General features: G+C 34.6%; 4 protein-coding genes and 1 long non-coding RNA gene across 5 annotated transcripts in view; 2 read left to right on the forward strand and 3 right to left on the reverse strand.

Annotated features, from left to right (window-relative positions):
* LOC128998348 (uncharacterized) overlaps nucleotides 1-6,647 on the reverse strand; it is a 10,844-nt gene extending 4,197 nt beyond the window's left edge. The window contains exons 1-2 of the long non-coding RNA XR_008491195.1: nucleotides 6,117-6,647; nucleotides 847-1,053 (exon numbers count right to left, since the gene is read on the reverse strand). This is a non-coding gene — a long non-coding RNA (uncharacterized LOC128998348). The remainder of the gene's footprint in view (nucleotides 1-846; nucleotides 1,054-6,116) is intronic.
* Nucleotides 6,648-14,761: 8,114 nt separating this feature from the next.
* On the forward strand, nucleotides 14,762-22,175 carry LOC128998785 (protein VASP homolog). The gene is made up of 4 exons (XM_054425138.1): nucleotides 14,762-14,863; nucleotides 15,969-16,107; nucleotides 17,917-18,074; nucleotides 21,977-22,175. The coding sequence occupies exons 1-4, from the start codon at nucleotides 14,843-14,845 to the stop codon at nucleotides 22,121-22,123; spliced, it is 465 nt and encodes a 154-aa protein (XP_054281113.1). The 5' UTR covers nucleotides 14,762-14,842; the 3' UTR covers nucleotides 22,124-22,175.
* Nucleotides 22,176-23,955: 1,780 nt separating this feature from the next.
* On the forward strand, nucleotides 23,956-40,266 carry LOC128998257 (uncharacterized). Its single transcript, XM_054424311.1, has 4 exons — nucleotides 23,956-24,012; nucleotides 27,055-27,142; nucleotides 28,671-30,311; nucleotides 39,880-40,266. Exons 1-3 carry the CDS (start codon nucleotides 23,989-23,991, stop codon nucleotides 30,020-30,022), a joined length of 1,464 nt encoding a protein of 487 aa, XP_054280286.1. The 5' UTR covers nucleotides 23,956-23,988; the 3' UTR covers nucleotides 30,023-30,311; nucleotides 39,880-40,266.
* Nucleotides 40,267-45,159: 4,893 nt separating this feature from the next.
* On the reverse strand, nucleotides 45,160-54,456 carry LOC128998725 (uncharacterized). Its single transcript, XM_054425045.1, has 4 exons — nucleotides 54,322-54,456; nucleotides 48,984-49,184; nucleotides 46,452-46,724; nucleotides 45,160-45,457 (listed from the first exon to the last, which is right to left on the reverse strand). Exons 1-4 carry the CDS (start codon nucleotides 54,439-54,441, stop codon nucleotides 45,404-45,406), a joined length of 648 nt encoding a protein of 215 aa, XP_054281020.1. The 5' UTR covers nucleotides 54,442-54,456; the 3' UTR covers nucleotides 45,160-45,403.
* A 13,900-nt stretch (nucleotides 54,457-68,356) lies between these two features.
* On the reverse strand, nucleotides 68,357-70,152 carry LOC128998777 (keratin-associated protein 21-2-like). Its single transcript, XM_054425130.1, has 2 exons — nucleotides 70,022-70,152; nucleotides 68,357-68,668 (listed from the first exon to the last, which is right to left on the reverse strand). The coding sequence occupies exons 1-2, from the start codon at nucleotides 70,085-70,087 to the stop codon at nucleotides 68,411-68,413; spliced, it is 324 nt and encodes a 107-aa protein (XP_054281105.1). The 5' UTR covers nucleotides 70,088-70,152; the 3' UTR covers nucleotides 68,357-68,410.
* Between the last annotated feature and the right edge of the window lie 1,937 nt (nucleotides 70,153-72,089).

A 72,089-nucleotide genomic window follows, 5' to 3' on the forward strand; every position in this document is an offset into this window, starting at 1 on the left:
ATGAGAACCTCCCATAAGTCATGTACTGTATGAAATTAAAAATAAACATAAAATCAGGGATGGACGAGATTGGATTTTTAGTTCGAGACAAGACGAGACGAGATTTTTTATTTCTCATAAAATTTCGAGACGAGATCGAGACGGGATTTCCCTTCTCATACACAACGGGAAATGCACGTTCAAAATTTTTACCTGATTTTTTAACATTGTTAGATGACTGTTTAAATACAAAAATAATGATAATAGGCAAGAATATTTACAATCTTTTATTAAAAAACATCAGCATAACATTTTTTTATAAATCACGCCTAACTTACTAAAAATGCCTACGATTAGGAAACATAGTGATATCAGTTAGGATAGAGTTCAACTTATCCTAAAATAAAATAAATCATAAAATAAAAGCAATACCTATTAATTTTTATAAAATAGTTACTTGTTTTGACTTTTTATGGTAATAAAACATTCCTCACACTGCTTACACTTTACAAAACTTCTCAAATGTTATTAAAGTAATATTATTAAAATAATGAAAGTAATATTTACATTTAAAGAATTAATTAAATAAGAACGCCTTCACAAAGGAAACGCAACTACAACACGCTCCTGTATTGCGGGTATTGCATTGACTTTCTGCAGGCGTTTTAATTTTTTTTTTTTTTTTTTTTTTTTTTTTTAATTCCCGTCTTGGTAAAAATCTCGGCCAAAAAGAAATCTCGTCTCGTGTAACGAGATTTAAAATTTCTCGAAAATTTCCCGAAATTTCGAGACTTGACCATCCCTACATAAAATGTAGTGTAGGCCTATACCTCTAAACGCATTGTATGCAGCTCTAATACTGCTTACCCTTGTCTAGATAAAACAATTGGTCCAGCCATTGTTTTCGTTGATTCCGAGAAATGGGGCTGACAATCACAGTCAGAGTATACACTTGGGTTGGAGGATGAGGTGAATATCTTTTTTACAAGCTTTGATCCGTTGGAACCCATGTCCTGGCAGATAACAGACACTGTTCTTCAGGTACTTTTCTAACTGATCTTCAACTTATATTATCTGAAATATAACACCAACATATTCTAAGTAGGTATAATAAGTAAAGAGGTAACATAAGTTAAAACTACATAGCCTAAAAATTATCAAATTATCTCTGATTGAAAAAAAGATGTCTAGATTATCATTTAATGTAGGCATATATAAAACCAAAATAAAGTGTTAATTCTAGATTTTGTAGGATTTATACTTTGGTTTCATTTTCAGAAGTCAAATAGGCCTATAATTTTGTAATCGTCAATATGGAATTAGCAAAAATATGTTATCATTATTGTTATTTTTGGATTTTAGGTAGTTTATTTTTTTTATTGACTGAAACATAGATGATATACTTGCCTTTATTTTTTATGCTAGCTTTATGAAATATTCATCTTCCTAATGGCTTACTCTACTTAGAATAGGCCTATCAGTTCTGTCAAATCTATGGAAACCAAAAACGAATGATGTTGTTTAGATTGTTGTAAGCTAATTGTAGGATTTATTTCTCCATTGCGAATGCCAGTTTACAATCATATTCATACATATAAATACAGTAAAAAGTAAAACCTCACTGAACCCATAGGTTGTAGAGTTTAGGGGTTGTCGACACACAACATCCACAACATTGAAATCTTTAATGGGTTTTTATAAATGAATTCATAACAGGCCTTTTTTTTACATATAAATTCCTTACTTACATGAATAACTCCTTGTTCAGCATCGTACGTGTTATTAATTGACCTGAAAGCACAAAAGATAAGGCCCCGGGTACAATACGAGCAGCGCCGCTCTGACATCGGGTCTCAATTAGTTGCGTGTAAATTTGTTGAGGGTGGTCTGAGCGGCGGTAAGCGGGACCGCTCAGCGCTGCTCATGGTTCCAAGTCAAAACGGATTTTCGCGAAAACGCCGCTCACCGCTCAGGTGAGTCATGCTTTAGTTTGGCGGGTCCAACATGCGATACGGGTCGATAAGCGAGGTGCAGTCCAAGGAATGTTTGTGGAATGACCACCACGGAAGTTTTAAAATACTTCAGTCACCAGAAAAGTATGGGACCAAGTTAGGGTTAAGGTTTTCTTAAAAACCAAGTTTTGGTTTTCTTTAAAGGCAAACAATTGTCAGATAGCAACAATAGTTGCACGTCTTACAGATAATCATAGTTTACCATTTTCAACTAAACTGACTCATAAAACTAAGGAAATTTGATGAGCGTTATAAATGTGCCGCTTGCATCGTAGCCACCACCGACACTTACGTTACCGCTCACCACTCGTATCGTACTAAGTCAAATAACACTTAGTCTATAATAATATATTTACACATACTGTTTACTCACAAGACGGTAAATACATAAACAATATACCATCTGGTAAGTGGTGATCGATTTCGATTCGACACTCCAATCATCATCAGACACATTCTACTACTTACCATCTTGTATATATGTATTTACCGTTATGTGAGTAAACAGCAAAAGTGTAAATATATTATTATAAGTGTTATTTGACATAGGCCCATATTTTGTGTTTTCAGGTTACTTACATGATATATTGAGTATTTTGATATATTGAGTACACAATATTCAAATAAATGTTGAATATTAAATGTTAAACTAAAGTCTAAACTAGAACTGTTCTAGAAAAATTGCTTTTTTGTGTACTCCCTGTTAGATTTTGACTGTCGAGTTATTGGGTGTTGAGTTAGTGAGATACTTCTGTACATAAATACAAAGCATACAGTAAAAGATAGAACTAGGTACTAGGCCTACCGGTACTACTAATAGATGGCTAATAAATGAATGACATATTGAAACAAATATGACAGTTTAGCAATTAAATTGTGTAGGCCTAGACATAACCAAAACTGTGATAACTTATTAGGCCTACCGTACTCTGAATCACAACATAAAAAGTTAACGTACAACAATAATAAATAGAATTATGCCTGAAAGTTGAAACTCAAAAAAAAAAAAAAAAAACCAGCATAACTCAATGTACCGTAATGGCCAAAAACTATTTGTGGAGAGTTTACATGACTTAAAAGCTGAGCTTATGGAAGGGGTTCAAGTAAACAAAATGCTGGAATAAGTTATTTGGGCAGAAATTTACAGGACATATAATAGAGGTAGTCCCATATTTTCCAGGTGGGGTGGTTAATTAGACATGCCACACAAAACTTCTCTATCCCAAGCATTCGTTGTTATTTTAAGTGCTTGTATTACTTTTGATTGAAAAGGAGATGTAAGATAAAAACATTAGCAAATATTACTTACTGTAAGTTATGTAGCCTATTATTCAACAGCTCTGCTAAAAGTCATTATTTATCATGTGTTTTATTTATATACAAATTATTAATCTGCCTAGTCTAATAAGGTAAAACTGTGTTTTGTTCACTTAAATTAACAAAGTTAGTTAACTTATAAGTTCCAGGTCCAGTTTATTTGAGTAATTTATGACCTCACTACAATGATAATACAGCCCAAATAAACTGCAATTCTGAACTGGGGTAGGCCTATAGATATGAACATGTTTAGTGATATTTTATTTTATTTTATGTAATTTGACAATGCCTATTCCTATGTACAACTTGGTCAATGGCAATAAACTTTCTTATTCTTATTCTTATTCCTATTTAGATAAGCAGTCTAACAAACTTTTTTTCTTATAACTTAAGAAATAAATAGGCTTATTGAAGAAGAGTAAAAATCAGTAAATCTACTATGGACGACTACGGAAATAATGAATACCAAACCATCCTATTTTATGTACATAAGTTAGGCTATACCTTGTTTATATTTCTAACCTAAAATTATTTGTTGTTGAATTTGGGTGAAAGAAATGTTAAAAAGCAATATAATACAACGTAGGCCTACTTGGCACTACCTTAAAAGAGGAAATAATGTTAGATGGCAAGATACAGATAAATTATAATCATTTAAAAGTAATTTATTGGTTCTAGATAGGCTAGCCGGGACCGCGTCTCGTTGTCCCGCCGTCTAGTTGTACCTCGAGGCCTAGGGACATCTAGTCGTAGGTACAACTAGACGTAGGTACAAGTAGACGGTGGCACACCTGACTAGTTGTACCTGCAGATTTTTAGGAGGTACAACTAGACGTAGGTACAAGTAGACGTAGGTACAACTAGACGTGTAACCCACCGACAAGTAGTATCGCCTAGCTTGTACGGATGCGACCAGTTGTCCCTACGACTAGTGGTCCCTACGACTAGTGGTCCCTACGTCTAGTTGTACCTACGTCTAGTTGTACCTACGACTAGTTGTACCTACGCGTATTTTGCGTCCTTATAGTCTAGTTGTATCTATCCTTCAATTCTTTACCCTGTTTAATTGATTACTGCTTGAGTACTTTTTAATAATAACCTTAATTAAATCAGAAACTGCAGTGTTCCGAGTCAATTGAGTATGATTGGCAAATATTTTTCACCACACTACGATGTTTTAGTAGTTTTACAGACGTTAATTGGAGGAAAAGCTACGCATTGCTGTCCAGGGTCGAAATGGCAGCTATAGTTGTAATAAAATTTTTCCAGCCCTAGTACCGAAAATCGCTTATTTAATTAAAACATTTATATATATTATTAAATATACAAGCAGTATATCCTTAATGAATTGCAATAGACCGCTGCCTAGCAATTATGTATTACTATTTTTGCTGATTCCTTTAAATATTTTTTCACATAACCTTAAAGTATTTGCATTGATTAGTGTGCATTTCTTATACTGTAGTTTACAATGGATTTCCCAGTGAACAATGAACAATGAAGTTGAGGTCCAGTGGTTGAAAACTCGACCAACAATATGCAATGTACAGACTTCTCTATTTAACACACACTCTAAATAATACATGTGATTGGAATGTTTTCCATTTCAAACAAACTAGAGAAGCTAGTTAAACTATATAAACTAAATTTGATACTGAGCTAGGTATGTGTACACTGGCTATGTAGTCTGCAACTAAGCCAAGATTAGTTTTACTAAGAACTAATAAGCGCGCGCAAAAAAGTCATACCTGGGTTATTTTTTCAATGGTATTTCAATAGTGAGCTTTCATTACGTTTGCGTAGAAGGTAATTAAGATGTGTTTTTGAGAAAAGTTAGTAGTTAAGTGTGAAATAAACTTATTTGTCAAAGTATATGCATCAACAACCAAACTACGCCAGTTTACGTAATATCCATAAGAATAACATATACATTTTCAATTTGAACTTGTTGTAATATTCTCCGTGACTAATACCATACAAAAACACTTCATTATACTCAATTACTTGTTTTTGTAAACTCTGAATTTATTTATTTAAGATAATTGTATTAAGTTGTTGTTAAAGCTAGTTAATGTTAGTTTTCTATAGAATGGTAGAGTTTAGTTAAGTGGAAAAAACAATGATAGCAGATCTTGACAAGAAATAAGGAAAACCAAAGTGTAATATGGATAAGGACTGACCAAGGGACACAGTACATTGTTATCAAGAACAGGGTTTTCTCAATGAGCTGCAAACAAGCAAAATTTTCCTGGCTTTTGTAGCAAGTAGTTTATAAAAAATTTTTGTAAGATTGTTAGATTTTTAAAGAAATGAAATAAATCCCTTAAACTGGTGACAAGTTGAAGGGGAGATACACTAACCGTAGGTACTACTAGACGTAGGTACTACTAGACGTAGGTACTACTAGACGTAGGTACAAGTAGGCGTAGGTACAATTAGTCGTAGGTACAAGTAGTCGTAGGTACAAGTAGTCGTAGGTACAACTAGTCGTCGGTGCAAATAGACGCAGACGTATGAGTTACAAGTAGACGGTGGTGTACTCAACTAGTTGTAAGTACCTGCAGATTTTTAAGAGGTACAACTAGACGTAGAGACAACTAGACGTAGGTACAACTAGACGTCCGCACCATCGTCAAGTTGTACCTACAGCTTTGGACGAGGTACAACTAGACGCCTGTCACCAAAATGCAGCAGGTACAAATAGACGCCTTTACAAGTAGACCCGGCTAGCCTATTTTAACTAATGAAAGATTTGTGATCCATGAAAATGTAGGGACATAGCCAATATTTCTGCATTGACAAACTTACCTCCAGATAGAGAATATATTGTAGACCAAGAGGGCCTTAGCACCTTAACAAAATCTTTAAAAAATTACATCTGAACAAAATCAAAACTACTATGACCTTGAAGTAGTTCAGAGTTAACATGTAAATTGGGTTATATACTGTTCATTTATCAATGTCTTATGCACTCGTTTATTCATAAGCAATACACAATCAAAATAGTTTGAATAATTTTGCTAGCCAATAGTCAAAATGTTGAGGCATAAATATTTATCAGAGCATAACCTATAAACTATTTCATCTGTCCCCTTTCTCATTAGAAGCAAGTTGATCACACAGACACTTATTATTTGTACTTATCAGTCGGTTGTGTGTTGTGTGTTATTCCAAAACACAGCTATTCATTCACGAACAACAGTTTCACATCCACAGACCAACAGTATTTAGAGAGGATAAATAAATAGGACATAGAATATTCTACATTTTGATCTTCTTGTTTTAGTTAAATTAAAAATTATTATTAAAATTCGTCTGCTTCGCCTCTACTCCTCTGTGTGTAGTTAAGCTCACTGATGATCAGTGACAGTCAGCTGTTTAGAGCTGTTAAATCACGTGTTTTTGTATATTCACTAAACTATACAAAAACCTAGCTAGAATGGTAACCATGTAAACTCGAAGACCATTTATTTCATTATGTATTTAATCAACCTTTATTTAGACTAGAAAATAAGATGACGAAACACACTAAGGTATTGACAAGATTTATTCTCTTATAGCACAAAATGTCTAATAAAGATTCAAATATAGTTTAAAACATTTATTGGTGCGTTTAGGCTAAGCTAGGTGTTTGATACAATTGCAACGATCTCTTAATAATCTATACAAGTTGACAAATTAAAAGTTTATAGATTTTTGTTGGTTTAATAAGATTATAGGTAATATTTTTATTGCTGAAATGCTTGAATTGTAGCAGTGTGTCAATAGATTGACGGCAAGGTGCCACCCATCGATCTCTATAAATTCGGTGCCACCAGGCATGTTGTTGATCACGGCCGACTTTAACTCCCACCTAAGTTAAAGGTGGCCGTGTGTCGAAAAGGTTCCACCCCGAAAACCCTGAGGTGGTGTGGTGGGTCGTGTATGTCCCGGGTACGCCCCCGTCAACCCGCCCCTTATGCTTTGGCCACCAACCCCGTTGTATTGCTATTTTGCATAGTTAAATCTATTTTACTTTGATTTTGACAGTTATTAGAGTGAAAGTTTATTGAATCATCAACATTTCTTTTGCTTTTCGTTTTTCTATTACGTTTTATGGGGATTATGGGGATTACTTAGGTCTTTTGCATTCTGCAAAGTTTAATATACCCATATAACACCAATGTTAAACCTTCCCACCTTATATAAATTCAAGTTAGGACAGTATTTTACTTAATTTGTAACTAATATTTTTCTTAACCATAGTAGGGCTGTACCACAAAGTAAATATAATATGCTGAATATTAATATGAAGTAAATATAGTGAATGGATCGCTATCCATTTCGAAGCACTTCAATAAAATTGCTGTAAATCGAAAATTACTCATCTGATTTCAATACAGTAGTCTTTATGTAGTGATGATGTAGAAAAATTTCTTTATATTCATAAGGCTTTGGCAAATCCAATAGCTATAATATTAAGCTATAATACGGACGATTCGTTTTCATATTGTTGCTAGACAGCTGTCGTCTACACACTTGACTTGCCGTCTGCAAACTTTGTTTAGGCTTATGTTTTGTTTTGTATAACTCTTTGGCGTTCGCAAATGATAATTTATATTGAGGTAAGTTATTATATGTGCAAGCAAGTCATTAATATAAAGTGCAATTCTTCTACCATACTTTTTTGCATAAATTCTGAGTCTTTTATTCAAAAGTTATTATTGTTACCTTTTGAATATTTATATATTCAATCATGAGAGGTCCGTGAAGTTGGCGTACCCATATTAGCGTATCCACTTTTGATCATACCAATCGTTAGTTCTCGATAGTTCCCAATTTTTTTTCGTTAGTTCTAAAAAAATAATCAAGTTAAAGCCGATAATAAGTGGGTACGGTTCTAGCGCGCGCCGTTTTCTGGTGAGAAATGTTTACATCTATATATCAATCGTTAGTTCTTCGTTAGTTCTCGATAGTTCTCCAATATTTACGTTAGTTCTCAAAAAATAAAAAGTTACGAGGCATACAAAGTGGGTACGCTAACTTCACAATTACCTGTACAATTTCCAGCGGGCACCGTTTTCTGACTATAAATGCTTCTATACACCAATCTTTAGTTCTTTGTTATTTTTCGATAGTTCTCAAAAACGTACACTCAACTATTATTTCAAACATTCACAGCATCTTTCTTAAACAGTTTAGAAATACGTTCAAAATTAAATGTGTTAGATTATTAATATATACCGAGAATAAATATTTTTATCTTATGATAAATTAGTTTTAATAAAATAATTAATTAAAATTTAGTGTAATGATTTGCAAAAAGGGGGTTTTATTCAAGTTTCATGCCTATAGCCGGCTCCAGACTGTACCCACGCCAAGTACAGAACAGCAACTATCGCCGAATCGCGAGTAGTATTACAGCAAATGCTCGTGCTCGTGTTTTCCGTTCATTGCCGGTATTTTTGCACACATCAAAGTGAAAGAATATGTTTGCCATTCCCGTAACGAACAGTTGCTGGGAAAACGTACACTCAACTATTATTTCAAACATTCACAGCATCTTTCTTAAACAGTTTAGAAATACGTTCAAAATTAAATGTGTTAGATTATATGTGTTAGATTAAATAACAAGACAACTAGATCGCCAAACGGCAAATATGTCGTGCTTTGGGTGTGTCTGGAGACAGCTTATTTTGTTGACGGAAGAACTTCAAATGGCGTTTGACACGGCTTAGGAAAAGTTGAAAATCACTCTAATCTAGTAATATATAGGAGTTTCACTAAATTCATGACAAACTTTCCGTATAATATTAATATAACCACTTTATCAACCATAACTTTGTTTTATTCATTAGAACTAACAAAAATCCTGGAGAACTATCGAGAAGTAACCATTAGTATTTATTTTATTTTATTTTATTTACATTCCAACGGATAGCTCCATTTTAATATTTAGTTCAATTATATATGAAATAACATAGAATACTTGCTTACTACTAGCCTAGTTATGCAATAGTTTACTGAAAACAATGTAAATGAATTAGTTAATAAGCAAAACAAAAAAGAAAAACGGCAACAAGATGGCAAAAATGAGGGCAAACAACAAAACGAGCGGAAAACAACAATAACAGCATAGCAAATAAAAAAAATAATAAAAAGAATATTTCGTCAGATGCAGTTGCACGCTAGAATTTCTGTTGGTGTGAAATTAGCGTCCTCATTCGGCTTCAACTCATCAGCTGCAACTTTTTAATTTTTTTAGAACCAACAATATAAATCGGTGAGCCATCAAGAACTTACGATTAATATTAAGATATAGGCACTTTTAGTCAGACAAGGGTGCACGCTAGAAATGCTTTGGGTGTGAAGTTGGCATAACCACGTTTAAGACCTTATTGCCTTTTTAGTTTTTAAGAACTAGCAATAATATTGGGGAACAAACAAGAAATAACGAAGAACTAACGATTGGTATATAGATATAAGCGTTTTTAGTCAGAAAACGGTGCCCGCTGGAAATTTTATAATTGTGAGGTCAGCGTAATCACTTTGTATGCCTCGTAACTTTTTTATTTTTTGAGAACTAACATAAGTATTGGAGAACTATCGAGAACTAACGAAGAACTAACGATTGGTATATATAGATATAGGCATTTATTGTGAGAAAACGGTGCCCGCTGGAAATTGTATGATTGTGAAGTTAGCGTAGGGGAAGGTCGGCTAAAATGGGGACTCTAGTGGTTTCCACATTATATTTCGCTTACAAATATTGCTAAACTTTTGAAATTTAGACAGAACAAGACTACACTAATGTGTTGACAGAAACTGGTAGCTTTTGATCAATTATTCCCTAGGTATAACAATAAAATTATATATTTTTTAAATGCATACATTGTCCCCGTTTAAGACGACCTTTCCGGTAAAATGGGGACGCCATAAGAGCACATGCAAAATTGAGTTTTTTTAATGAAAAAGCATTTTTATTGAATACAAAACACATCAAACTCATCATATTACCTCTTAAAGTGACTAAACATGTTAGAAAGATTGTTATAGAAAATAAAAACTACGAATTTCTCAACTTAATAGATATTTTAACATATTTATGGAGTTGAAGTTTGTTTAATTAAACTTTACCATATTTATATCCTTAAGCATATCAGTTAGAAATTTATAAAACGTATAAACTAGTAAAACACTGGTTCATGCCAAAAGTGTTTAATGTGTATACGTTATTATCCTACAATCTGTCCAAAATGGGGACATTCTTATAAAACGGGGACGTCCCCATTTTCTCCTACCATGTACGTCCCCGTTTGACCCGCCACTGTATTAATAAAACAAACATGGCGTACCTAGCCTCCACTTTGAGATTTTTGGATAGAAGAAACGACAAATTGTAGTCTAATAACTGAAGATAGTGATCAAACACTTACTTTTTTTAACTCTCAATGTTGGGTACGTAAAAACACAGTTGAGACACGAACAAAAATCCAAAGAATAAATCGTCAAATATTTAAAAGTGTGCAACATGAAACTTATAGTCAGTATATCAACGGTAACTAGCACAAATTAGAGTGAAATGGTTAGTTCGCAATAGTTCGTCAAAGATCAGCTGATAGCAGCACTAGTTTAGCAGTACCGGAATGTCCCCATATTACCTAGCGTCCCCATTTTAGACAACTCTCCCCTACCCACTTTGTATGCCTCGTAACTTTTTTATTTTTTGAGAACTAACAAAAAAATTTGGGAACTATCGAGAATCAACGAAGAACTAAAGATTGATATATAGATGTAAACATTTCTCATCAGAAAACGGTGCACACTAGAACCCGGAAGTGTGAAGTTAGCGTACCCACTTATCGGCTTTAACTTGTTTATTTTTTTAGAACTAACGAAAAAATTTGGGAACTATCGAGAACTAACGATGAACTAACGATTGGTATGATCAAAAGTGGATACACTAATATGGTTACGCCAACTTCACGGACCTGCTCCATGAGGACTCTATAACTTTTTCCTACAGTTACCTGACAAAGCAGGCTATCTTGCACTGATTAACTTATAGCATGCAAAGTAGTTAATTGCTGCATTTACTTACTTTTGCACACTCATTTTACTTCGCCATCGCCTCACTCCAGTATGCTAACCAAACAACACAAAAAGTGTGCTTTTATAAGGCAAGTAGTACGCTTAAGCTTGAAAATAAGACTTAAGATACTATGACGACTATGTTCAGCTGGTGCAGCGTTTCACAGCTTTTGAGTTGAAACTGAGTTTGGAATCTAAAACATGTTTTAGCGAATTTCCCATATAGGGAATAAGCTATTACCGTAGTACTCATGGTAAGACCTGGACCCGGGACCGATTTTTTTTTTCGTTTTGAGGTCCCTAGAGGCCAAAAACACCATCCGTTCAAATTCATATATATATATATATATATATATATATATATATATATATTTATATATATATATATATATTTATATATATATATATATATATTTATATATATATATATATTTATATATGTGTCCGTTAGCGCGATAACTCGAGCAAAAACGATCCGATTTTGATGAAATTTGGTACAAACGTGTAAACCTACGTTTATTCGAACGAGTTCGCGAACCAGCATGATCGGACCATGGGAACGGGGGTTTATGGGGGGTTTTATGGGGTAAAAATGGGTTTTTCCCACTTTTGACTCAAAAAACATAAAATTTTGCAATTTCTTTCCAAACTATTTTGTAGAGCTTAAAAAACAAATAATTTAGTATATTGAAGTGTTATAATGCACCTAATGGTTACGGAGAAAATTCCAAAAAATTGTAAATTTAAAATTCCCATGTTATTCTTATGGAGAATAAGTAAACTGTTGTAGTTTGCTTGTTTATTAACATTTTTTGCCCAAATTTGGAAAATGTTTTTATTTCTTACTAACATTTTACATAAAAAACACTTTTACCCTCCCTGTTGCAGCAAACCTAAGTATGTGTTAAACTGATTCTATTTAAATAGGGAATAAATGTTGATATTTTTAAGGAGACATTTTAGTGTAAACCCAATCAGGCAAATGGAAATTCGCTTAGTCTGCAGGTTTGCTGCGGCGGGGGTATTTTATACTTTGAAAGACTAATTATTTATATGCTTTATAGTAACTGTAGGAAAAATATAATGTGTAACATGAACGCAAAGTTCCTTTGCTGCACATAAGAGAAATGTTTAGGCACGAGCCAGGTGAGCTTGGAAAGTTTCTCGAGTGCCACTTTGTGTACTAGTTCTGCTGTTGAATAACTAATTGTAATCTTGGCTGAAAACTTAACTATTGTATTTTTCTTCAATAATGCAGGGGTGCCCACAGGGGGGTTTGATGTCACAATTTGCGACATCAGATTTTTTTGTTGGGATTTTATGATTTTTGGGGGATTCAAGCCATTGGTTGGTTGGAAGCACATAAAAGATTTATCAAACTTATAAACACACCCATTCTATTTGTGTAACAATCAGCTGTTCACGGAAATCACGGAAACGGATGTACCAACCATTAAGTTTTGCACCATTCCTTTTTAATAACTCTGTATGTAGCTATCTTCAGACTAATGACGTAGCCCTTAATGCTGACGCAAATTTGAGCTAGGTCAACCGAAAATGGACCAGGTCATGCTGGTTGTAAATTTTTGGATAACAGATCATGGTCTGTTGCTTGCTTTGAGCAAAACAGAGATTGTCATCTAAGTACCTTTGTGTCATGGTGGACAACAAATTGAGCTGTACGGACCAGTTTTTTTGTATCAGGTGACATTCAAGGCTGCTTTCGCATACCACACATGTCCAAACTGGCTGTTCTGAATCAAAAATGATTAAATAAAAAATTGCTTTTTTGAGAGGCAAAGTTAGGTGTTGCAGGTTTTCTCAACCACTTTTAAGCCAGACACTACCAAGACAAGAAGATAGTAATTTTGTCTGACTTAGGTGGCTTTTAGAGCTCTTTATTCAATTGAAGTCATTTCAAAGCTATAGTTTGGGAGTGTTTCAACGCCCATTGCAAACTTGTAACACTCATCTCTTTAAATCTTGGTTGGGTTCCAGGTCATGTAGGCATAGATGGCAAAGAAGTGCAGATAAGCTCGGTAAAAAGTGCAAGTATGCAATTCCCTGGACCGGAACCAATCCGTGGCATTCTGCAAAGTCAATCATGCAATTAACAGATGGTCCAGGGAATAACACCTTGCCTAACGATGAGGCGAAATGTACATCAGTGAACAACAAAATCAAGAACAAATAGCAACTACCAAATAAAAAGGTAACTTTATTATAATACTATCTGGAAACTCAGGTAACAGTATAACATATTACATATGAATATGTTGGCTTAAAGGGGGATTTGGTTTTACTCAAGCAATAAGGTTGTTCACTCGTGGTTGGTCAGTTCTTAACTGTGTAAAAGTTGCACTCAATTATACAGTTGACAATAACCACTTATACCTTTTTGGTGTATTATTTTATTAATATTTCTTGAGAACCTGTAGTTTATTTAACATTCTTTAGTCTGGTGTTACTATAGTCTTATTAAGTGCATGTGCTTTGATAGGAGAAGTAAATATTTTATATACACATTTTTGTTATATTTGAGTAACTTTTTTATTTAGGTAAGTCTTAAAAGTCACAAAAGAATTAATCGTTTTGGGGGGGTTCCAGAATCATTTCAAGAGCAATGTGTGTGTGGTTTTAGCTCAAACTGATCTTGGATCTAAAGAACCAACTAAACAAGTGTAACTGACTGTGTAAGTGTTGACTTAGGTTAAACAATTAAATTAGTTTGAATGAGTTTTCTGTATACTAAAAAAAATATCAACACTATTTAAAACTACGAATGAATAATGTTATCTGAGAAATTAATCTGATAATTTATTCGAGAAATATTCTCTAAAGTTTGTTACATGGAGTTGAAGAAATACTTGTATTGGTGTGTGTTGGTTTGTTACACTTCAAACCATTGCTGTGTGTTGTCTCTTAGAATTTCACATACTACCGGTACACATTTCTCTCCTCATAAATTAAAATGATTGTTTACAAATTTTTGGAGTTTAAATTGGTACAGTCAATGTTAACATATCCCGAAAAAATAATTTATATCCTGAAAAATAAGCTTTTATTTTTAAAACCGCCGTTTCTGAAACTATTACTGGTAACTCAATACTAACACATCATTATTACAATGATTTACTTTCAGAATAAAGTTAAGGTGATATGCCTCAATGGAATTTACTTTTGTTAGAGTATCACATTTGTAATTAACAACTTTATTAAATCTATTTTAGGTCAGTAAAATTATAAGTTAAAGGTTCAATAAACACTTGTATTTCTCAGTATGAGTAGCCTATGTTGCTTTTCATTCCAAACAGCCTAGGCAATTCACTGAAAAGCAAGAATTGTTTAAGCATTCCACTGGAATTTATAAATAATCAAAGTGACAAAAGTCAGCAAAAACCTCGCGGGTTTTGTTTAGCCACTCAGCAATCTAGGTGACCTGAATAGTGTTATTCCAGTCCAAAATGTTCATCCAGACTGTCTTGGTAAGCTGGCTTTATATTTTTGTTTGTTTTCATTCAATTTGAAAGAGATTTGGTAAACAAGAGTTGCTTTGTTTACAGTGTAAAGAATAAAGAATAACACCCATTCTAACTGTCTATTACAATAAGTTTCAATCATTATCATATTTAAAATCTTTAAACGAATACTGTATTTTAATATTCAGAAAATTAACATCACAGAATAGTACTGTTTGATTTTTGGACAATGAGACTATTTTACAATTGATTGGTTTGGTTTATTTGATTTATTATACTGACTTGAAGCTAGTGTAATGTAACCATCAAATAGTATATTTATAACAACTAGTTTCTTTGGGAAAAGTAATATGAAAGGCAAATTGTATGCTTTTATAACATAGACTGTATAATTGTCTAAAGAAACTTGAATTGTACTTATACCTCTGAATAACTCCAATTATTTGGATGAATGGGACTGTACCCCATCTGGATGGTCTGAAATTTGGATGGTTACATTTTTTAAGTTAAAGAGCACATGGTATAAAATAAATTGAATGTAGTTTTACGCCAAATTCAATAATATATGTTGTGTTTGACTTAACAGTACAAACAGAAACACATCATTAAACAATAGCATGAAACACATCATGTACCGTACTTCCCTACATTCTAAATTACTTGTATTTCTCATAAGGTATTACCGGAAACTGCATAATCTGCAATGAACCTCTTTTGGCTGATTTAATTATTAGCTTATTCTTTTTAAGATAGTAGATTTCTACCGTTGGTTGCTGTACTGCCATATTTTTGTATCTTTATTTAGTAAAAAGTAAAATATTTAGTGAGATATCTTGTTTTTAAAAATCATTGAAATGATTTAATGAAAGTTATTATGTAGTGTTGAAAATTGAATAAGTAAAGAAAAAGGGGAGTAAATAAATTAGTAAATCCTATGTGAATGTTACAAAAATGGGTACAGGTCTTACCATAAAACGGCAATAGCTTATTCCCTATATAGGAAATTCACTAAAAGGAATGCATTAATGGGATATTGTAAGGAGAACTCAGGTAGAAATGATAATTGAGTAAAAGCAATATAGGCCTAAATGTTTTATTTCCTTTGTTTTAGATTTGCACATCAGTACATGTGGTGATTGGTTCGCCTTTGATTGGACAGATTGTAAATGACTTCTTAAACCCTCAACCACGTCGGCCATACAACCCTCCGCCTCAACCAAGTCGACCATACAACCCTCCGCCTCAACCAGGTTTGATACTACAGATCTAAGTTTTTAGGGATGTTGAAACACATAGCCATAGCATCTTCTAACACAAGACCGTGTCTAACAACGTGACAATGTCGCTATCTTCTCTACTTTCCACAGTCTCTTTACGACTGCAAATGTAATTAGCCACACATTTTGCTCCATTATTGTTTGGCTATGGCTATGCTACGCTCATTGATGTAAAAACTTTTCAATAATGTAAGGTATACACATTGAAAATCACACCTCTAAAATGTCTTATGTATTTTAAATGCTTTTACAAATTTTTAATTTAAATTTGAACACACTCTCAATAAAAGAAGAAGGGTTAAAGGTAAAGACACCCAAAGCAAAGTTTAAAACTTTACCATTGTAAAACACTATTCTAGACACACCTTTTTCAGGCTCTTAAGTTAATAAAACCTTTATAGATGTGCCACTAAAATTCAACACATTGATTATTCTTAAAGCTACATGTTTTAAATTCAGGGAGGCTAGACCTCCACCTATAGCTAAGCTAGTTAGTTCATCAAATACAGGGATTCCAAACTGCCAGTATCAGTTGCTACTAAGGTAACTTATGTCAAAGTATTCCCCCTAACCACAAATAACCATATCAAGGTAGTGGTAAAATTTTATTTGGTGTAAACGGTTTTTGTTTTTTTGTACAGAGTTTCAAATTCAACTAAGTGAAATTTAATTTTTTTAACACGTTCGCTGCGGGCGGTAGCTCCGCGCTCCGCCACGCTGCGGCGCGCCGCCTGGGCGGTAATGTGCACCCGCCAAACTTATTCCGTTTGAGTGCAGCCGCACTCCGGTGTAGGTCGGAGTATTTTTGTCCGTGCTTCATGTATGACAGTGGCAGTTTTGTGGTGCAATCCATTTGTAATAACCGTTACTCGTTCCGAAACTATACCTGGTGGATTTTGACTCACTCATTACGTTTGTTAACTGTAATTTTGTGCTATATTAATTTTGTTTTATTGTAAAATAATGGCATCTACTGTGGGTGTTTAGCAAACTACGTCGACTCTTGTCATGAAACAGGACATCACCACACGTTATTTGATATTCGTCATACCGAAATATGAAAGCCAATAGCCCGGCAATCGGGTTTGTTCGACGCTGCGGGCTGCGCCGCACTGGAGCTACGCCTGCCATTTGATGGGCAGCAGCGAACGTGTTAAATTAAATGTTCAACTTTGGATTCTTGAGAGGCCCAGTAACACTATAAGATTTATAAATTAAGAATACTTGAAAAAGGTTTAACGAAGAGTATCAATAGGGAATGCTCAATAATTGTATAATAGTAAGGAATGGTTGAATTTGAAATCAAAAAGTTATGAAGAAATCCAACTTTTATCAAGTCACAATTTAAATGAAAATATTAGCTAGTTTTTAGATTGTCATGAAACTCTTGAAACTGTGTAAATGTCTCAATAAACCTAAATTTGTCCGTCAGTGAGTTATAATAAAATCTGATTTGCTTGCTACTCAAATCAGCTGAGGGATCTTCCTCTGGCGAATAACAGGCTTTATTCAGCTGACAAGAACTAGCAAACCATTCTGAACAAGTATTTTATTCATACTCCTGTTTTTTATATGATAAATGATCGAGAGTACAGACTTTGAGAAAATTAATTAGACTATCAAGGTTCCCTAACAACTGATAATGCAGAGATTAGTTATTAGCAAATTTAATTAAACTTTTTGAGTTTATTAATAACTTCTGTTGAGGAGTAACACTATTATCAGCAGATTAACTGAGCCCATGGGAAATTAATTACTAATTATCTGTTCTGGAAATTATAGCTTCATTAGGGGATATGCTATCAGAAGACCAGACTAAGAGTCCAATCGTGCCCAGAGCTACAGACGGCATCCTCGGACTACCGAAGATACCACGACCTCCTCCACCTCCACCTATACTGCCCAAGCTGCCAAGACCTAGGCCTCTCACACCGGTTGAGGTAAGATAACAGTCAATAAAGCGAGGGTCTCACACAAACTCCTTTTGCAACCAAGCAACCTAGTTCAACCCTGACTTACTTCCCTAACTACTATTATAGTTGATCCCTACCCCTATTAGACATTTTGTCTCAACGTAATATCCCATAATTATTTTTATAAAAAATCTGTGAATCAAATTTTGGTATTACATTTCAGTGGTCTCATGTTTCAACCCCCTAATAAAGTCCATCACCAGTTGACGAATGGGTGTGGAGAAAAGAGCATAGACATGGAAAGTGTGTTTCAACAAGCAACAGATTTCAATAGGGGTTGACTACCTTCTCACAGAAACCTAATTACAGAATGCAATTCAAACTAGGTAGAGCTTAGATTTTCCTTCACATCAGGAAAATGATCATTGTATAGGGTTGGGAACTGGCTAGAATAGTATTGAGGAAAGTAATAAACTCGATGGTGTTGATTTGAACTAGCTCGCTTGGCAGCAACTGGAGTGTATTATTAATTTTAATTCATACATACAACACTCGTGAATATATGCTGTTAATCATCCCTCTGGGTTTGTTTTTATTTTAATCTGTTGACACTTCAATACAGGGTCCATTCAATAAGTATCGGGACTGGTTCACTGTAGGCTTAAAAGAGCAGTGGAGGGGGGTCCATCCGGTTGGGTTTGAACGGAAAATCTGCGTCAAAGACCCTTGCCCTCAACTCGATCATTTTCTTCACAATACTGGAACACCCAGGTAAATAACGTTGTCCAGAAAATTTTGATCTTGCTGGAAGCAGTCCCAAATTTCTTGAGAAATCTTCACCTTGACAGTTTTTGTTCCTTGCTCAAGGACTTTTGGCACCAGCTCCGGGTTCCCACTGAATGGCCGGTCTTCTCACTGCTTTGGACGATGGTTAGACGCCTGTCAGAATCAAAATTTTTTTCACTTTATTCACATGAGCATCAGTTTGAGCGGTCGTCCAATGTGGTACTTGTCTTCCAGGAGTTCCCAGCCTTCCTTAAACATTTGATGCCTGACCTTATAATGAGAATAAGCAGAGAACATCTCTCTATTATTAGAAAATCAATGCCTAATGCCTTGAAACTTGATAAAAACAAGGACAACTAAATATATATTCCAATATTTTACCAACTCAATTTGTAATTTGTAGAATCGCTCCAAGCACGAATCCTCTTGCACTAATAAATTACTGAAATTGATACATTATGAATTACTGGAGGTATAGTTTTAGTACCTTTACGGATTGTTAGCTATCACTCGCAGCTCTGCGTTTGTTGCTTGTCTGTAAGTTAAGGTCTCCAACAAACTCCAGTCAAGCAAGCCAGTTTAACACCGGTTCATGTTCTTATTTTCCTTACTAACTATTTCAATTTATCTCTACCTCTATAACAAACCATTAGTCTCGTCGTAGTAGCTGATAAAGATGTGAGGGATGCGAGGGATGCGAGGGAAGCTACTACCAATCATAAATTGTGTTCTGCGGATAAAGGTATTGAAATCCATTGCCAGGTGATGGATGTGTATGGAGAAAAGTGTACAGACGTAAACAAATTGTGTTAGTGGCTTAGGGAGTTTGCAGAATGCTTTATAAATTTTGACGACGAGGGCTTTCCATTAAAGTTGAGGAATCCTTTCTTAGATCAACGTGTTTGGGACTCATAGGGTTTACCGTTGTTCTTGGTAGTCTTAGTGACGTTCCTTAATCTAAGTGAAGTTCTATAATCTCTCGTTCAGCCACACTGTGATCTTTGCTAGCTGCCAATCACAGCAGGAGCTACACCCTGAAAAGTGCAGGCACTAAAAACTCACACCACATGCACAATTCTGCAGCCGTATTCAACATCTAGGAAATCCACCTTTAACATTGATCAGGGCTTCAAATAAAACTGATGAACAACAGCAGTTGGCCTACAATGTGCAAAACATTATAAACACTGAGCAAATGTTTCAGCCACTTCCAATCTCCTTCAACCCCTTATGTAAGTTTTCTATGTCCAAACATCGTCCTCCATTCAAATATGTCACCTGGCGTTGAAATTTTATATTTTATTTTATATTTTATAAATTTTTTATTTTATTTTTGACTCCCTAGATTAAAGACAGATACCTAATCACCAAACACCATAAATTCACACTTGACAGGGGCTTAGATTTTCCCTCATATCCTTATTGGATGATACATGAGTCAAATCATCACATGAGGTTGAGATTGGCTAGAATAGTAGTTTGTTGTAGAGATTATGCTTGCTACTGCCAGATATGAATGCTGCCATGTTCCATGGTCCTTTAATGTGGTCCAGTCCACTGCATACAACCCCTAGTTTCTGCAACTATCTCTAATATTAATATTCCTTAGGTACATAGTAGTATTTTTTTTTAAATCCTAAATCAATGGTATCATTTGACGTCCTTGAACCAGCATAACACTTTTTAAGATATTTATAAAATAGTACTGTATTGGCATTCCAAACGGAACGTCAGTCTAGGCAATGATCAATGGTGAGGTGGCACTGTAAACATATGTTGTCTAATTATGATGGCTATATCGGTCTATAAGTCAATATAGATTCTGCAATAACTGCACATAATTCTGAGGACTATGGTATGCTGGAGTGTATTTTTTTTAAATGGATTGTATTATGTATACTATGAGTTGCACCATCTTGCTTTTTCCAACAGAGTTGTTTAATTGTTGCATTCTGATATGTTTTACTGTTTTAATTTTACAACTACTACAAGCTATAAACAACAGCAATTAATTTGTACCGGTATTAACAATGAATTTTGATAAAAAAAACCTCATATTTTTCAATTTAAAACACACAAATACCCACAGATTTTAAACAGCTTTTTAAAAAATATGGCAGCATAAGAGTTCTTCTGTATTTTTTCTCTACACTGGCAACACAACTAAACTATATTGTATACACAGTCAAAAAGTTCCCGGAATGAATTTGCATACATTTAGCGCGATCAACAGTGGCAAATTCGCCTTGCAGTAGTTAGTAGGACTCTTGGGCAGGGAATATCAGCAGTGGGGGTATAGCTGACGAGCCGTAGTGCAGCATTTTCAAGCGCTTTTCGTGTGCCTGCCAGTCTACTTCGTCGGTTACCGTTGGTCGTGTACCTACCACAAACTGAGTGGCACAAACTTGGTCGGGGTTCGTAGAGATAACACCATGTTTCGTCACCAGTCACAATTTAATTTTTAAAAAATTGGATATGCATCGGCTATATTAATAAATTCACCAGCCATTATCATTTGAGGTTCTTTGTGCTCAGGAGACAGCATTTTTGGAACCATTCACAAACAAATTCGATGCATGTTCAAATGATCATGAAGGATGGTGTGAACACTTCCATGAGATAAATGTACCTCAAATGAAATTTCATAGATTGTTAATTTCCGATTTTCACACACAACTTGTCGTACTCACTCAATGTTTACGTCATTGACTGCTGTTGAAGGATGTCCACTACAAGGGTCATTTTCAATGTTTTCACGGCCTTCACAAACCGTTTGTGCCACTCATAAACTTGACTTTTCTTCATTGCTTCTTCTCCATTAGCTTGAATTAACAACTCAAGAGTCTCACTATGTAGGTCTTTAATTAAAACACAGAACCTAATATTCGCACACTGTTCATGAAATGCCATTTTTCAATGCAGGTACACAAAAAGCGCTTACTAGTGCTGAACTACGGCTTGTCAGCTATACCCCAGTCCCCCACTTCCGAAATTCCCTCCTCATGAGTCGTACCAACTACTGCAAGACGAATTACACGCTGGCGATCGCACTAAATGTATACAGAAATTCATCCCGGGAATATTTTGACTGTTATATGTACCTACTATATTGTAGCTAATGGATAAAATCTGTTTTCTTTCAGTTGAATCGGGGGTTTGGTCGTGCTCTCAGCTTGATCACTATCTTGGGCCAAGTAGACTCGTACATCGCAGAACGTGCTCGAGCTGTCATACGAAAACTGCTGCTACTAGTTGATGATGACTCCAACAGGGTTCAACAAGAATATTAGATAGTATTTTATGTGTTTTTTTACTTTTTTATTAAAATTTTATATTTGGAAATTTCCGTTATGATACTGTATTTTCCTTTCTTTCATTAGTAAACACATTTTAAACATGCCATACATGAATAAACCAGGAACAGTTCAGTTAAGGTGATATGAGTCTAGCAATTTTACCTTATAAAATGAAAGTACTGATTTAAAAATCAATCAAACAAGAAATTTATTTAACACAATAATCACCAATACTTATGTTACAAAGCATGGACTGGACTGCAGACATTAAGAGTCTTGTTTGGCTGGACATGCTAACAGAATTGTCTGCTTTAGGAATATCTGGTCATTCAAGCTCAACTTGTTGCCCACCAAAACATTAGGTACTTGGTGGTTCAGAACTACTGTGTTCCCCACTCATAGCAAGGACAATAGTGAGCATCTGGTTCTTTATATGGATGACGATCTCTGACCATGAAAAAGACACAATTATCAAAAACCCATTCAAGTAATAATTATAAGTGCATGAACTGCTTCAATGTAAATGGTCCATAGCTGTTTTGAAGCATGAAAATAAAATAAAAAATGATCAGCGAGTGACTGACCAAGATCAACTATCAAGGCAATTACGACTTGTACTTGGTTCAGTTTTCAGCAGTATAGCTATGAAGACCCAACTAAAACAGTCTCCTCTGTCATCTTGTATCTGAGAGGAACAATATAGGCCGTGTTTAACAGATTAGAGCCGAGAAGCTTGTATAACCTATCGTCATCAATAAACACGATTTACCAATTGTGATATCATGGAAGATTATTACAATTAAATAATGGCAAAATATGTTACATATGACTTTAATTTTAATTGAGATAGGACATAACTATACAGTCTTTGAGCAAAAGTAACTGTCAAAGATATATTAAGGTTTGCAGCCTTTGTGCAGGTTAGTTGTTTCCTCCAATATATTTTGCCACGGTGTATGGCAACCTAAGGAGTATAGAGAAGTTATATTTACATAATTGTATAGTATATACATATGGCACAACGATGTTAAATTAATGTCGCGGCATCTTCGCAGGCCTGAACGTGCAGTGGACACTTGTAGGAATTCGTACTCGCACTGTCTTTGTTCATTGACCTACTTTGGGGAAGGGTTGGTTTTGCAGGTTAAGAGTCTAGGTTCTGTTGGGATGGAAAATGGACCAGACAAATTACTAAACAAAAAAGAAATTTACAGTTATTTACAGTTTATTTTAACAGTTCTGTAATTTTAAAAACCATTTATGAAATAGAAAATACAGCACCAACTGAATTTCTAAACGATTTGGCAACACTGCAACAGTGAAAGTTACACACCCCAACAGACCTAGTCTCTCGCTCGTGAAGATGCTGCGACATTAACTTAACGTCGTTGTGCAGTGTGTGTTAGTGTGTATAGTGTACGATTGTACATTATATATTTATACCTGATTATGTAAATAGATCTTCTCTACTACCTGAGGATGTCACACAATTTTGTGAAATATATCGGAGGAAAAAACTAACCTGCAAAAACAAAGGCTAGTAAATAAGTTAACAAATAATTTAATATTTCAACAGTTTATGTCAGATTTCCACCAGTTTACCACACAGGGCTATGTCACATTGACTATACATATGTCCTATTTTCTTCATTTTCCTATCTGTGACCTACATTCTGTATATCTACGTACCTCACTGTACATAGATGTTGACATGTACCAACAAACTAACAATAAATAACAGGTGACCTTTCATGCACCAAGCACTCAGCACGAAATTGATAAGGAAGTGGATATCAGGAGGCTTTGACCTTGAAACCTGAGTTAGCTCTGAGTTATGTTCCGCATTCTGGGGCTTCACCATGAAGTCCGTATCTTCAATATTGGTAAGTATATACAGCATAAATTATATATTTGACAATTTACCAGTCAATTACACAATCTTTTGGGAGTTAGTTCGTAAACTTAACTTTGAGGATAAAGAGCCCTACTTTTCATATTTGTTGTATAATTTTTCTTTGCAACCTTTAAATTATGGATGGCATGATATGTATCTCACCCGTAGCTTTGTTTTATATATTTTAGTCGCATGATTGAAAAGTATACAAAAACATATGGTAATCTCCGTAAATGTACTAACGGTTTTCATATAATATTTTCAATGTGAACTACTTTGTGTGTGTGAAATATGTTTACTTGTCAATGATAAGTTTATGTCAGTAAAAAGAAAATGATCTGAAATATCATGATAATGGATTCGACTTTGCAAATAGAATCAAAGATTAAATCAGCAAAACCACGATCCGCATGTGATGCTTTTATATACTGTACTTAGTACAATACTTACTTCATATAGCATATAGTATATATGTTTGATTAAATCGGTTTTTCTAAGTTAACCTATTGTTGATGTATTACAATCTTTTTGGGGGTAGGATCCAAAATAGACTACTGCAAGGTTAGTAATGATGTGAAATACATTTTGTCGGGTCATGGAAAACGGTAACTTAAACATTACAACACCATGATATTCATTAATTTTCTCCAATAAAGGGGATACAAAGAATTAATGTACCAGTACTTCAATTAACAATGTAACAAAGAAAACCATTATTGAGTTAAACTAATTTAATGCTGTTGGTATTTTAATCTAATTCTATGTGAAAAGTTAGTTATACTCCACCCATTAAAGGAAAAAGATACAAGAGCCTACTCAAATTTTTATTTACACAAAATTGAGTTCACAAAATTCTTTCAATATTATAGTACAGATTTGCAACCTTGTATACTTTGATTAAAAGACCTGTATGATTCAAGACTCAATCGACTATTAGCCACTGAAACTATATTTTTGTTATCAGAACAAAGTCGAGCAATCCACAATCCTCGTTGTTAGAGTTGTGACGTACAAACTTATTTAGACTGTTTAGTTGACATATTTAGGCTACTGCTTTTATGCTGATGCAATATTGTGTTTGCAACTTTACTGTCTACAGTTGTGTACAAGCATATTTGTTGCAGTCAGCAAATCTAAATTTGAGTATATATTATATAGAGAGGAAAAAAAGTCCTAGGGCGGTTAAATATTTCAAAAAGTAATAAAGATAGAGCTTCAAAACTTAGTGCACAGTTCCTGGGCATTAAAATCATTTTAATACATTATTCGGTGATGTGCTACCTCCTCAGGGGGAGGGCCCGCTAGGAGTCAGAAGAAAATCTTAAATGTAAGCATATAGGTTAATATGCACATCAAATTAAGCCTTGGTTTCTCTGAACCACGCTGCGTTATTGCGTGATCCGTGATTTGTGATACGCTGGAATCACGCGTGGGTGGTAAAAAATTAGGGTGTTTTCTATGACCCCATCCTCGCAGCGCACGATTATTTCTTCAGCCATGACTCGTTGCCGTAGCTTTTCTGCTGAAAATGAAGAAAATTTACCAGTGAATCTAGTAAATGAAGAGCATATGGAAGAAGGGTGTTTTAGAATTCTAATTACCAGGCATTTAATTGAACAATGAAGCTAAGCTTAGGGATTTTTTTATGCATTCAAACAGTTGCTTAGAGTATGAGTATGAGTATGAGAACTACGGTAATAGCTTATTCCATATATGGAAAATTCGCTAAAAACCTATTTCACCATTTTAAAAGTTCTGCTTGACACTATTAACTGTCAACCATTTTTCTTGATTCCATTGTTCTTGTAGTTCTTTTGGGTGAAACAATATAGTACTGAAAACTTTTCATAAAACTTGGCAGTAAAAACCTTGGATTTCATAGTTGCAGTTTCATTAACAACACAATTATCAGTCACTAACACATGAACAGATGGGAATAACTACTGCGTGCCACGCAAAAAGTCTGGTATCCCAGACTTCATTGCGTTACGCAAAGGGATCACACATTACTAAATTGGCGGGAATCACTGAGAATTGCGCACATGAAGTCAGAGAAAACACCCCCGTAGCAATAGCTGTGACAGACTTTTGCGTGATTACGTCATCGCGCATCCCGCATCCCACAGTGATGCTGCGTGGTTCAAAGAAACCAAGCCTCTATAGGTATTTGTTAGTAAAATACAATGCCGCAAACCTGAACTCAAACAGACAACCGAGTCCAAAATGACAGCCAAAGTGACAGCTATTATAAGATGCATTGAATTTAAAAAATTACCCTTAATTTCATAAAACTGCTTCACTTTAATCAAAAGTGAGTTGAGTTATTTGTTACCGTACCTTGTTTGTGAAACTCATATCTACCTTTGTTCTTCCAAGATATTTTTAGGTGTTTCCTAAAAACATTCAAGAACAAAGACTATTAAACATAAGGTAACAAATAACTCTATTTTCTATGTCTTGTCACTGAGAAAATGAATAAAACACAACTTAAATCAAATCTCACACCGAAGTTTTGAATTTCTTATAGGTTTTTCTCTTAGTTCAGGATGAAAAAAATATTTTATGGACCAATAATGAAGACTTATGTGACAAACAAAAATTTTTAGTAAATGCCCTACATAAATTTAAACTTAAGTCTTATATGATCAAATAATATAATATTGGTAACTTGTATTTAATTTTTTGTATTTATTTTCAATCATGGCAATAATACTAAGTTCTGTGTTGTTCTACAATTAATCTGCCATACTTGCTGAATGCATATGGCCTAAGTATAAATTATTGCTATTTTGGAGATATTATGGATTTTTTAGTCATCTTTTGAAAATTTTTGTTGTTGAATATTTATTAAATTTATGTTTCGAGGTAGTTTTGAATATCCTTGCAATTTAGTAAATTATGAAAAGGGCTTATAATAGATCCTTGAGAAACTCCATGCTTAAAAGTAAGAGCGTTCCAGTTCCATGGAAATATTTATCTAAAATTTTTAATGCTTCTTTTCTTATTGTTTTACAATTGTGAACTTCCCCAGGTGCTATGCAATGTAGTATTGGTTTATTGTGGAAGTACCTTTGAATCTACTGATCATATTAACAACAAGAAAATCTCAAACAAACATGGTAAGTGAAAATATTTTTTGTTGCGTATAAAAAAATTATTGCTAATATAATATATTGGATTTGATGGATAGATTTATCAATTATTGTCATAAAGAAACTCTCTTCTTTTTACGAATATTTTCTTTCCAGATTGATGATGGAGTTCCTATAAATTCTAGGTTTCTTTGTTGTATTGTTCTTTGTTTTTTGGTGGGGTATTCCATTTATACTAGATTTTTTTTTTATCAGATAATGTCAATCGTTAATCTATGGGTAAGACACATATGAGTATTACCATTTGCACAACACAAACAAGAAAGGCATGTCCACAATTTTGCCGTAATCACAAGAAACGTTTACGATTTCATCGCTATAACAGGATAGGGATAACTGATTTGAGTGCTATTTAAAGTTATTGAAACCCATAGAGCCATTATTGGGTTATGACTAAAAAAATATGGGTCACCTATTATAGTTTTATAAGATTCTTGGAAATATCAGAGAGAAAACGTCCTTTCCTTTGTGTTCCTGCCCCAACATACCATATGTACATACTTGATACAAGACCGTCTAAAGTACTAAATATTTATTTTTCCTACAGTTACCTAACAATGTACATGTTCTCTCACTGATTTGAGAAAGCAAAGTGGCCAATTCGCTCATCAGTGAGACAATGTTAACATTGTCTCACTCTAATTACTTTGTCTCACTCCAGATTTGCAACGTGAAGGCACGAAATAGTGAGCGCGTAACATGCAGGCATAACGTCGTATGCGCGCAAAATACGTTGGCAGCACTGGCTGTAAATCAGCTGGTCAGCTGTTGTACTGTTGTATTTGTCACTTCACATTAAATGTTATATTAAAAGTTCACTTCTGTGTAAAAATAGGTTATGTTTCTTCACAAATTTATTTGTTTTATGTTAACTGTAGGAAAAGTATAATGTGCAACTCGAGTTCAAAGTACAATTGCCTCACTCGAGAAACCATTCCTCACTCGCCTACGGCTCGTGAGTAAGGATTTCTCTCGAGTGAGTCAATTGCTCACTTTTCTCACTAGTTGCACAAATAACTATAATCTATTCTTGTTACCAAAATGTACAATTAAATGTTAATAAGTCAATGAGTCTGAGTTTGTGGCTAATCTTTACCTGAGTTATGAAGCAAGGTTATTAATTTTGTCTAATGTCATAAAATTTCTCATCGATAAGAGTACTGTACAAACATTATATTGTAACTGACCTAGCATTATTATATTCAGGTCAGACAACACAGAATTTTTACTGCAAATTCTCTTTAAAATCTTCAAACTGTATAAAGCCCCTCCCCCTAAACACGAGGGTGTTTGTACTGTCCAAGGTCCGCACCAGATTTGGAGCCTTGAGGTCTGTGTTTTCCAAATCCGGCCCTGCTTCCTCCATAGTGTTATCTCATATTGTCAAACCATATAAGTGTTACCAGATTTGAGACAGATTCTTGTTATATTATTATTTGTGTTATCTAAAAAGTTGGTTGTTTAGAGCGTAATGGTAAAAACTCTGTTGTTTCAGGTGATGTGATTGGTAAAAGTTTACCTAGACGTCAACGATCACCATTATCTTATGATTCCATCCCTTTCTACTCAAGTCCTCATCCATTTGGAGAGCAACTTCCAATCTACCCATGTAATCATGAATACTTACACTATAACCCAGTTGAATGTTGTTTTGACACGGGTCATTACCAAGGAGAAGCTGTAGTACATAAATTAGGTCAGGAGTACTTGTACAATCCAGATGAACAAACTAGCTTCACAGAAAATCTTGAATCCCCAGAATTGTATCCTGGAAGCTCGACATTAGAACCAGAAACTCAATTGGAACCTCCAAATGTTGTGGAAAAAGAAGAAATCATGTCGGTGAATCATGACCAAGTACCTCCAGCCCTGCATCAGAGGCCACACGATGATTTCCCGCACCATGAACAAACTTTCACCATGTCAAAGACCAATTATGGTGGTCTTCTTAATTACGAAAAACCACATTTTATTCCTAACGATCCAGTGGATAGCTACAGAGGAGAACCATACTACCCTGTATCACATATTGTTAATCCAGAAGGACAAATACACCATCAAGAGATGTATAACCATCCACAGGAACAGATTCGATCCAAAGCTCCACTTTCAAACATTAAAGTTGATGGATTTCATCATGAAGCCAAGCAAAGTTTTCATGATCTAAGTAATAATAATAGACAAGAAACGTTGAGGGATAATGATCACAATTTTGACAAAGAAACCACTGATAGCTGCTGTATGGTTTCAAAAAGATTTGGCCTCAGCCCATCTAAAGTTTCTTATATGACTGACAAAAAATGTTCAATGGAAAGGGAAAGTAGTTCTATGAATGACCCAAGTAAATGTTTGTCCATAGAGTCACAAATGGAGGAAAACTGTGGGAAAACCAAAATACATTCATCACAATTTGGCTCACAGTCATATAAAATAAAACCGAATTCAATGAACAGGAATACACGTTGTTCATGTGAATGTAATACACCCAAGCCTACACGTAATGATGGCATGGATCAAAGTGGAATTCATAGCTTATTGTCAAATGAACAGTTCAATGAATTAAAATCAATTTTGAAGTCTCTTGTTGAAAACAATAGTTCAAAAAATGGGGGTCCAGAAACTTCTATAGACTTTCGTCCACAAAAGTATTCTAAATCTTCTGGACATAATGGCTGCAGCTGTAAAACTCTGAACAAGTTGTGCAGATGTTTACACCTGGCTAAAGATGTAGGAGATTATATATCACAAAATGCCCATGAAGCCTTGCGTGGACTCAGAGGGTTTGTGTCTGACGAACTGAAACACTGCCACATTGATTGGACAGGGGAAAGAGATGATCATTTTTAGGAATATACATGTAATCCAGAAATACAAGTACAGTGCAGAAAACAATACAAATATAACTAAACTTCAATATTTATCAAGAGATTTTTTACTTCCTGCTTTATATCGGTTCCATTAATATTCCTATTAAGACATTGCCATTTTGGACCGTTTGCAAGGTGTTGTAAGATAAGTCCAGAATTAACTGATGAACAGTCAGAATACGATCACTTAACAATTTCTATAAGACTTTAAGGAATTTTGAAATACATTATCACCACCAAAGACATGAACAAGACACAACATACAACAGGTAATGTATATTCATTTAAATTTTAAAGCCATATATTAATTTTAACTTTATAATATTTAAAACACAATATTAAATCAAATAGGTTTTCAAAAACTTGTTAATGTTGTTGATGTACATCTGTACATTTTTACTTACATATGTAACTATCTTATACTATTCTAAAAATATTATGTTACCCCCACTTATAGTGTGTATTGTGCAATTTAACTCCTATCGGATAAATCTTTTATCCCAATAAACTATTTTCTAGAACGTCGTTTTTTTTCTACTTATGTAGGGTGTTTGTTATAAAACACATCCAAATTACAAATATAGAGAAAACCGTAATTTTTCTCTACGGTGTATTAGGAATCTTTTGTAAAATAAGACTTAGATTGTTCTATTGAAAGGTCAAATAGTAGCAGTAGGTATTGCAGAAGATTACATTAAAAGTAAATCATTCATTTTATGTCAAGACAGGTTTGCAATTAGGTTTCCAGGTGAAATTACAGTACCTAAAAACCAACTACAGGTTGTAAAATAGGCTATGTAAATTAGTGAATGAAACTAAAATTTGTTCTATAAATGTGCATTAATCAATCTTAAACATGGCTTGAGTTCTAGAGAAAACCATGTGAAATCTTACTCTCAATAAATTCGAAATTACCGTACATCAAACTATGTAGACATAACAATTCAAAAATGTATATCAGCTGATCGTAATAAGGGATGCAGAGCTCCCAGTTTGTAACATTTTTTGGTCCAAACAGTGACTATCGGTACTTATTGTAATAATTTTGATTGAGTTTTATAAAATACACCCTGCATAACATGTTGAATACAACAAAATCCCTCCATGTTCACTCTGTAACATGATTCAGGCCTTTACCTATGTGATTTGTATATCAAAAGTATAAATTAAATAAATGTTCATTCTCTGTAACAATATGTATCATTATTCAATACAGAGTCACATTTATGTAACATAAGTGGAATTTTCATGCTACCTCTAAATTGAGTAATACATGTAATGTAACCTTGTATATTATGCTTCTGTTGAGACTGATTCACTTTGTCACAACAAAACACCAGATGTTATGGAGGCTTTACCATAACATTGCAACATCAACATGTGGCGTATCCCAGTGAACTGGACATCAATGACCATACAATACAGTTGACCATGTGACCTTGGCCTAGGTAGAGTGCAGTATACTCTAGATGGGAGATGAGAGCAATGGGATCAGCTGTTAAAGACAGACTATAAATATTCATCCAGCTATTCTTCCTTAATCAATAATCTTAAGACAATAGTCGTTCACTACTAAATCCTGGCAATACCACTGCTTGCTGTATAGTGTCAAATGTATGTTTAGAGGTCAGTGCTCTTTGCAAATCTCTGAGGCATAAGTGACTGCAACTCAAGGTCAAGAAAATAAAAGTTCTTTCTTTGGATTTCTAGAACCCTATTTAAGCACCTTGAAGTGGCTCAGCTCCGAAAAAATTAAAAAACTATATAACAACTGTTTAATGTTTTCAGGACTTAACTTTTCATTTAAAACATGCATATACAAAAATATGCTGTTCTACAAATTATTCCATGAGCCCTTACCTGCATAAAGGCAGAATCTTTTTGTGCAGTGGGAGAAAATCTGATTACAGTAATCTGATGTAATATATTGTAGTTAGTTATATACATATTCCAGTTGATCTATTGGTAATGGACTTATCTCTAAGAGTGTCTTATCTATAACACTCTATCATGATATCACGATGACCTCAAGAGACAATCTGCAGCTACTATCACACATGTACTTCGCACATCCCTAGTGTATGGGTCAGAACCCTTCCTCAGAAACTTCACCTTCAGCTGGCAAAATAATGAATCATCTGCAGTTATCAGTGTTTTTCCTGTTTCTCCTGGTTGGAATGGTTCTTTCTCAGGTATTTCACCTAATGTTTAGTGTTGTTGATTGGTGCTTTATGGGGACCTATGTTAATTTGCTTCTTAGCCAGGGTTATTTGGTAGTACTCGTATCTATGAGATTAAACCCAAGTAGCACACATCGTTGGCCCAACGTTGGGAAATGGTCGGCACGGTTGGGAAATGGTTGGCAGAAATATTAACGATTTGCCAACGTTGGCCCAACGGAAACTGGTATTCGTTGGCCCTACAAAGGATAGAATCGTTGGGCATTCGTTGGGTTTAAGTATAAAACATTCTAAAACGAATTTTAACAAATTGATTTATTTAAAAGTACATAAATGTTATGGCAGCAGAATATAAGACAAATATTGTAAAAATTTGGATCAATAATGAATGTAGTCAGATGATGTTTACTAGATACAGTGGGGAACACCTGCTTAACATATAATAATTATTATAATTCATATTTTTAAATATTCTTTAACTTATTTTAGCAAGTTTTTAATAGTTATAGAGAAAAGATTAATTAATTATATAACAATCAATTATAACAGTAGCCTACTAATCTAATGGTAATAATCTATATTCAAATACTAGTATCCTCTCCAACTACCAGAAAAACAATTCAACTACTTGAGGACTAAACAGATTAACAGAATCATATTATACTGTAGCATCAAAAATATTTAAGTATTAATTGTGACCATTGCACCTGTCGGCTACTCTTTCACCACTTGAAAACACTCTTGATCAACAAGCACAGTTAGCTCAGAGGTAAGGCGTGAGGCTCACACGTCGAAGATACCGGGTTCGAGACCCGACCCGGCCAAAAAATTTAACTCGTTTTATTTTCAAAATAAGTTTTTATGAACTATTTAATCAATTTACTCAACTCATAATTATGCTTTTCATACAAAATCTTTATTATTTTGTGTTTTTTATGTTTATGCCCAATGGGATGGTTGGCCCTTCCGCAAAAATTGGTTGGTTGGCCAACCGTAAGACTGAGTGCCAAAACATACCGTTGGCCAACGATCGACAGAAACGTTGGGCCAACGATTTGCCAACGATTTTTGCTACTTGGGAATGAAGTTTTGAGGCACTGAGTTAACTTAGCTTCGTTGACAGAAAGTGTTTATACTATGAAGCTTAGATGATACAAGCACAAGTCAAAATGTTTACCATCAACTGATAGTTCATATATTTGAGATTCAAAATTGTGTAGACTTTTTATCCCCATAGCAAGTGGGGTTTTAAAATTGGAAACACTTTTTCTTTTACACTAACAAATGTAAAAATATTTCCACATTTTTAATGATCAATTATTTAATGTTGTTTTTAAACATTTATTTACTATTTTTGTATGAATTAAATTCAAAACATTTTCCCCATAAGATATCATAGCAACTTCCACCGCTTGCCAATGGTAAGGGTTGTTGAATAGCTAATGGGAGACAGTGCGTTTCAGATTGCTGATAGAGTTTATTAATTTGGTGACAATATCTGACTTCCTATAAAAACTATGAGATCTTGCCTCGTGGGGATCCTCATGTACCACGTTGACGTTGACCAATCCCTGCAGTAGCTATGAGGTGTTGCGACACTACTCACACAAACACAGTGCTGCAGTAATTATTTACCTATTTTGCCATGTACGAAATGTACCCCGCCGCTCGTGTCGCCGTCGCCGGGCAACCGCGACCGGGAATGTGACCGGTTAGTGATTGAAAAATATAGTGTAAATATGTACATAGTAACAGTAGTGTTTAAGAAGATACTCCATGAAGATGCCGCACTGAGCGGCGAAATGCGCATTGAGTATTAGTTCAAACTACAAGACCTTCAGGCAAAATAGGTAAATAATTACTGTATAATACAGGTCTTGTCACTGGGTTCAAAAAACACAGTGCTGCAGTTGCTGCTGTTGTAGGAAATCACATTTTTAGCAATTTATTTAAAACCATTGTGGAATAGCTATTTGTGTATTAAGAGCAAAAAGTACGTCATTGCCGCTCACTGTAGATAACAACCATACATTTTAGAGCGGCAATCACTGTTTTTATGCTCATAATACACACATGATCTTTCCTTAACACCGGTAATTAAATTATCATAACACACAGATTAAATTTTTAGTTGTATATCAAATGTCATTAAGGTTATGCTTGCTTTTTCACACCAATCACTTTCATAGATGCATTACAGGATGTTAGTGATTTATAGAAACCCCAAAATTAACAGCCGATTTAGCGACCGTGAATGAATAAAGCGAAAATGATTTTGCGGAATGCTTACAGGTGTGGGAATGTAATCATTTCCATGAATTGGTAAGAAAACAAATAAACACTTTACCAAATATATTTGTTCAAGAGTTGTTAGCTTTTTAAATGTAGGCCTAATCATCAAAACTAATCAGAAGGAGTTGGAGATTTTTTGAGGTACTGTACAGAGTAAATTTTCGTCTTCTTTTCTCAATTGTAACAGGAAATCTCAGAATTACAAAAATAAATTACAAGTTTTTTTTAAATTTCCAGCTCTATCCAAAAATTAATCGCATGTTCTGATTATTTTTACATCTGGGAATAAAAAACAAATTATATAAAAAAACCTATCCACAAAAAAATAATCAATGGATAGCTGATCAATCTAAGGTGTATTGTTTTAATACAAGTGAGCTGTTTTACAACATTAAAAAAAGGGGATTATACCCTTTCATTTTGAAAATACAAGGGTCGTCGGTAAATTAAGGCCTCCCATCGTGGCTAAATGAGCTAGTCCAAATCTGTGACCCACGTTCTTTCTTTACTTTTTCCACTACTATTCTAGTTTATTTCCACCCTTATGCAACAAGTGGTCTCATCATAGCAGAAAAAAAATATGTGAATGATTGACGCTCCCAAAATTTAATTACGTATCATGTTATGTGATTAAGTTTCTGTGGTCTAAGCCGTTATCTACTCTTAAAAAAAAAAAAAACTGTTGCCATTTTTTTTAACAGAGGGCCAGGCTTGTCAGCTCCCTCATTGCCAGCTATACCTTTGTGCTCTGGAACCCAACTAAGGATAACCTTGATGTTCTCTCCCAGGGCTTTCATGGCCTGATAACAGTCCCATACTGCCTTAGAGGTAAAGTCAAAACTGTCAAGTGCCATTAGCGCTGCTTTGCTGTCCGAGTTCATGTATATGGTGTGGCCTGTTAGACCACACTTCAAACACACTCTTGCACAATTGGACAGGGCAACAACTTCTGCCTGGAATACAGTGGCCAGTTTCCCCAGGCTTACGCAAAACTGCGCCTTGGGTCAGACTTTGTATATTCCCGTCCCAGTGCCCGTTGGATTTTTCGAGCCATCTGTACACAAAGTGATTCCCGTTTTCATGTAATCAGGTCCACCTTTATACCAGGCAGCCCTGTCAACAATGTTGACATTATAAGGATTTTCTAGATCTGTGATCTTCATCATCCTTTCTGGTAACATTTCCAAGTTGTCCATCTGCATATTGTCAACAATCCTTTTATAAATAATAATAATGTTACCTTCTTCCGTTCCAAATGATCGTAGTTATTCTTACGACGCGTTTCGTCAGCACAGTGACATCATCAGGTATCCGCTATCGCTTCGTCTTGAATATATTAACATAAAACAGTCATTGCACAATACACAAACACACATTTAATACATTTAAAGACCGGTCGTTGTTGTCGTCGCGGTGGCCACAACTCACGTACGCACATGACTAATTCTGGGCGACGACGAATTATTCATGTGCGTACGTGAGTTGTGGCCACCGCGACGACAACAACGACCGGTCTTTAAATGTATTAAATGTGTGTTTGTGTATTGTGCAATGACTGTTTTATGTTAATATATTCAAGACGAAGCGATAGCGGATACCTGATGATGTCACTGTGCTGACGAAACGCGTCGTAAGAATAACTACGATCATTTGGAACGGAAGAAGGTAACATTATTATTATTTATTAATAACTAACGTTCCAGTAGTAGGAAATGAATTCTAATCCTTTTATGTTCACTGGAGGTGTTATACTTTCAGTTGCTGCTGAAAATCATTCTGTAGGTTGCCATCCTTGTCTCCCCTTTCAAAATGATGTCGAGAGGTGGGAGGTTTAGCACTACTTCTGGGGCTGCCTCTCATGGCTCCTGTGATGCTAAGGCATGCCTCTCGCTGGATCTTTTGTAGTCTTTTTACTATATGGTAGTATTGGTATTTTGGATTACCTTGGTCCACCAGACTACCGAGCAATACATCATCATCGGTTTTGCAACCCTAGTTCATAGCCAGTTAGTCATTTGTGGCCTTAGACCCCATGTCTTCCCAACCACTAGATCATCAACCACCAGATTCCATAAATTTGGTGACAAGACGCCACCCTGTGGACACCCTCTTTGGGCCTTGACCTCTCTCACCATCCCACACTGAGTAAGCTTGCGCTCTCCTACTTTTGAGCATGTTGCCTACCCACCTCACAACAGTGCTTTTCACATTCCAGGTTTGATACAATAGAGCAAGTGCAGCCCTGTTGTCAAAAGCTCCTATATCAAGAAATGCCGCCACCGCGATATCCATGTTCGAGATAGCATTTTCAATCTTGCAAACCAGTGCATGCAGGGCTGTTTTGCATGACTTTCCTTTCTGATAGGCATGTTGGTTTGGGTGCAAAGGACAGCTTAGAAGGATCCTAACCTTTATTCGTCCATCCACTAATTTCTCCATGGTCTTCAGGTGAAACGATTTAAGGTTGGTAGGTCTAAAAGCTCAGCTTATGTGTCCCTTCCAGGTTTCGGTATGAATACCACCCTTGTGGTCCTCCATGCTGTTGGTATTACTCCACTGGCTAAGCTGGTCCTGAACAGACGCACCAAAGGGAGTATCAACTGGTTCCCACCCACCTGCAAGAACATCGGGTAGATGCCATCGGTACCAGGAGCTTTAAATGGTTGAAATGCCATAAGAGCCCATTTTATACCCGTAAAGGTGATCACAGCCCTAGCGCAAACTCAATCTTCCCTTTTCGTCCGCACGCTAGTCCCTCTTTCCATCTCATCTTGGACTGTGTTCTGCAGTTGCAAGGATCCTGGGAAGTGAGTGCTCAACAGGCTCTCCAGCACTTCTTCTGGGTGATCCGTATATGTGCCATCCTCCATAAGCATTTTTCCTAAAGGAACAAGGAAGGGCTTGGCCTCGAGCTACGACTCAATAGAGCTTTGCCCATTCAGAAACAGTTTACATGTTCTGACAGAATTCTCTCCATGACTCTTCCTTAGCTCTCCTAATTGTCCTATTATAAATAGTGAGCATCCTCGAGTAGTTGTTCCAGTTTCCTGTACGCTTTGCTACGTTATACAGTCTGCAAACCTTCCTCCTCAGAGCCTCTAACCCACTGTTACACCAGCAGGTCTGCCTGCGCATGTTCTTTACAGTCTCTGGGCAAGTTTCTTGGTACAAGCTTACTATGGTCGCATTCAAAGAACTCGCCATACTCTCCACCCCATGCCCTTTTGTGTCTTTTAATTGGCTTAGTCCGTCCCCTAGCACCTCTTGATAATGGTTCCAGTCAGTCCTTCTCACGTTCCTGTAGGTATCTTTTGTACAGATTGAGCCTTTAATAAATTAGCCTTTAGCCTTGAGCCTTTAGTATGTCGGTGGCTCAGTCGGTAGCGTCGCGGACTTCGGGCCCAGGGCAGCGATGTCGTGGGTTCGGATCCTGGTCACTGCCACTAAAATTTATCAGTACAGTTCACCTTTGTACTGCACCGGCTCACTACTTGCATTGCTGTAAACGTTCCACGCATGGGTGGTTATAGTCTATGTGGACGGGCAAATGCAAGGTTAAAAGAGGCCGCCAACCTCTTAAAAAAAAGAAAAAATTCAATGTGACTGATCCGACGCTGAGTGGTCATCATATACCCCTTATTTTGCAACCTTTGTCGCCGCATAATTGCTAGATAATGCCGATCCTTTGTGGCTACATTAGCACAACCAACCAAGGCTCCGGCTTCAAGATGGCAGCTGCTTATCCTGACATCTTTGCCATGAATTACTAGCTGCCTTGATAGCTCCCTCTTGATTTTGTTGGTTTTAGTCTTCGTCAGCTACCTGTCCGGGTGTTCAGATTTGGCGATGGCCATCTTCTCCATGGACAGTGTCTCTGAATAGGTTGGTGCCAGTGCTCTCTGTGAAACACCCAACCTTGTCCTAGTCTTCTTCTTCTCGCCCCCGTCATCCTCAGTTGTCAGTTGCTCACACCCCCTCTTTCCACCTTTCTTCCTGGAGGCTTCACCAGAGTCCGTTTTGGGGGTGCCGCCCTCGCCCAGCTTTTTTCCAGCATCCTAGTTTCCCGGAGCAAACAGTTTCCCGGATCCTAGATGGCTTTGCAGGGAGCAGGGTTCGGTTGCTTTGCAGCCCACGCCAGCCTCCTCTCACTTCAGGATAGGATCTTTTCGCCTTTGCCTTTGGATAAAACATCCGCTATCCTCCGTCTTCGCAACTCGCCCCTGGAAAGTAGATTTTTTCGTTCCTTTCCAGTTTTCGCGAGCTTGTCGTCATCGTCAGATTTCAGTAGACCTTCCTCCTCCACTGTGGTCAGATCGTCTACGCTCAGTCTAGCAATAGGAGGGCTTTCAAACTGTCGGTCACACTCTCTTTGCGCATCAACAATGGTTTGGTCGGGTTTTTTGTTCCCAAGTGATAGATGAGTATGCAGAAAAGAGTTGTGATGTATAAAATAAGTAGCTTTGTGAATTCACAGAAAGTCTTACACGTTTGTACAACAAGGTCAGCACTCTGAGCAGTGAGTATTTGTCAATTTTCATTGAGACAGTAAATTAAAATTGAGGGAACCTAGCTTGCTGCTTGGCATGCTTAAAACTTGCAGGATTTACCGTTGTCCTTGATTTATGACATCTCCTATCAGTTTGACATTCAGCTATTCACATTCAAATTTCCCTTAACTTATTTGGTCACTCTGCTTGAAAAAATACTAATGAATGAACACAGCCAGCCTCCACCACGAAAGAAATCCTAAATACTGTCCAAATGCTTACAGCTACAACCACCTCTGAACTCTCTCCACCCTTTACAAAAAGTATCCTCATCTTATTTTTTATACCTGTTCGTCAACTGATGGTCGACTTAAATAGTTGCTGACCCTAAAACCTCTAGAATCTAATCAGATTTCATACTTTTTCTTTACATGGTTCACGAGACTAATCGTTGCATTTGGGTAGGAACCAGTTAGAAGAGTGGATGAAGTAAATATATTTGCGCTTATTCAGATTTGAGCTAGCTCGCTTTAGGCCGATGAGAGCCCTTAGAGACTTTATTATACAGTCTCCATTACATTAATATTTTTTGTTATTTAAGCCCTCTTAATTCCTTTAAATAAATACCCTCTTAGCTCATCACAAAGTAATCCAATTTATTAAATTATGTTTTTATAGATACAATAAAATCTTTATAAGTTCCCAATCAGCATACATTTTAGTTTTAATGTTTTGGTACCACACTCAATGGTATGGTACCCTTGAATATTCAAGTTAGTATCAGTAACTGAGATTGCGGAATTAAAAAATTTTCACACTTTAAATTTTTGTTTTGGTTCTATTATGACAAACGTTAACGGATCTTAATTTTATTTCAGGGCTGTCATATGGGAGAATATGGTCTTAATAAACCCCACAAGGGAGATCGCCATGACCCTCTTGGCCCAACTATATGCGACAACTACGGAGAAATCAACCCGGTACTGCATGCCCTCCACAAGGCTTTATACAGAGTGTGTGCAAATTCCTGCAAGATAAGTGACTCTCTTCCAGAACCGGTCGGTAAAAACTTGCATTCACTGAATGAAAAACGATGTGCAGAATTATGTAAGCTCCGAGATAGACTTTCCATTCAGATACCCTTGTCATGAAAATAAGATTGTGATCTTGTTGTAATTGTTTTAAATTCTTTCTTGTGATACATGTATATATATTTATATATAAAAGCCTTTTAAATAAAGTAACTGTTTTTATTCATATGAAAACACTGTTGTGATGTCTTTAATTCTGTCCTATGTATACCACATATACTATGTAACTTTGTAACTGCAGTCCATGTATTTAAACTAAGCAAATTGAGTCATTTCCTGAAAGAGTGAAGTTTGTACTGGTATAAACCAAATAGAAAATTTTTATTTAATACAGACTGATTAAATACCTCTACTCTGATAAAGTGGAGATCATAGAAACCACCAACCAAGGTTTACAGAGTACAAACAAGGTAAGACTATAGTGGGGAGGAGATGGGGCCTACCTGCAGTGGTAATGCGACAACAGTACTGAATCTGACCGGCTGGGCCAGCCTGGGCCCCCTGGAGCAGTCATGCTGTATTTTCCGAGGGTGCGACAGTAGGACTGATTGGAATTTCCCCGTTCTCCCTGCCTAATACCCATCACTCTAACCCCGGACACATAGTGAACTAGTGGGCCAGTGAACGGATCGGCTTATGTAATCGTCCACGGAAATATTTACTCCGTGTAAATTTGTCAGCACTTGTCTTTATTACACACTTGTCTATATTAAAATAATTTAAACAGGTATTATTGCCTTTTTATATAATATAATAATATTGTAGTAAATATTTTTGGAGTCTGAGGTTAGGTTAGGTTAGGTTAAGATATGACATTTCTGCCACACAGTACTCTTCGAAAAAACTACGCAGCAATTCGGTGAACAATTCCATGAGGTGATCAGTTCTCTGATAAGTTCTCGTTCTCAGGGAGAAGGGAGCTGGCCGAGGGAGAACAGGAAGAAACGGGAAGAGGACACTCGGCCTGGGCTGCCCCTATTGTGTGTTGTGAGGGTAGGTTTCTAGGGAGCAGGTACCTGACCTCAGCTTGCACTTTACCCGTTAAATTCCAGGAATCTCCCAGAAATACCCAGAAAACCTCATTTTGTTTCAAAATTGTGAAATAAATAAAAAGTAAATCCTAAACTTATACCCGTTGCTAGAATGGCCAAATATCGACAGACAATAATACATCGAAGTGACTATGTTGCAAAACACCATCAACTCCCAGAATCATATTGAATCAACGATGACCTGTTATAACAGCAATGTGAAAATCTGCCCACCTCCTAGTTTTTGCCCAGCTTGCTGTCTCTGTCACACACCCCCTATCTCCCCTATAGTTTATTAAATTAACCTATAGGGAATCTTTCGGGGGCAACAGACTCAGAGCTACCCATGTTCCCTATTGTTTGTTGCAGAGGGTAAGATTCTCATAATCACCCCAGGCCGCGAGTGTCCTACACCCGGAAGAAACCGACGCGACGCGGCGAGGGAGATTTCTCTCAGTCCTTTTGTCGCACCCCTGAAATTGTCCGCACGGTTGCCCCTGCGGACCCAGGCTAGAACATAGTACAGGTAAAATAATACAAAAACACTCCATATAAACAACAAAATTTGTACATTCATGAAATTTCACCTGTAAGTTACTAATAACATGAGAAATGAAGATCCGATGAGTCCCCAAAATTTTGGGTGTGCTAAGGCCCTTTTTGGGGCCCTTTTTGTTCCGAAGGGCCCTTGTTCCTGAATAATTTTGTTTTTACGTTTAAGGTCGAGTGAGGTGTGGTTTTCGATGGTTTTAGTTATTTTAAATCGATTGGGACTAGTTTTAAGTGTATTAAACCACTCCATACAGGGTGTTTCGAAATATAAATACTTGTTACGATATTTAAAGATTTATTCATAAAGTAATAAAATTATTTACCTCCATGCTCTATATAAAAGGAGATTATTGAAAATAACTTTAATTCTTTACTATATAAGAGGGATAAGGATCACGAGGAGTAAGAGAAAATATTAAATACCCCCGTCACAGCAAACCTGCAGACTAAGCGAATTTTCATTTGCCCGATTTTCAATAAATCTAAAATAGCATTGAGTTTAATGAATACTTAGGTTTGCTGCTACAAGGAGGCTAATAAAGTGTGTATATAGTAAAATATTAATAGCGTAGTATAAAACAAATAAATTTGACAAGTTTTATTAAGACATATCTATAAACAAACAAACGAAATCATTTTGCACTATTCTCCTTAAGAATAACATGGAATTTTAAATTTACAATTTTTGAATTTCATTCGTAACTAATACACTTACAAAACACGTTAATATACTAAATTATTTGTTTTCTTTAAGCTCTTTAAAATGCTCTAGAGAAAAATTAGGAAACTTTGTGTTTTGAGGGTCAAAGATTACACATTTCACCACATAAAAACCTGTTCAATGGACCGATTATGCCGGTTTTGTTAAAATTTAACAAAAATTACTCGAGTTATCATGTTCACGGACACGTATATAACATGGATATATTATATTATATATGTATATAAACACATGTATAATATTTTGAGTTGATGGTGCTTTAGGCTTCTGGGGGCATTGAAATGAAAACGTAAATCGGTTTCGGGTCTATGTTTTACCATAAGACCTTCGGTAATAGCTTATTTCCTATATGGGAAGTTAAAGGGTTATATGGTGGGTAAAAGGGTATGGATTGGGTTTTACACTATAACATAATAACATAGGTTACTACGCGAAAATTTCAACTTTTAAGGTGGTGTGTATAATCTTTTAATGTGTTTTTTATGCAAATCTATTAAGACCAATTTCAAATTGATATGTATTTTTCTTAGGTAGTTATTTAAGCTATTTTTTGTACATTTATTAAAAATTAAAACAATTGTATTTGTATAAAACCTAATTAAAATTAAAATTAATGTATTAAAATGACAAACTAAAAACTTACTTCAACTAAAGCTATTTTTCTACAATTTCCATATTATCTCTTTTTACAATTTCATAATCACAATAATTATTCTCAGACGACTCATTAACAATTTTATTATTCTTAGAAACTTGTCCATCTTTACTGATTTTGTCCAAGTCGGTGTTCAAGCGGTATTCCCCTTTACAAACCTTGCATATTGCAGAACAGGCAACACCAATCTTAAAGCACGAACAATGTGGTGCAAAAACACCTTTCATACATACTGACGTTTGCAACTTGTATCTTAAGTTCCTCAAAATTATTTTCAATCAATACAAGTGCGGTTGTCATTGATGGCTATGACGACCAGGACAGCACGAAGACATCAGAGCAGCATTGTCGGTATAAGCATTTTTGTCCTGAACAATGGGAACGAGGTTTATGGGGTAAAAATTGAGTTTTCTTATTTACTTTACCCTCAAAACACAAAGTTTCCCAATTTTTCTCTAGAACATTTTAAATAGCTTAAAAACAAATAATTTAGTATACTAACGTGTTTTTGTATGGTTATTAGTTACGGATAAAAATACTAAAATTGTAAATTTAAAATTCCCATGTTATTCTTATGTAGAATAGTGTAAAATGATTTGATCTTGATCAAACTTGTCAAATTCATTTGTGTTATACTAGGCTATTAATATTTTACCATAAACACACTTTACTAGCCTCCTTGTAGCAGCAAACCTAGGTAATCGTTAAACGCAATGCTATTTTAGATCTAATTGAAAATCAAGTAAGTAAAACGGAAATTCGCTAGATCTGCAGGTTTGCTGTGACGGGGGTATTTAATATTTTCTCTTACTCCTTGTGATCCTTCCCTCTTATATACTAAAGAATTAAAGTTATTTTCAATAATCCCCTTTTATATAGAGCATGGAGGTAACTAATTTTATTACTTTATGAATAAATCTTTAAATATCGTAACAAGTATTTATATTTCAAAACACCCTGTATGGAGTGGTTTAATACACTTAAAACTAGTCCCAATCGATTTAAAATAACTAAAACCATCGAAAACCACACCTCACTCGACCTTAAAAGTAAAAACAAAATTATTCAGGAACAAGGGCCCTTCGGGACAAAAAGGGCCCCAAAAAGGGCCTTAGGACGCCCAAAATTTTGGGGACTCATCGGATCTTCATTTCTCATGTTATTAGTAACTTGCAGGTGAAATTTCATGAATGTACAAATTTTGTTGTTTATAAAACCCTATTTTACCTGTACTAACAGGTCAAATAATTCATTCCTGTTGTCACACGTCAACACCTGCAGCCAATGAATAAGGTTTGTATTTATTGGCCGCAGGTAAATCCTATCCCCGACTGCCTTTGTTATTTGAACAAACTATAGGAGCACTGTATAAAATGTTAAAACGTTACATAGGCTTACATATGGAAAAGGTTATGGCGGTTCAAGAAAAATTTTTCACTCACATTTTTATCTTGTGTTTCGATAGTGTTTAAACATGTTTTGTGATTTTAATTATAGTCTTGAAAATAATGTTATATTTTTCAATTGTTTGATAACCAACACATTTTGTTTATACAACTTAAAACTCTGATTCCATATTTTACATCTTTCACTCCTATGTTGCTGAAGTACGAACCTCCAAAGATCATAACAAATTCAAAAGCTGAAATCGTTGTTTGCAAGAAACATACTCAGTTATATTTTTTGTCTTACTACGAAAAACCATAATTGATTAAAAACTTCCCATAAAACTTTCCATCATTACCATAACATCAGCACTTTAGATAATTGAACATATGTGTACTAAGATTTTAGCATTGTAATAAAACTACAGTAATGAAGCATTTATCCTATTTGTATTGTACATTCTCTAGTTTACATATTTGCATCTTCTATCTTTGCCTCAGTTATAGGAAAAATATTACATAATATATACTTATAAAATGTATGTGAGTTTGACTTTTGAGGCAGTTAGTTGCCTATCTCATTTATACAAGCATGCAGCTTCACGTTCTCAAAGAATGGAGAGGAAATGTTTCATCATAAGGATCCCATTTGCAGACTTGCCTTATTTCCATGACTATGGGCACCTTAGGCTCATACCAAATAGGTAATAACAACATACCCTCTTAAAAATAGTAAATATTTTTATTCGTATAACCTACAACGTTTGGTTTCACATTGCTCTGTATTTGTGTGATATTATTCAATTACGTTATATTATTCATAATTCGATATAGAGGTTTAAACAATTAAGTTAACTTATAAAGGTATGTATTGTGTTGTTTTCTGATATTTTTATTTATAATAATTTCAGTGTAAGAGACAAGGAAAAAATTTTTAGTTATATTTTCAAGGTTGACAGCGTTATAGTTAGGCTTTGCCAGAGGTCTTATCCTTTGTAGCCAAGACTTCCTGGACTCGTTTCTGAAAAAGGAAAACACACAGTTAAAAAATAGATTAAGACATTGCCATAATTTGTCCACCCATTTTATGTTTATAAAACTTAGTTAAAGTGTTGATGCTGAAATCTAATGAAATCTTGAAAACAGTGTACACGTATTTATACAATGGACTTTGAATTAATTGTTTCACTTACCCTAATTTTTATGGGCCATTTCATATTAATTTCAGGATAATCATTGAATGTCCATGATGGAAATAGTCAGTCATATAAGTAGGCCATTTAGAAAGTAAAAACGCTAATGATATATATATATATATAAATAAAAATTTTGATAAATCTAACTATATATTACATTACAAAATGGTATACGTACTAATATATGGTAAAAACAAAAAAATGGACTGAATCGCCTCTTTGAATTTCCTCACTACATTACCTCATATAAACAAACCACGATCTTTCCTCTATTATCTGCGATATGAAATATGACACAGTCCAAGCAAAGGATTCACTTTAGCTGTTTTTCTATGGTTGAAATAACATTATATCAACGAGAGAAAAATGTTGACGCAGTAGGCTTGCCAAGTAAAAGACACTTTTAATCACGAACTGCAATTAATATATTTCTACAGTTTTTGGAATGTGACAGCTAAACTATTAACAGTATTATGTTATTGTAAAAATCATAGTTACAGTATTGATATTAGGACTTTTTGTGACTAACGTGGTGCACGTAGCCTTGCACGTGGTAAACAAAGTCATTGCCAACATGGTAAACGACAAAATACTATCTATTTACATACTGTTAATCATCATCATACATTAATAATTACTACCTACACATTCGTAGTACCAAAAATGGTGGTACAAAAACTTGGACTACATTTTTTCAGTTATCTTTTGGAGTGAGGAAAAGTAGTAAGCAAAGTAAAATGTTAAATTAGCAAAATACCACTTGACAACTTTAGACAACAACATCATTTTACATCATTTTACACGGCAATAAGTAATTACCTCAAACTGAGTGGCTGCCTTGGACAGTTCAGTTTGGGCGCTTTGAGCCAGGCCCTTGAGGTCCTCAGAGGCAGATCCCGCCTGTTCCTCCACAACCTTCTGGACCTTCTGGCCCACATCCGCCAGGTTTGTGTAGCCTGTCTTGACCTGCTCCAGCAGCTTGCCAACGTCAGGGTTCCTCTGGGCAAGGTCCTCCACTGTGGAATTGACCTGGCCTTGGATTTGTGCCAGGATCCCGGACAAGGAGTTGCCTGTTACGTTGTATTCTGCCAGCTGTTGACAGGATAGAATTTATTTTCGAGGAAACTTCTTTAACTTGATTCTAGTAAATGTTATTTGTAACTGAGCCATCAATTTATTTTGTTATCTAACGAAAACGCGATGTTTGATTTGATAGTTACTAGACCAGCAGTTTGACCGCTCTCTTACAAACACGTAAAAAATACCAATGTCGTGAATAAAAGAACACAAAACAATACAGTTAATGATTAGCAATGGATACTTTGTTTGAAGTTCATTGTTGGTGATGGTGAGTTAATGTTGTTCAAAGGTTTATTGCGGACATTTTCCATCACGAATGTAAAAAAAAAAATATTTTTTTTTTTTTTTTTTTTTTTTTTTTTTTTTTTTTTTTTTTTTTTTTTTTTTTTACATTCGTGATGGAAAATGTCCGCAATAAACCTTTGAACAACAGCAATGGATACATTGCACAAGGAGCCACAGAATCCCTCATTCTTATTGGACTCTTGGAAATTGACTTTAAAAGCTAGTATTGGTTTCAATATTTGACAAACTTCATCTTTACCTTCCCTAAAGGCTCGATTACATGGGGCGAGTTACAAGTTACTAGCTAGTGAGTAAAGGACAGTACGATGTACAACTCCCGCTATCGAACATTCCTCTGACATCATCAAGACTAATTTTACTTGTCGCTTGTGTATATCCAACTATGCACAGAATAATAAATACTACCCTTAGGGCAATTAGGTTCAGTCATTGCTTCAAGAATTAGCAAGGTAGTAATAATTGACCATCGTATGATATACTTCGACAGATAGAAGTGTGTAATTGGTGTCATTTCATAATTTCTTAATATAGATATTTTTAGATCATAGAGCTCTTTGAACAGTATCTTTCTGACCAAATAGATTAGGCCTAAATATTATATGACATGAAATCTTTCAATTCTGTTGCCCTTTTTGTTTGTAAACACATTTGTTTTGAAATTGTAAAGTCAGCCTGTTTACTTTAAAAGTGATGTCCACTGACAAAGAAAATAACACAGAGAAAACTAAACATCCTTAAAGCTATGAATCATGTAAATGGAAATACAAATGTACTTATTCATTGTTTAGTATTTATTTCCCGAAAAAAGGTGTATTGATGACGGTGGTAAATATTTGCCAATACATAGGCTAGAGCGATACTGCAGTGTTAGTGTGACGACATAGGGAGACTTCTGAAGACGCCACGCAAGCTGGCGAAATGTGCTTAAGATAGTATACAAATTGCTACTCAAGAACAAAGGGCTTTAATACTTTAATACTTTTCAATGAAATGGCGACCATACAAAGTAGGTATTTTAAGCCAAGTATAAATGGAGATGAGTGTAGGATGAGTGACGCGATCTTGTAGTCTTGTTAGGCCGACACATCATCCTTAGAAACAGCTGTTAATTAATAGCCCACACAACTAATGGCAACTAAGGGACCTACAGTTTATAGTGGAATCCGAACCACATTTCTGCCTTGGTATATACGAATTGGTCTAATTATCAGGATAGTACTGCGGATAGTCGTAGTACTCACTCGTGCGGACGTTAATCCACACCAGGGAGTATCACATCCACAGTGCATGCCTATAAATATCCACAATTCGCAACCTCCTAGTAGCTGGATTACAGGACGACGCCACTTGTCCCAGTTATTTAGCCTATCAACAGGCAACATAAAGGTAATAACTACTTTAATATAATCACCTTCTTGAATCTGTGATTACTAAAAATATATCAACTATTTCGTTGTAAAGATGAAATATTATGAAAATTACGCAAAGGATTCACGAATAAGATTCAAAATGCGTTATTTTGATTGCACACTAAACAACTCAGTCTCATTGGTGGAGTCATTGCAAACGGTGCTATTAGTGTTCCATTGTGTGAGCTTTTTACGTTACACCTTTTATAGATTATAGTGTTTTGTGATTGGTTATTATTTGCATGTTGTATCATGACTTGACTGCTGTACAGTGCATATTTTTGACTACTACCTTCTGTAGTGTATTCCAACTTAGGTTTGGCGTTTGGGTATTGTTAGTTGTAATGTGTTAGTTAAGTTTTTTCACCTGAGGACGGGATCAGATTCTAGATCCCGAAACGTTGTGTATTGTTTTTTACAATCGTGATGGAAAATGTCCGCAATAAACCTTTGAACAACAAGTGTCTTTACCATGATAAAAAGAAGTGTAATAAATAATTTCATAGTCACTAACATCATAAGCAGGTGTGGTTTTAAAGGCAAGTTTAAAGCCTACCTTTGCTTGGATCTTCGCTGCGCTGTCCTTCAGGTTGTTGAGGTTTTCTTGTAGAGCCGTCTCTACTTCTTGTTTGGTTGAAGGAATGTCCACTCCCAGAATTCCCTCAACAACGTGAGTTGCATTCTGGAACTTGGTGTTGATGTTCTCAAAGATACTGGCGAAGGAAAGAGGTTCTTCTGCAGTCTTGTCACCACTCACCTGTTGTTAAATTTCGCACGTTAACATATTTCTAACATGTTTAAAAATATTAAGTTCCACTAAGACACGAGGGTAGAGCCTGAAACTACTTTTCAATACACATTACTTCAGGCTACTCATAGAGTCGTGGTAGGGTATATAAATACATAAAGTAGTTGTTCTATATTTAGCCTTAAATAGGAGTTAATGTGTAAATTCCATTCATTTCTGTCACAAAGTATCCCTGTCTCAGATGCGTATAATGGCTGAGGAATGAAATATACACTTGTTGGAATTCCTCTGGCAAATCAAGTATGGAAGGAGACGTTTAGCATTGGTGGCTAAACTTAGAAGATTCAGGTGAAAATTGTTAAAAAATAAAACCAATTAGATTTTATGGCTCGTTTTAAATTGTCTCTGATATCAATATGGGAACAATCCTACTTGCTTACATATAACTCTAAACGTACGAATTTTAAGATCAATTTATGGCCAGAGACAAATTTTGTGTGGCCGAAATCATTTAAGTCCTCAGTAGCTTCGATCAAGTTACAGAGAAGGGACTTAAACTAATATCGCAGTACTCCAGGAGTAAAATATTACATTTTTTTATATTTAGTGTCATAATTTGTCTCTATTTTGAACATTATATTTTACTTTTAGTATGATCTGTACTAAATAAACTGTTAGAACACTAAGATTTTTTGGGGTGTAGTTACTTATATAAAGATAAATAAATCAGGTTCAGTAAATAAATCAATTATTCAGGTATGTTCTCATATTTGCCCAGATATCTGTCACTGTAATTTTTTTATATTGGTTACCTCCAGCATGTATAACTCGGTATGTGAATTTATACAACAAATGCAAATTTATTTTATATTCTTCGTTCAGTATTTTTGTGATTATTTACATCATCGGATTTTTTTGCGGAAGGATTCAAATCCTCAATGTCCAACGTTGATCGGTTGTTAGATTTGCAAAAGGTGGCATGTGTTTAAAATTTAAACTGCTAACAAATAAATAATAATTTCTAATGAAATTTAAATTCGTAACAGATTGATACTAAAGTATTGAGACAATTCAGCAACATTTAAATGCATGTGGAAGAAGAAAAAGATTCTACTCGGGCAGTGCTCGACAACGGACCTCCCAATGTTGTATGAGGAAATTTCGTAGCCTAATGGGACAAATGAAGCCATGTAGGTGACCAGGTCTTTGATATTCATTACTACACTCATTCAAGGTTTAGTTTGTCAACCGAGTAGGCCAAGTATTTGTCAGCACACAGTAGGAAACGCAAACTCAGCAAGGAAATGCTTGGGCATGCGCAACGCACAACAACTCAACGCGCAACCGCATATACTGGCAGTTGTAACCTTCAGCTGACTATCTCTAGCAGACTACCACATGTCTTACATTAATTAAAACAGCTGTTGTATTGCAGAGTTTATCCTATTTGTGATAATAATTATGAACTCGTTGGCCTAAAATACGCAAGATAAAGTCAAGTTCCATTGCCTCTTAGCCCTAACTACAACGAGATTTTAAATAAATTGTTGTATGTTTTTAAAATTATGTTAGTCACATTTTTCATTGTTTTTAATATAGGTCTACATCAAAGGATGTTTAAAAAAAGCTGTAATAATGATATTTTATGTGAATTTTCGCTGAGAGTTTACCAAGGGAGTTATTAAATCACACACAACATATAAAACCATCAAATACTTCTTTCAATGTTTTACATGTTATCTCGTATAACTATCGGATGTGTTACCAGTTATTTTTGTAATTTGTTTGTATATTACTTACGAGTGGGGTAATACAGTATACTTTCCTGAAGTGATACAGTCACATAAAAATAAATTACATAAAGATATTTGGTTATGATCAATGACATAAAGATCCCATCAGATACTGCAGTTGTCAAAAGACTGGTAGCCTATGTTTGATTTGAGATGTTAAATATTATATTGTTATTATTGAATAATAAACGTGAGACATTCAGATGAAATAAAACCATATTATTTATAATACATTGAAACTGACATTAAATACGGCAATCGCCTAGATGATCTGCTGTGACTTCTTGTTATGTAGGCCTACTGTATTATAAGTCTGGTGGGTTTCTAAAACCAAAAGAGCTACCGACCCGATAGAGCGAACGGAGTACAAAGGCTTTGTCATTTCTGCAAAAATCAAATCAAATCAAATTTCTGCTAAAAGGGCATTCAATTTTAAAAACCGCATATTATCAGCAGTCATTTGTATAAGAATATCTTCTAATACTATAGTACCTTGTGCATTGTCACATACATGGTATTACAGTTTTAATTACCAAAATTACATTTATGTACCACGGTATTGTTTATTTTTAAACCATGGTACGAGATCGGTAATTGTTTGTAATTTCTCGATTAAGTCTAAATATCACTTCTTATATAAAACTCTGTGTACAGTCTAAAGAACCTTTCCCATTTCCTTTGAGTTTATCTAACACAATTATTGACTTCCTCGAGCAATCGCATGTACTTCTCGGACCATACAAAGGTCGTAAGCGGCATAATATTGACTTGAAGATTACGATAAGGCCAGAGGTTGAGTGAGTAGGTCTTGCAAAACTAAGATAACCCTTCGTAGATTAGAAACCGCAAGCGATAGACTGAATGGATTCGCAAAATGCTTTGCAAATTTACAGTACAATTTTAATTTGTGATTGTTGTGTAGTTAGGGGTTATGGCCAAAAAACTATGACACATTTAAATAGATTCTACGTTGCGGATTCTAAACATTGTTCTGAACCCAGGTATAAATAGTGGGATAACGATCGAATAAATAAATTGATCGAAGAATAAATGAATTGTGGTTTATTCCTCATAAGATTTCTACTTAATACAGAGTTTGACCAATATCTATTAGATAACCTTCATAAAAACAATAAAAGAATATACGCAGGGACAATATTACAAAATTGTTAGTTGAATGTTAAACAACAAGGGATAAACAAAAAACAAATTGAATGAAATGTTCTAGCTGTTACAATAATTAAATAGGGCACTGTTTGTGAAATCAGCAGACAAAGACGAAACTCTGCCTGTGCGCCTGCTACAATAATTATTTGTAGAAATTTACTGATTGATGTTATTGATGAATTGTAAGTGGAGACGGAACTTTTCTCTTGCCAGGTTAGGTTTTAGGACAGTTTATAACAATTCACCTTAACGCAAATAAAAGCGTTGACATGTGATTATATTCCAAGAAAACTTTGTAATAGGGAAATTCGCATTTGCATTAGTTTATTATACAATTAGTTAGCGTTTACCATCAGTTGATAACTAGATATTGAATATCGACCGATAAGGGGATTGTCGGTAAATTATTATAATTTAAGTTTGACGAAACCCTAAGAAATAATAAGATTAGCATACGCATATTCATGTCTCCGTATTTTTAGGACCATTTCCAGAAGTTTTTGTGTGGTTAAACAAATTATACCCATTTAATTGAATAAATTAATCCATGATAAATTCACGAGCCTCTTGCGTATTTTTTCATATTTTCTTTTCTTAATAACTTGTGTTGTAGTATAATGTTTTAACATACTAATTGGGGAGAAGAGCATTGAGTAAAAAGAATTTCATATTTATATTATAAGTTAAATGTAAGTTAAAATAGGATTGAAAAAAACATAGTTGCACAACATGTTTACAACTACTTAATTTTAAAATGTAATAATTTTAATATGATACATTATGATTAGACAATAAATGTAATTAACGTCACAAATGTCCTTAATGTACTTAACGTGTGTAATGTCATTAATGTACTTTGCATTATAATTAAGGGGCTGTTCTTTCTGTCTGAATATTTTCACAAATACCAATAATTACCTTGAAAATACTCTAAGTAAATCTGAAGTTGGTGGTGTTAAACAACGAACCACACAGATAGTTGAAATGCCCAAGAATCAATAGATGACTTCTTATTTTTGTCCATTACGATAGCTCCTATCCTACTTACGCGATTAACAAAACCTCTAGGTGCAAATTCGAATTGGTTTTAGAGGTAATCGGTTAATTTGTACTTTTCCCAAAAACTCATTATTAGAATACGTCAATATTCACTGTCGACCAGAAATACTCAGAATAGTTTACTTCCGGTCGCGAAATTAAGTGTTAAGAAATGTTCCATGTTCATGTATCTATATAAATTATAAACGATGGCCAGCAAATCAACATTTTTATTTATGCATTCCACTTTTGTTATTTTATTATTCCTAATCATATAACAAAATAATCGTGACGTTTAGTTTTATTTGTTTGGTTATAAATGTCTTAATTTCATTTATTAATATAATCTAACGAAATTTATATTTCATCCTTCCTAAACCACCAATCAAATAATTACAGAAACGTTATTTTTAGTAAATAAATAATTATTTATATATATATAAAACTATTGCTTATAATGTTAAGTAAGTTTTTTTTTATTTATTTTTGCTGTTAATTTAAACGATTTACACTAATTTAAAATGGTGTGTCACACTAGTTGTTAGTCTAGTAATAAAAAAGGTAGATATGACTCGCTTTCGACATGCTCATTTTTTAAATGTGTAATTTATGTCTCGATAAGAACCAGTACAGTGGTAAAATCAGAGTATTAACTTAGCAACACCTCATCTGGGAATCATGGTGGGATTTGGTTTTGTAATTACAGAATCCATGTTACTGTAAGTTTGAAGATTTATTACATTTCATAAGAAATCTTGTAAATTAGCCTCTAAAATCTTTGGATCAGTGGATGGTAACCAAAACCAAACACGAAATAAGAATGAATCTTTAGTTTGCTATTTTTCAATATTTACCAAACAGATTAATTAAGTACAACCAAAAATTTCATTTCATTTCGCAATGCTGTATCATAGGAACTTTGGAAGTATGTTAAATGACATATAATTATGTAATGGATCAAATTTAAGACGTATAAGAATTTTAATTTAGACAGACAATAAAGCATAACCTTTAATAATAAAAAAATATTGAAAACAATCATTACACATTATTATCTATAGTTGTCACATATACACTGCAATACATTTAAACTACATGCCATACAGACGTATTTTTAAAGAATAATCTAGATATATGAATGCACTCACTGAGGCGGCGAGAGCCAAGAGGGCGAAGGCGAGAGATCTAGTCAACATGTTGGTCCGGAGGTCTTTGAAGCACTGCAGCGGAGATACTGACCCGAGGGCCCAGCATCGCTTAAATATCATCACTTATCTTACGTTGACTCGTGTCTTATGTGTCATCCATAATTGACTCAGCCAGCCCAGGTGAAATGAATACATATCATATAAACAATATTGGTCTCATGCTCTTTGGCTTAAATATAATAACTCACAAAGGTAAAGATTTGGCATCATTTGCATCAAAATGGGTTATCTGGTATGAAGTTGTAGCTTGACCTTTAACCTTGATTTTGGCAGCTTTTGTCTCACTTTTGCTGCTCAATTTGGCGTTAAACGGGGGTTAAATCTTGTGGGACAGACATATAGTACTTGCGTACTTTTGAATTTTACTTCCAGTTTGCAAAGTTGCTCTTATGGAAGTGAGTAAAACCTAAACCTAAGGACCTTAACATATATAGAGGTTTATGTAAAGGTTTACATAAACCTCTTCCTCTTATGGAAAGGAGCAAAACCTAAGTTAAATAATATAAAGGCCAATATAAGATTATCTTTCATTAATGGTTTTGTGTGGTTTAATTGTTATATGACGCAATTATAGATTATGTTACTCTATACGTTAAAAGTACATACTCAGACATCACTTAATTCAGAGGAATGATTTATTCATATTTTACTTTAAAATTACCCTAGTGCCATATGAACAAACTAACTGTTAAAATGTTAGTAAAGTATTTGCATATCATTAGAACGGTAAGTTAATTTTATTTATTACTCAATAATACACAAAATGTTTGTATTACCTTTTTGTTCCACAGTTGTTCGTTTTCTTTTGATTTTACTGGATTTTATTTTTTGGAACTATGAAAAAATATTACTTCTTCATTGCCTTTTGTTCTTATTGAAATATTTAGGCAACCTTTTCTGTTCTTTGCACGGAGAAAGAATACTGCTAACCACAATATTTTTTCATAATTTTGATCACTGCTTCACAATAGTAAATTCGCCCAAGTATCATTCAATCCCTGGCCATTCCTTGAGAATTCGCCCAAACGAATAACGATTGAAATATCATCGCGGTAATGGCAAAGTAAGCATAACAAATTTCCTTATCCTAAGGTAGCTTAAGTAGTCATGTTCTCCACCTCTCCATGGATGTAAAATCAGGATGGGTCATGAGTCCAATTATCGTCTCATAGTTGCTTCGGGCCACATGTCCAGCTTCTGGTGGGTCTCTTTTGACACCCACAGATACAAATTAATGACTCCTGTCACCAACAGAACTGCAGAGCAACACTTAAAATCAACAGCCTCTGGAAATCCTAAGCGTCTTCTGAATGTAAGACGTCTGTAATTTTTAACTGTAAAGACTCGACCCTAAGTGTGAACCCTCTACAAGAGCACGGCCTCAACATCACTATTCATCTGATTCAGCTTTAATATTGAAACACTTCAATGAAAATGGTTTATTCCTCACCTTAATAAAAACAACTGACACCACAAACAACATTTGAGGTTTTCAGTAGTTAAATATTTAATTAGTAGAAATACTAAGAGTTATTTCTCAACTGCAAAGTCACCATCTTTTTTACACATTTTACTTTTTCCTATTTTTTTACACAATTTTATATTTTTATGAGTATTAAATTTAAAGTCTAAAATGATTGTGTTTTAATTGTGTTCAAATTGCCTGAACAAGTTCGCCTTTGCACAGCTATTAAAATGATTCATAGAAGTTAATCAAAGTGTTACCCTATATTTACTTCAAATTTATATTTCATAAAGGAAGGCGTAGAAAAAACACCCAGAGATTCATATTTCTGCGTAAATTTATTTTACGCCACACTACATTATTTTGACGAACTTCCCACGCAAGGATTTAGTCCAGAAAACAGCTGTTTGCCGCCAGCTTATTCAAATTGGGTTTCAATGCGTACTACTGTGCTGCAATGAGTTTTGCCGGACACCAATCAGCTGATTATACTGTATTTAGGTGGCAGTGAGTGGTTATAAACAAAAACATAACCTCTCTTAGAGGTTATGACTAGTGATTTTTAGTCCTTTAGTTGGTGGAAATATATAAGGATCTGTACGGATTTAGTTGTATGGCGTAAACTATCGTACGTAACTCGTCCAAAATGTGTGTACCGGACTCGTATGGTAATCCCGTACTCGACTTCGTCTCGCACGGGAACGACCACACTCGTCCGGTAAACACTTATTTTCAGGACTAGTAACGTAATATACTATTATGATAAACTTACCAATATAATAATTATTTGTGGAATGAATAAAGTGGCTTTTATTAAATTGACTGTTAATATAAATACTGTAAAAGTTAAGAATTTATACATTTTTTTACAACGAATTTGTAATAAATCACAAACCGATAATCTGTAAAATAATATCGGATAATATATAATATTAATAATAGTATAAGTAATATAAATAATATATAATGATATAATCAGATGTGGCAAAGAATAACAAATATTTATTACAGTTGAAACTTGACAAACTGTTTCAATCCCGTTGTGTAACGTGCTTCGTAATATCTTGTTTTCGATCCCGTTTTGATGTTTTCACCAAAATTGCGTATTAATTATAGCTTCAACCATTAGGCTATATATTGTTTGAGAGACAAAAAACCTTATTGTCATGACGAATCATGTCGTTAACTATGAAAAACCAAACTCAATTACATTTAATTCAAGAAAGATGTGTACAAAATAAAAAACAGATTAAACGGGCCGGGCACCCCCGGCTCGTTTAATTAGAATTGTATTGAATTTACACAATTGAATTTTCACAATTGAATTTTCACCAAAATTCATTTGAAGATCAATTAAGATTGTCAGTTCTTATTTGTGTTTTACTTATTTCTGTCTTTTTGCACGCGTAAATATAGTATAAGTATCTATAAATTCTATTTGAGTGTTCTAGTCATTCTGAAAATACTATGTTGCATAAACTGCTCTTTGGTTTGTTTGGATTGTTGCTATCGTTTGTTGTTTGTTGTTGATGTTGCTATTTTGTTGTACAAGGTTGTAGTGCACATGATAAAAGTAACGTATGAGATCCTTGCTATGAGAAATGTTATATGAAATAAAAACTATATATATATACTGAATGTAGTATTGTGAAGTGAAAAGGTGATACATTCAGTCAGAACCTTTGTTGACAAAACATCTCTTCTTACATTTAAGCATTAGTCTCCAACGAATTGAACTGTAGCAATATGTTACATATTACTAACATTTTTTTTATAATTATACTAATGCCTAGGATTGTCTGTGTGCTATTATCTGTTTAGAGTCACCATCTTGTGTAGACGTTATCCATTGTTTTCTCATGATTTCGATTGTTACAATAATATTGTGTTATTTAAGGGACTTTGTTTTTATTCCAACTATTCCTTATTCCTACTACACACCTAGGTGGCATCCCCATCTCAGATAATTTATAATATACACCCCGTTATTTTTCATTATGATTTTTACTTCGTTGGACGGGTTTGTGTACTAATCTTGGTTACGTTCCAGACACTTTCTCAAATAATAGTGGGAACATATTTCAGATCTCAAAACATTGCAAAAACTTTGTTTTTTACTAATCGGTATACACATTTCTGCAATAATTGAATGGATTATATTTCTTAAACACCACGCACGTTATATTTTTTGTACATTTTTTCATATGACTAGGCTGATAGATTAAAATATTGGTATGGTATAACAATGTAATGATGGCCAAACAGTGGTCCAACATACAAAAAGACTTAGAGAACTAATTTAAGTAAACAAAGAAATTGATAGAATTTTACCGATTCAATCAGTTAAAATACACTGTAATTATTTAAATAACGTAGTTTTAATACGGCTCCATAAACAAAAACCTAAAAAAACAGCACGCATGTTGGTAATCGTTATCACATTTTAGTAACATGAAGTAAAAACAGCCAACGTAACCACAGTTTACAATAGGAGTTCTTATAGCTCAAAGTTCGATTTGTATCATTGGTATTATATCTTGCTTGAATTAATTTGAGTTTGTAAAAACGTTAAATATAATCGCAATATTATTATAGACAAGAAATAGTCTTTGAAATTGAAAGCTGCTTCTTAATAGTAACATAAAATTGGAAGTGATGGAGGTTGAATAAATTATAAAAAATTTGGTATATTTATGGATTTCGTTTCAGTCATGTTCAACAATCTTTTATAACGGTTTAAAGGAATTATCCTCAACACGTAATTTGATTATACATACAATACACTTAAACTAGCGATTTCTTAAAGCCAAACACGACTGTGACTTGCTAATATTGTAAAGCGAAAGATTATATCTTCGTTGACAAAAATATTCTTCTAGGTTAAGCTGTGTTCGATTACGCTAAGTTGCTTAAGCATTACTTATCTTACAACGTGTTACTAATGTTACTTAAAATAAGGTTCCATGATGCATGAAGGACAACACGAATGAGCTTGAGACTTGGCATAGAAATCAAAGAACCGAAAATGCATTCAACCTAAATAGGGAGGAAGAAGTTAAAAATCGAAATCTCATTTTTCTGAAAGTCCAGAAAAGTACAAGCTGAAACTGTTTATGTAGGTTGTAACCTTTTCTGGTAGTCTAACGACTAAAGACTTGTCTACTAGTAACGAGGCCTTGTATCCCTTTTATTATTTTACTTTATATATCAACCAATAAACATGTGGTTGATATATGACGGTTTTATTTTAGAAAGTTTTGATCACCGTAATATCCTGTGTGGAATTATATTTTACTTGGAAATTTCCAGTGTCACTTATAGATAAGAGTGATTCTAAGGACTATTTTGTTTTCTTATCTAGCAGCATAATTATAAATCAATGATATCACTAGGTCAAATGTATAATAGCTTAATAACATGTGGATGTCCATGTCTATCTCTATGTCAATAGAACAAGCCGCTTATTTGTCGATGGCCAGACAATTTACTCATCATTATCTTTCATTGTTACCAATAGGAAAATAACAGATACGTCTAATTTCCTGTTGTTTGTCTAGCACATTCAAAATTTTGGGTAGGAATGCAACACTGTGGAACTATTCTAGGCTAATTAGGCAATCACAGTTTGTTCTTAAAAATAATTGTGTAGATTTCCATCGTTAACAATGTTTCTTGAATCTGTGAAACTTCAAAGTGCTTATTATTGAATTTATACCAGGGAATGATATAAAATTTAAAACAGTGTTATTTTCAGTGTTACAGTTATTCGTGATATTTCAGGTTAAAAACTTTAATTGGACCTCTATCTTGAAAACTTCGGCCTATTAAAGTTACAAACTAAAAACTGAAATAACGTTAACACTATAAAGGTAAACAAAACTATTGTAGAAATGGTTTTAGTTACGTAATATGATTGCAATTCTAACGATACCAAATTAAGTTTTATAATATCAAATTACCACCATTTTGCAAGTTAACATTGAACGAAAATAATATTTTTCTCAAAATCCGTTAGCACATAAAAAATTGTTTTGTAAAAGATAGTGGCTGTACGAAATTTTTTAGTTTTGGAATTTTTAACAAGATATTTTAGTTTGTTTTGGTCCAGGAATGAACAACGTACCTCAAAGGTCTGCAGAGAGTTCGGGACACCATGAATAAGCTGTGCATGGATACAAAAATCATAGGTCTTTTATAATCTTAGTAAATTTAATGCAAAAGCTAAGTACAATCTATTTATTTATTTTTTCAATGGGAAACCCATTACATTGGTTTATGAAATATCTCAAAATGGAAATATTTTCTAAAGGATAATAAATATTAACATTCATGATGCCACAAAACTGGTGTTGTAGTGCAAATGTTATACAGTTTGATATACTAATTCAAAGACAAACTACATATAAAATATAAATACTTCAACAACAAAATATAGTGTGACACATGACATGATGATATAGTAACATTTATAAACTCTGTGATCATAAATAACGATAACAAGTAATCAATAGTTAGAATTTTAAACAAAAACTTATAATATTCAACATTTTAAAACATAAATAGTAACAAAAAATAACCTTAACTTTGCAATATCAGGTAAATGTTGCAGGTTAGAGTTCATCAGATGCAACTTTCAGTAATTTTCTCTTGACTGCTACAGTCGGCTTTCAGTAATTTTCTCTTGACTGCTACAGTCGGCTTTCAGTAATTTTCTCTTGAATTCTACTGTCGACTTTCAGTAATTTTCTCTTGACTGCTACAGTCGGCTTTCAGGAATTTTCTCTTGACTGCTACAGTCGACTTTCAGTAATTTTCTCTTGACTGCTACTGTCGACTTTCAGTAATTTTCTCTTGACTGCTACTGTCGACTTTCAGTAATTTTCTCTTGACTGCTACAGTCGGCTTTCAGTAATTTTCTCTTGACTGCTACAGTCGACTTCCAGTAATTTTCTCTTGACTGCTACAGTCGGCTTTCAGTAATTTTCTCTTGACTGCTACAGTCGACTTTCAGTAATTTTCTCTTGACTGCTACAGTCGACTTTCAGTAATTTTCTCTTGACTGCTACAGTCGACTTTCAGTAATTTTCCCTTAACTGCTACAGTCGACTTTCAGTAATTTTCCCTTGACTGCTACAGTCGACTTTCAGTAATTTTCCCTTGACTGCTACAGTCGACTATCAGTAATTTTCTCTTGACTGCTACAGTCGACTATCAGTAATTTTCTCTTGACTGCTACAATCGACTATCAGTAATTTTCTCTTGACTGCTACAAGACTTTTAGCAAAAAAGTCAATTAGGCGAGACACTTTGTTCCAAAGTTTCTGGAGTCAATTCAGGATGCTGTTTGCATCATAGTTGATGCTCACTTGCCGTCTACCAAATAGTTCTGGTTTATGATTTATGATTATGATAATACTATTACAACACCACTAGGACCTATCTCACCTGAACGCAGAACATTTTTTTTTCAGATTTAACAATCAAAACTCAAAATGTTTGGATTAAATTCCAACACTGTTTATAACCCAGCATAAACAAATCAAATACAATTTGCACAGATTTGTGTGATAGCTTGTAGCAGTCATTCCTTAGTAAGAGATGAGAAAAATCAATACCCTTTGATAAGTGTAACCTTTTACAGGTGAAACTTAATTTTAAATACTGGATGACTATTCAAACTCAATACTTTTTCGCTTGATTCGGAGACTCACTGATTGAGGTAGTATACGATTCCCTGCAATATTTTTTTCAATTTCATCGCTAGAATTAAAAGCTACGCCTTTCTATACAAATTTATGATTGAAAAACGAGTAAAAACAAAAAAAAATCGATAAAAAATGGGCATGGCGAGTAGTCATTTTTTACTTTGTGAGTAATTTCATCCATCGTCACACTTAACTAATATTCTGTTTACTACTTCGTGTAACCTAAACGATTAAATAAGGGGGCACCGGTGCAGGTTTGCTTTGGAAAAGAGAAGGCATTGGCGTTAGCGTTCCCATGGGGGTGTACCCGACAGTTTTTCAAGCGGAGGTCACTGCTATCTTGGTTTGTGCTTAAGAAAATCTTAACAAAGACATCAGATACAAAACAATTAACATCTACACTGATAGTCAAGCTACCTTAAAAGCACTAAACTCATAAGATTTCAAATCAAGGCTCGTATGGGATTGTCTTGGTACTGTGTCTGAATTGGGTAGGAGGAATGATCTTACGCTTTGTTGGGTACCTGGACATTCAGGCATTGAAGGAAATGAAGCAGCAACAATGATTGGTCCACAACCCTTCTGTGGTACACGAAAAAGCGTGTGCTCCTCTATTGCCAATGAAAAGCGCCGAAAACGTTGGGTTGATACTCCCCTTCAGGGTTAGCAAGCTTACTCTGTTTAGGCATTCTAACGGGTTGCCTCTGACTTTTTTAAGCTAGACAGGTGAAGAATTAAATTAACAGTGGAACTGAAACTGGCCATGGGCGATTCAGGAAACATTTACAACGGATGGGCTTGTTTGTAGGCACTGCGGTAGGTCAGAAGAGACAGCCGATCACCTGCTCTTTGATTGTGATAAGCTCTCTGAAGCTAGAAGGATGTGGTAGGAAGTAGATATCTACCCGAGGAGGAATTATTTGGAAGACTACAGACTTTAATCGGATGCTTGGATTTGTAAGGGAATTGATAATAAAACAACTGTCGGGGGTGCGCAATAATTCGACTTTTCGAATGGGGTGCTTTATGTTCTCACCCTGCCTGCCCCTGTTACATAAGATAAAATAACCTAAACCACAGAAAACATACTACTAAACTTTGTTAAAGTAAACAATAAAATACAACTTTTCTTGTAAACGCTTTTTTCCAGCATAGCAGTGCTGGTTTGTACAATCAACGAGGACTAGTTTTCAGATTGGCATTTGGAATATTGTCGACTTCGATCGGTAATGAAGAGGTGGCCAATTGTTGGTATTGCTTCAATCAACAATGCAACTTATGCAACAACGCAACAAGCTACAATCGTTATCATCAATCGATCGCTTTTATATGGTAGGTTGCTCCGAAATTGTTTCTTGGTTGTGCACAATGTTGCAGTTATACTGCATTTGAGTTAAAATCAAATTATAAAATGGCTTATATCTTCAACACAAACAAATTCTTGGCCCTAAGGTAAAGAAGAATATTACGTTCATGTCTTGTTTTTGCTATTTTCTGTTCCAACGCTGTTTTGTCAATGCTTACATGTTTTATTATTTGCAATGCAATTATTATAATTTCATGCTGCTCTTGTGCTTAAAACATGTATTGTCTTGTAAATGGTGTATCCGTTGAAATGAATGAATGAATAAATTAGAACTGAATTTTACCACCTAAATTACGATATCTGTAATAAACATGAGTTTTTGTCTTAGTTTGACAAAGATTTGATATTTTAATTCTTTTCAATTGATGAACAAGACAAATCTAAAATAGTGTTTTTACTGTTCCAAAAAACTTGTTTGGAATATGGGAAGGTTCATTGTTTCACGAGTTTCAATAAAATCGAGTATTTAAAAAGAGGCATGAGATAATTGCCGATTAGGGCATTAACCTTTTGGACAATCTTAATCCTCGCCAATCTTAATCATTTCTATCGCTAACAGTTTGGTGGGGTGTGTTTTTTTTAAATTTTTTATCGTTACTCTGAACATAGTTATAGTCTTTACAGGGAAAAATCTTTTTGAATAATTCCATGCAAATATTGCATACGAAACTGTTTATTACACGAATCTTATATAACAGTAAAAATGCCAACTCCTACTTCTTATTAGCACTTTTCCAATTCATCCAGTACATTGTTTTGAAAGTGTTGTATTTCAACAGACACTACTTAGAACGCCGTGTTTACAAAACGGAGCCATGTTTGGTGTCAACATTTATGAAACTGTGCTATGTCAGGGAAGTATCAATGGACACCCTTACTCTAGCAAAATGAAAAGCCACCAGGAAAAGTTGATGTACAATCAGCTGTAGCTTTTACTGTTCATATCAGTCCATAACTGCTTGTAGAATGTTCTAGCAAATGCATTATTCTTCAAAGGTGCTTTATCGTTATTTTATTAATAGGTTTATTGATTTTATATAATCTATATATATAAAAGGCAAAGCCCTCACTGACTGACTCACTCACTCATCACTAATTCTCCATTTTCCCATTTTAGTACAGTAAAAATATGTTTTGACCCAAAAAAAATTAGCACAACCGGGGAATTTGGTACAGATGTTGGGTGTACCTTCCTTTTGAACATACTAAAAGTCCCCTAAAATTGAAGCTGTGCTACGGCTGCCATATTGGAAAATGGTGGCATATTTCTGTATTTTTCGCTATAGTGACTTTATTATTAGAGATACAGGAAAAAGCTAAATGTACAAAATGTAGGTCATCTAAAAATACACATTTTTTGTATTTACCATCTTTCTCTAAGCCCAACGGGTTTTGAGTTATTTGTTATTAACTATATTTAGTTTTTTCTATTTATCAAAAATAGGTGAAGCACATGGAAATTGACCGTTTCTTTCAAGGATTATGATAATTAATCCTATTTAGTTAAATAGTGTGATACTATAAAATCTAAAAATTTAAGCGTATTTTATGATTAAAACAACTCCGCCACAGCAAACCTGCAGACTCAGCAAATTTCCATTTGATTGGATATTTTATTAAAAAATGTATATAAATAAAATTAGGTTCAACAGGTACCTAGGTTTGCTGCTAGACGTAGGTTATTATGGTGTGTTTTTTTTTTAAGTAAAATATCAATACCTTACTATAAAAAACTAATTTTCCAAGTTTGATCAAAATATATCTATAAACAAGCAAACTGCAACAGTTAACTAATTCATAAGAATAGCATGGGAGTTTTAAATTAACAATAAACAAATTTGAATATAAAAACTTTGGTCGTGTTTACTAAAAAGATGGCGATTATTCGTCACGATTAGAATATTAACCAAATGGGTTTTCAAAAGGAGATGGAGCCTGTTATTTAAGTAATATTAATTCGTACCAAGCACCGAAAATATTGTATGCAGTAAGGTAATCTACCATTTTTTGTATAGTACGCAATAGTCATATTAATATTTTATCTTCATTTTTTACCCATTTAATAGTTAACATTTTAGTATTTTGATGGCACCACCACACTAACAAACTATACTAGACATCCCATTGTAAATTTGGAAAGGCGTTTTTCGTGTCTAGTTCATGTTGGTGACTAAGTATGGTAAAGTATACTTAGTTTTATTTATCAAAAATCAGTGAAACCCATCGCAATCGACGGTTACTTTCAAGGTTTACGACAATTATTCATCCCACTTAGTTGATATCAGAGTGATAGTGGTAGTGCCATCAAAATATTAAAATGTTAATTTATTAAATGGGTAAAAATGAGTATAAAATATTAATATGAATATTGCGTAGTTTACAAAATATGGTTGATTTCCTCACTGCATACAATATTTCCGATACTTTGTACGAGTTAATATTACAGTACTTAAATTACTTGCTTCATCTCCTTTTGAAAACACCTTCGGTTAGTATTTGAATCGTGACGAATAATCGCCTTTTTTTAGTAAACACAACCAAAATTTGTATATTTAAATTTGTAAATTGTAAATCTTAAGCTACCATGCTATTATTATGAATTAGTTAACTGTTGCAGTTTGTTTGTTTTTAGATTTATTATGATCAAACTTGGAAAATTAATTATTTTATACTAAGTTATTGATATTTTACAAAAAAAAACACACTATAATAACCTACACGTAGCAGCAAACCTAGGTACCTGTTGAATCTAATTTTATTTAAATAAAATTAATAAAACATCCAATCAAATGGAAATTTGCTGAGTCTGCAGGTTTGCTGTGGCAGAGTTGTTTTACTCATAAAATAAGCTAAAATTTTAAGATTTTATAGTATCACACTATTTAACTAAATGGGATAAATAATCATAATCCTTGAAAGTAACGGTCAATTTCCATGTGTTTCACCTATTTTTGATAAATAGAAAAAACTAAATATACTTAATAACAAATGACTCAAAAACCGTTGGGTTTAGAGAAAGATGGTAAATACAAAAAATGTGTATCTTTAGATGACCTACATTTTGTACATTTCGCTTTTTCCTGTATCTCTAATAATAAAGTCACTATAGGGAAAAATACAGAAATGTGCCGCCATTTTCCAATATGGCGGCCGTAGCACAGCTTTAATTTTAGGGGACTTTTAGTATGTTCAAAAGGAAGGTACACCCAACATCTGTACCAAATTCCCCGGTTGTGCTAATTTTTTTTAGGTTTATGGCATTTTTCTCTTATTTTTACTGCACTATTTACCTAGGAGGCTGAAATTTGGTACACTGATTCTTTAGACATTAAATAGGAAAACTAAGTCGTTTTTATTCTGATCGGACTCTCGGGCTCCGCCCCAGTGGCTCTGGAGTTTCCCATGTTAACCTTATGAGTACTCATATTTAAATGGAATTAATGAATCTTAACAGCTGTTTCAATTAAACAAGTTGGTTCTGTTCTATGATGTGCAATAGCATTAAAGTTACAAGGATTACCATCAGGGTGCATTACTATTTTTTTTTTTTTTATTATGACAACAGCTAATTTGCAATCAAAAGGTGAATGAGCGTAGCGAACGAACTTCAACCAGGACGTGGTTGAGCCATGCGAACGAGCTCACTTTTGAAGTAAAACGGGGCAAAGCCCGCGGATGCAGCTAGTATATTATAAACTCTAAGACCATTTTGTAAGCGAACCGTGATCAATAATTTCAGATAAGATGCATCAATCATACTATAAAATACGGTGGGGGAGCAAGCTGGTATAGTAGTTAGAGTGCGGGACATCGATTCCAGAGGTCGCGGGTTCAAATCCCACCAAATCCCCAATGGATTTTATTCATGTGATAATACCGCAAAGGTCTAGTCTGAAGTAATGTGAAAAACATTTCCGGGCTCCTAGGACAACAAAAAACAACAACAAAACTATAAAATACGAAACACTTTGAAAACATTTTAATCATTCACTCAATAAAATCTGCCTCATCTATTTGACGATGGTATACATCAAAGCATCTAAATTGGTATAATAAACACGATGCAAATCACATTTACTTAAAAGGGCATTAACTGATAGTGGCGAGGTGACCTTTGGTACGTTATCAGCTGTTTAGAGTCGGTGGCTCAACAAACCACGGCTTATCTGTCCATGGTCACCGGACACCGGTCGCTGACTGATGTCTCTCCACAAGTCATGAGTCTCTCTCCAGGAAAAGTACAGTAAAGTAAAACTTTATAAACACATGTTTTAAGAAGATACATTTGCATCATAGAATTCCTCAACGGTAAAATTATGTGAATGCATTTTCATTCAATTCTTGTTATTATTTGAAGTGTACGGAAATTCCTTCAATGGAGAGTACTCTTGAGTAGTCGTAAAAATGAGAGCCATGTTCCTTGGTGGTTTATTAATTAATTGTAGTGTTGAAACCCCTACAGTACTGCTGTTACTTTAAAAAATAACTAATACAGCTTATCTTTAAACGAATTAATAATTCAACTGCGGATTATTGTGAAGATTCTCCCACTATATTTTTAACAAATATTATTATGTTTCTTTAGATCTTCAGTCTGCCTGATATAAAAAACGAATGGTGTAATTTGGTATTCTATAAACTTCTTTTAATCTTAAACAAGCATAGACTCTACTAGTATAGTAATTAAGTACTTCGTCTTACTCATATTTTGTGATTTAAAATGAATCTTGTAGACAAGAAGCATACATTTATGCTTTATTTGGGCCAAATGTTCATTAGAAAACTATAAACCTACGGGAGTTTTGAGTATTTGATATGTAGGTATTTGACCTAATAGGTTAAGGTGTGAAATGATTGTTTAGGTTAAACATTTGTGGGTGGCAATCTCCTAAAACTTAGTTTAAATAATATACTTTGAGGTATTCCTCTCCCAAACGTGGGCTGGAGTGTGCAACGAACACAATTAAACACATTATTTTTATATGGATGAAAGCTGTTGTGATTTCGTGTTATTCTGTGTCTGTTTTCAAAAGACCTAACCAACCTTTAGACAGTCATGCCTTTGTATATTTAAATCATGGTATGCTTTAAATGTGTTTGTTTTGTATATTTCTTTGTAATAACAGTTCCTTGACTTATGCTGTGAAGCCCAAAGACGACTTGTTGGAAATTAAGCCTCGTTTCGTAATATGTAAGTGGTTTTATATTATCAACATTTTCGCTCAAAAAGTTAATGTTTGATGTATGATTGTATGATCCAAGTACTCAGTATGATTGTATTCTATGCGTTTTTGTTATTTCCATTAAATATTACTTGAATTTGAAACAGGTATTTTTATAAGCTTTGCAATTAGGCATTCTGTAATTTTTTTAATATCTAAGGCAGCTAAAAACTTAAACTGGCAAAGGTGAAGGTGGGTTAGGAATTATTCACAGAAGTAAAATTCAACAATACATTTAATAAATAAATAAATTAGTTAAAATATTCAGGAACTAACAACAACACTTCTTGCATCCACAGCCGCATCCACATTTACATCCACAACCACAGCCGCATCCGGAGCCGTATCCGTGTCCGTATCCGTATCCGAGTCCGTAACCGTGTCCCCAGCCGTTGTAGAGACCGTATCCGTGTCCGTAACCATGTCCGCATCCGCAATCACAGGGCTTAGCATAGACGTGGTGATGCAGGCAAACTTCGGGTTCGCAACAGCACTTCTTCTTGCAACAGCAGCAGCAACCAGCGTCGCTCTAAGGACAAACATTAACATAAATTAATTGATCCTGAAAGGTAAAACTATATATTAAGACAATACATATTTGTAAGTTCACGAGTTTAAAATTGTTTCTTGAAGGGTCCTGAGGAAATTGTCATGATTTTAGATTGGCAACATAATAAGTATACAACGTAAAAGATGAAATCTATTTTATAGAGTTGACAGTCGAGTTATACCCTCAAAGTCAGCACAACATGAAGGTAGTGTAACCATATTGAAAGTGGTTTATATAAAAAGATTACGCGCGTGTGTTAATGAAAGATTGACATATGTGTGAAAGCAAGACATATCAAGTAAAAACACTGAAGCCAGAATGAGATTACGATGCAAAATAACTCGGCACTCTATTGTCGTAAATATTCACATACAAGCGCACGGCAAAATATTTTAGTTGTTTTTTACTGAAATAAAAACTAATCACCTGAGTGTTTGCGCTGTTAGAGCAAAAGTACTTGAGGAATAACTTCTTAGTCCTAAAAAACATTTTGAACGATGCTCTGATGGGTTAGCAAAATTAAACGAATCACGTAGAAGCCAGATCTTAAGTAGTAAATTTTCGCAAGTTCAGACTGTGAAATAGTTCAGAGGAGTACACTTAAAATAAGTGTAGTCTAGTATTTGATTAAAAATCAATCTGGATATCCCAGTTTATTTATCTCTAATACTCCCTTAACTCCCTTATACTTAAACTGAATTCCCTAAAACAAAAAAAAACTATCCGAGGTCTTTAGTGTTTTGATTGACTTTTTAATTCGTGTATACGTAAGGTATATTTTGGTTCAAGATTTTCGGGTCCGTATCTAATGTTGACTATCAATAGCTAAACAACATGATTGGTTTGATGATATTGGAACGTTGTACACAGTAAAATAATCTAGGATAACATTGAAATGTTTTAATTTATGTTGGAGATAAAAACTCTTTAAATTCTAAGTTAGAATTGTATAAACCCTATATCCGAAAGGAAAAGAGATTATAACACATTTTGCCAATCAAAACGGAATTTTATAAAGAAAAATAACATCCGAGGTCTTTAGAGTTTTGATTGACTTTTTTAATTCGTGTATACGTAAGGTATATTTTGGTTCAAGATTTTCGGGTCCGTACCTAATGTTTACTATCAATAGCTAAACAACATAATTGGTTTGTTGATATTGGAATGTTGTATACAGTAAAATAATCTAGGATAACATTGAAATGTTTTAATTTACGTTGGAGATAAAAACTCTTTAAATTCTAAGTTAGAATTGTATAAACCCTATATCCGAAAGGAAAAGAGATTATAACGCTGTTAAAGGTATATATTGACACGAAATATAGGCTTTACCTGGGCGAAGATGGCGCAGAAAACGGCGAGAGCCAGAACGATTCCGACAGTCTTGGGGCTGACCATGGTGACGGTGAGGGTGGAGATGTTTGTTGAGGTACAGAAGAGAGATGGAAGAGTTGATGATCTGGAGGTCCAGGGGCAGGGTTTTATGGAGGGCAGAAGGTCGACAAAGATAAGGATCTGAGTGATAAGCCACGAGAGGCCCTTGACGCGACGTGAGTGATATCAACACCTGATAACTGATGTACCTAGTAACCTAACACGTAAAAACTCAGGGTCACTACGGTACAATTCATCTCAATTGTCATACCGTAGTTTTTATTTAATTAAGTCATTTAATCTAATATATAAAATTCTCGTGTCACAGTGTTTGTCTGCAAACTCCTCCGGAACGACTTCACCGATCGTTATGAAATTTGGTGTGTAAATTCTGTAGGTATGCGAATCGGACGTAAACTATTTCCCGTTTCGAAATTCTTAAAAGGGCTCCGCCCCAGTGGCTCTGGAGTTTCCCATGTTAACCTTATGAGAAATGGAATTAATGAATCTTAACAGCTGTTTCAATTAAACAAGTTGGTTCTGTTCTATGATGTTCAATAGCATTAAAGTTACAAGGATTACCAACAGGGTGCAGCACTATTATTTCTTTTACATTTATGACAACATCTAATTTGCAACCAAAAGGTGAGTGAGCGTAGCAAACGAACTTCAACCTGGAGGCGAGTTAGCGTAGCGAACGAGCTCCAACCCAAAGGTGAGTGAGCGTAGCGAACGAACTTCAACCAGGACGTGATTGAGCGATGCGAACGAGACCATCTTGAAAATTAAACGTAACGGTACTTTCTTTCCATCGGTCTGTCTTAGGGGAAACCTATAACTTAGGCGATACGAAGTTCGCCGGGTCAGCTAGTGAAATAATAAAAGTGTACCCTCTCCCTCTCTCAACTTCACGGGACTGGGCCTAAGGTGGATAGGATAAAATGGGCAACTGTGTTAACAGGTAACATATTGTAGAAATAACTGTTTTATTGATAACCAAAGGAAACCCTAGCTGGATTTACCATTTCTTGATTTTGCCATGCTTTTTTATAAAATCTACTGTACTCAACTAAGAATAAAAGTATCGCAAAATGTACTTACTCTAATACTACAACTGCAAATGTTACTCTTGAATATTGGTTAAAAACCACATTTAAATCTGAATGTCATTTTTATAACTGTATTTATAAATGTACGCATTTATAGTTGAAATAAACTTTTGTACAAGTTTAACTATGTTCAACAACGCTCAAAAAGTTAAAACTTGTAAAGTCAGTTTGTTCCACTTACAATTTTCCAGCATGAGTTTCAATTTTGCTTCATATCAAATTTATACTTGCACAGACAAGATTATATTGTATTACACTGCAGTAAAGATGAAAACTGAAGTCTCTAGCTTCATAGAAAAGGTAGGTTTGTTAAACTAAAGTAGTTTTAAAATTGATGACGGATAAAACTGCTTCTATTTCAGCTTGGCCAGGGTCAGCTAATCTGAAAGAGGGTTGATCCGGATCGGTTAAGGGGGTCTACTGTAACTTGGCCTGACATGGGTTCTTGTTTAATGGCCGCCTCGAATTGGATGATAAGCAAGGGTAGAAAATAAATTTTGGACCATTTGATAAATTATACTTTTCCGTTATACTCCACAATTCTTAAGGTAATTAATTGACAAAAATCTATGTTTTACATTATTTGCCTTTATGAATAAGCCCCCAGTACGATGTGCGTCTAGATTTGCTATTAAATACTGGCACACAAAATTGTTTTCGATGTTTAGGTGCACCAACTCAAATTACTGTAATATTTTGATATTTCTTTTTGTAAAAATTTCATTAAATGGTTATTAATGTAGCGAAATATATAATGTGGCATGACTCTAAACAAAAAATTTACTGGCGATATGATCATATTTTTTGTATCGGGGTTTTTTATCAGTGGACAAATTTTAAAATCAGAATGATGTAGTTGATGCTCTCGACTCCAGATGATTTTTGCTCTAATCAACTTGGATAATGCACTGTATAAT

This window comes from Macrosteles quadrilineatus, unplaced genomic scaffold (assembly GCF_028750875.1).
Source record: "Macrosteles quadrilineatus isolate MER2022 unplaced genomic scaffold, UCM_ALF_1.0 Scaffold_7__1_contigs__length_78375512, whole genome shotgun sequence".
Classification (NCBI taxonomy): domain Eukaryota; kingdom Metazoa; phylum Arthropoda; class Insecta; order Hemiptera; family Cicadellidae; genus Macrosteles; species Macrosteles quadrilineatus.

Excerpts from the sequence above, each read along its gene's own strand:
- LOC128998785 (XM_054425138.1), top strand. The coding sequence starts at position 14,843 with ATGTTCATCCAGACTGTCTTG. Across the intron at positions 16,108-17,916 it reads CAACCCTCCGCCTCAACCAG|CTTCATTAGGGGATATGCTA; the intron begins GTTTGATACTAC and ends TGGAAATTATAG. Across the intron at positions 18,075-21,976 it reads GGCCTCTCACACCGGTTGAG|TTGAATCGGGGGTTTGGTCG; the intron begins GTAAGATAACAG and ends GTTTTCTTTCAG.
- LOC128998257 (XM_054424311.1), top strand. The coding sequence starts at position 23,989 with ATGAAGTCCGTATCTTCAATATTG. Across the intron at positions 24,013-27,054 it reads AGTCCGTATCTTCAATATTG|GTGCTATGCAATGTAGTATT; the intron begins GTAAGTATATAC and ends GAACTTCCCCAG. Across the intron at positions 27,143-28,670 it reads GAAAATCTCAAACAAACATG|GTGATGTGATTGGTAAAAGT; the intron begins GTAAGTGAAAAT and ends CTGTTGTTTCAG.
- LOC128998725 (XM_054425045.1), bottom strand. The coding sequence starts at position 54,441 with ATGATATTTAAGCGATGCTGGGCCCTCGGGTCAGTATCTCCGCTGCAG. Across the intron at positions 49,185-54,321 it reads TCTTGGCTCTCGCCGCCTCA|GTGAGTGGTGACAAGACTGC; the intron begins GTGAGTGCATTC and ends ATTTAACAACAG. Across the intron at positions 45,458-46,451 it reads AGGCAGCCACTCAGTTTGAG|AAACGAGTCCAGGAAGTCTT; the intron begins GTAATTACTTAT and ends TTCCTTTTTCAG.
- LOC128998777 (XM_054425130.1), bottom strand. The coding sequence starts at position 70,087 with ATGGTCAGCCCCAAGACTGTCGGAATCGTTCTGGCTCTCGCCGTTTTC. Across the intron at positions 68,669-70,021 it reads TCTGCGCCATCTTCGCCCAG|AGCGACGCTGGTTGCTGCTG; the intron begins GTAAAGCCTATA and ends GTTTGTCCTTAG.